This window comes from Cupressus sempervirens, chromosome 9, assembly GCF_028749045.1.
Source record: "Cupressus sempervirens isolate cs-2001-9-10 chromosome 9, ASM2874904v1, whole genome shotgun sequence".
Lineage (NCBI taxonomy): Eukaryota > Viridiplantae > Streptophyta > Pinopsida > Cupressales > Cupressaceae > Cupressus > Cupressus sempervirens.
This window is the reverse complement of record NC_143126.1, coordinates 789,173,325-789,245,413: the sequence shown is the minus strand read 5'-3', so window position 1 is coordinate 789,245,413 and position 72,089 is coordinate 789,173,325.

The window sequence follows — 72,089 nt, the reverse complement described above, 5'->3', positions numbered from 1 at the left end:
AGCTAGTAGTAGCTACCGAGTAAAGATAACATCAATAGTTGTCGAGTGAGGGTAAAATTTCTATAGATTTCAAGTAAAGCAAAAAATTTATTGAAGCTAAGTTAACGACTGTGCAAGCACCAAGCAATAAATGCAATATTTTGAAGGGTATAAGGGTAAATTTCACTCATTTTATTTTTCATTACAAATTTAGAGCAAGAGCAAATAGAGTGAAGAAGTGATCTACAAGCCAGTTTGAAGCATTTGCAAGGATCACAGTAGAGATCAAGCATCAATCCATCAATCTTAAAGGTATTCTTCATGTGCTGAGTTACGTAGTTTTATATTTTTCAAAACCCTAGTTTTCCATATGGCATCTAGTTCAAAAAATGTGAAGGAAATAGGGAATTTTGAAGTTCAAATAGTTAGAAACAAGGTTATACAACCTAATTTCAAGGCCATACCAGAGATTGCCTACAAACGGGACCCTTCAAGCACATTGTCTATAATTTTGCCCAAGCTCGTACTGGTGCAAGATCTAAGGAAATTCTATAACTACAAGGTAGGAGGAATTGGAGACATGGAAATATGATAGGCTTATGACAAATTAGGTGAAAATAGGATATTGAAGGAAGAATTTGAAATTGTGGAGAGCAAGGGCTTGACTTGTGCCCTAGAATTTCCCACCATATTCAAAACAGAATGGTTAAAATAGTCTTAAGAAAAATAAACGATGGATGCCTATGGTTAGAAGGTGGACCCATTAAAATCATGAAGAAAATTGTACATAGGGTTACTAGTTACCCAACCTTACATCAGCCCAAGACCCTGAGGAGTGACTCTAAAGAAGTGATTGAGAAAAACACAGGGGCTAAGTGGAACAAACGTAATATGACCATTGACACTATCACAGACCCACTTCTTGACTTTTCCATTAGGGTCATTTCCCATAAATTCTATTAGTCAAGAATACTAAATAGTGTTCCATGTATAGCAGTTGATGTAGGTTATAATATTGTTAGGAAATACCACAATTATGATATCACATAACTCCAAATGTAGAAGATAATGGAGAACCTAGGATCAATAAGAAAGTCTAAAATTGATCAATGTAAGTTTGGTTCAATACTAGTATGTATATTTTTTTATGTGAAAAATGAGTTCCCAACTTTTGGCAAGATAGGATGGAAGGTAAACAAATCCATAGCTGTGCAAATCAATGAATACACTAAACAAATGGGAGAAAATTTGATAATTCTCAAAAAGTATATGAAACAAAGGTTGAGAATTCTTGTTTCTTTGGTTGAACAACACTAAAATTATATTTTCTTCCTTGTAGACATTGATTTTACTTACATCCAAGCTGCAATACTAAGAGTTAGATGGTTAAGGCCTTTAGGATATGAAATCAACATTGATGAATCGTCAACTGCTATCACTACACTTCTTGCAGAGGAAATAGATAAAGTGCCAAAAAAATTTGTAACTATGATGTTGTGAAGTCTAAGGTTGAAATGGAATTGAAAATAGCCTCAACCTTGAAAAAGAAAGATAAAATGGTGAGGAAGCTAAAGCCTAAGTTAGGACAAGGTGTAGGAGACAATGATGAAGATGATGAAGAAGAAGATGAAGAGGAAAAAGAGGTACAAGGTCAAGAACCTCTTGCTTTAACCCAAGGAATGGATAAAGATCAGGAAGAAGAAGGTGCTAAGGAAGAAGAAGCCAAGGAAGCACCAGCCAAACTAGAACCTAAGAAAATAAAGGCTAAGATATAGCTTGTTGCACAACCAAAGGGAAAGAAAACAACAAAACCAAGCACAAAAAAGTCTATAGCTCTAGCAACAAGAGCCTGTACAAGGGCAACCACTCAAAAGGTCAAAGAACAAGCAAAAAAAAAAAAGGCTATTAAAGAGCAAGGTCCTTTATAGAAGAAACCAAGAAGAAAATACATAGCAAAACCAAAGATAGATGATGAGAAGACAGAGTCAGAGGACACAAGTTAGTTCACAGTGGTAAGTCATGCTACCAAATCTAATCTTGAAAACATTTGTGATAATGTAGATTTAATAGGATTGAAAAACATTGAATTTGGAATACTTGGTAGAGAAGACCAAAACATGTTAAAAGAGTTAGTGTATGCCATGATGGAAAAATTCAAGAACACTCCTCTTGAATTGGATAATACAATGCCTAAAGAGTTATATGCAATTATTGAGAACAAGTGGAATTATTGTTTGAATCTTGAGAATAAAATAGGGGAATCAACCCTAGCACAAGTGATGCCAGAATTGTCAAGAGGGTAAATCACCAAGGCAAATAAGAAACATGGTACAAAATTTTCACCCAAGTATAGTGCATCCAAAATTCTCCAAAACAACATTGAAGATGATGTAAAGAAATCCACTCTAATGTGGAAGTTGATATATGGCTTGACTACTATCAAAGCAGGAGAGGAGGACCCCTTTGAGGGAAAAAATCATGGAGAAGATGAGGATGATGATAGGGAAGAAGAAATAGAAAAGTAAAAGGAAGATACCACCGTGAAGAAGGCACAATAGAAGAAAGATGAAATGACAACAACTGATGAGCAAAAAACAATACAAAGTGTGCAAGACACACAACTGCCAACATTAAGCCCTCCACATGACAAAAACACACCTACAAACACCATAACTATGAAAGATGTACCTGATATCTTAGCTAAGATTATCAATCCATTAACTACAGAGGATATAAAGAAGATCCTTAACCAATCCATACTATAAGTTAGATTGTGTGATAATCCTATAGTGGTCAGTGTGGATGAACTGTAGAAATTAGTAGTTGATATTACTCAGGATAAGGTAAACACACAAGAACCACCTTTTTCCATCACTACACCACTAGTGGTCAATCTCTAGTACAAACATCAAATGATACATCTATAAAGATTAACACTACAATAAAAGTTTTCATGGTTGAACAACAAACTCAAACTATAGAAGTAAGAGAGCCTACAAATGATCAAATAGGATAGATAGATGTTTATATACCTAATGCACAAACTCAAGGTGCAACTCAAATAATTAAAATTAATCAAGGAAGATCTAATGAATATAAGGAAACACCAAAGGAGAAGGAGAAAGAAGCCATACAAATAGTGGTAAACTTACCAACACTGGCACTCTTACTAAAGTCCTTCAGAAGTTGAGCACTGATGCAATACCACTTCAGATTTTAGAACTAGGCTCGAGGTCAATAAAGGTTGCAAAGGTACTTCACTATGGTGATGCACTTTTAGATAAAGAAATAGTGATACTCAAATATGACTATGAAACCATAACATTAGAATAGAAAAATATAACAAAAGAGGAATTGGAGAGAAAGAAGAACCAATAAATACTCAGGAAAGAGTATAAGCAAAGGAGAGCACTTCATGAGATCAAAGACATCTTCTTAGATGCTTTCATCTTTCAAACACCTAATGAATCCAAGCCTATATTAGAACAAATTTTAGGCATTGTTAAACAGGTGAATAATGAAGACCAAGAAGCCAATTTTAAACTCTTGGAATGGCCTGAAAAGAAATTTGAAGGAAAAGTCAATGCAAAAATATCCATTGATATAGCACTTACACAAGTTGAATTGGCCATAGCAATTGAAAAGGTGAAGAAGCTACTTGAGAACATATTCTCATTGTACACTAAATTGTGTGATCCTAAACTCTTCACATAGGAAACAAGCCAAAGAATTTTGAACCTAGAGAGAAATTTAAAAGTATCAGGTATGCAACTACCTAAGAATCTAGTTTAGAGTGAACAACATTTCAATTCTTTGCTACACTCCCAAAGTCACCTAGTTGTATTAACAATGGAAAAGGCTAACATAAGAGCCAAATTGATTAATATTCAAACTTCCCTTACCCCTCATATGGAAATAATCCATAAGGAACTAGGATTTACTAAAGCATTGCTAAAGAAAGATCCTAATCTTTCAACTTTGGACAACCTAGTTCATCTTGCAACAGAGATAGATATCCAAATAAAGTCACTAAAAGTAGCATGTGACAAGTGGGATGCTGCTTTGAAAGTAATAATGGGAGTCCACAAGACATTCTTGGACAAATACACAATTAGTGTATAGACCCTTTGACATCAGTGTCAAAAAAGGGGGAGATAAAAGAACAAAAGGGGAAAATAACATGAAAGGGGGAGATAACATGGAAAGGGAATAAAGGGAAGATAGATAAAGAGTAAGGGGGAGCATACAAAATAAAATAAAATAAAAGAGAAAAAATATCAGATAAAGAGTATCAACAAGAGGCAAATCTACTCAGTAGAGAAGAGATTTTGGATATAGAAAAAACATATTAACTCAGGGGGAGTTACAAAATTTTGAGGTATATAATTTGTTACAAAATTTTGAAGCATTTTGAAGATTTGTATATATGCCAAGCTATAAATGTATTATACTTGAGAAGGTTAGATTGCTATGTATAGTTAAGTGTTTTTGACACTCATATCAAAGGGGGAGATTGTTGATCTCAAATTGGTTTTGACAATTGAGTGTCAACACACTTAAGACATTCACTAAGTTCATGTTGAGCTAGTAATACATGTTGAGTATAATAGATGCCAAGAAAATAGACAGTATCAAGCAAGTTCAAGTGTCGAGTGAATAGTTGATGCTAAGTGAGTTCAAGTATCAAGTTAGCCAAAATTATAGTAAGTGTTGAGCATCAGTATTATCAAGTGCTAGTAACACAAAATGGACCTAGTTTTTTGTGATGAAAAAAACAACTATGTAAACTATTTTTATGCCTCTTAATGGATAGTTCTCAAAGCTTAGAAGATAAGATCAAATCTACTTGGTTTTCCTATGCAATCAACATGCAACCAATCAAAAAATTGGAAAGGTTAAATGACAAAAAGGTTGGATCTCAGCCATAGATTCAAACCTGACCCTAAATCACAAAAGCCTTTATAAGGAAGATGAAGCCCCATAATTCAAAAGTGGGAGAGTAAGAGGGAAAGATTGATGTAAGCAGAGAAAGGGGTGAATCAATTAGAAAGAATTCACGGTGACTTAATAGAGTGAAACAATTGCAAAATCAGTTAGTAGAATAAAGGATCGATGATACAACATTCTCATATTAGATCAGAGAGGATCAAGATGGATAGGATTGACATCTGATGTTAGTAATACAAGATTGTAAGTTATCATATCAAACATTCTACTGTTACTTTCTAACAATTGTATCAGTAGGGAAAAATCCTTTGGACTAAGGTTGACTTAAAAGTCCTTGTAAAATCCTTTAATAGGATGAAATTCCAAGTGAATTTTTTTTAATTCCTTTAATCAATCACACTTCTAATAGTGTGTTAAAATCCTTGAACGGGGTAGGATCTAACAATCCTTTGTAAGCCTTTAATAGGGTAGGCCTTTGATAGGGAAGATCATGAGAACGGTCAACACTTTGTAACCTTAATAGGTGAATGCTTTATTATTGTAGTAGCGAAGGATTTTGGGTGTCATCCCCACCCTAGTTTTACCTTCTCATTCGAAGGGTTTCTGGGTGATCATATCTAGTCTCAAGTGTTTATGTGGATGCATTTACTTTACATGTTATTTCAATATGCTTCATGCATGTATTAGTTAAAAATTTTACTGGTGAAAGTTTAGTGCTTCTGATTCACCCCCCACCCCTCTTAGAAGTATATATTTCCCATTTGTAATTCCAAAATTATGTCCTTGACATGAAGAACATTTTCAAGAACTTGTGAAAATGCTCCAATGGGGTCATCAAGGAAAGAAACAAATGGGTGATTCTTAAAGTTGTATCTAGGTCTATTGTTGACATTAAACACTTCTTGTGTTGCCATTTTTGAAAGTATACTCAACACATTTTTAAAATACGTTAATTTCACATTTTAGGATTTTTAGAAAACTTGCGTATCTGTAAACTTCTTTAACACTTCAAATCTCACTTAAATCTTGCACTTAAGATTTTGCACAAGTAAATGATGTTCATAAATCAATTTGCATCCTTTAAATCTTTTACAATATTTACTTCATATTAAATGTGCATCTACCACTAGTTTAATATATTTTCTCTATATAATAAAGAGGTTATTATTCTTAGATAACCTTATATTGATCATATTAATCAATGTGCACTTTACTATAGACTCCTCTCAATGTCTAGTATATGTTGTTAACTACACAACCTATGATATTTTCTCTAACATCAATTATTATCAACTAATGCATTGTTTCTCTAAGAATGCTTAATTCTGGTAGGATGAGTCATAAACAATAAGTGACTTTTACTATCTTATCAGGATATGCTTTTTCCAGAACTATATGAGAACTTCAAAAAAAATTTGCCTTTACAAATGTTTCCTTGAGATCTTATGTCTACTCTTTCATTTCTTCCTTTATACTATCATCATTTCTTCTATTGTTCCTTCTATAATTTTGATTCTTGTATAGCTTTCTTCTATCCATTCTATAGAACTTTTTTGTGTGTCCAAAGTTATGACATAATTGACATACAGGTACATTCCTTCTTTCTTCACTATGTTGGTCATCAAGTGCTTTGCAATTCCTTGCAGTGTGTCCAAGATTGTTGAATCTATAACAAACAATTTATCTTCTTTCTCCACTTTCATCGCTATGAGATCTTCTTTTGTTTCCTACACAATTAGTGTTCCTAAACATTCTATTATTTGCATTATCATTATCAACTTTAGGTTTCTTACAATCTACTGCATGATGTCCATATCCATGACAATTTTGAAATAGGTTTAAAAGACTTACCTTTGCAATCGTCTCCAATATGTTTAGGTTCATGCGATTCTTTTCTTCTATTATCCTCATCTTGATCAGATTCTTTATATTTCTCAGAGTGAGTAACATTCTCTCTGTCTTTAGATGTATCATCTATTTTGCTTAAGCTTAGACCCCTTTTAAATTCAAGAGTATCATGTTATTTTCTCCCAATAGATTTCTTGGGGGATTGTCCAAGAAAGAAATTGAGTCCAATCTTATCATAATTGTGTCTTTGTACAAATATTTGTTCTTCAATCATTTCACTGCTAGCGTATAATTTCTCAAGTTGCTATTTGGTTTGCACCAATTCACCTTTCACAATAGTGTTGCATTTCACTAATTCTTCATGCTCCAACTTGATATATTCTAATTCAAATGTTACTTTTCTTAATTGGTATCTTAGATCTACATTTTTAGCTTTTATTTTAGAGTCATTTTTTCCCCCATTTTTCTTAAGACTTAGCTTGAGTTCAACTATTTTTCACTCATGTTTTAGGATCTCATTTTCTTTCTTTAGATCTTCAATATCATCATCACTAGTTTGCTTACTAGGTCCTTTTTGGTTCAAGTTATCTCTCTTGTCCTTTGGTTCACCAATGTAAGCTTTTGCATCTTTGTATCTTTGTTTTAGGCAATCTCTTTCATCAGTAAGGAGATCAATTTGTTCAAGATTCTTCTTTAATTGTTCCATGTCCATAGGGATCTTATTCAAGCTATTAAGCCTCTTCTGAATAACTAAGCTCTAATAACAATTGTTAGAAATAGATAATACTGGGGGGGGGGGGGGGGGGTGAATCAGTATTTTCAATCTTTTTTGCCACAACTGAATATTATTAATTACTTTGTCACATGCTTAAGAAATAGAGCCAATAATGCTAAACAATATAAACAACCATACATAAAGAAAACTCATAACACCATATTTCATTAACTAGGTGTAATGTCCCCTTTTGGGACATTAGGATTCTGATTCCGACTACACATATATTTTCCCTTTTTTTCTGTATGGACTTATTATTCCTTCGATCTGATATTAATTTGTATGATATCATCTTTAATGTTTGAAATTCTATATATATATTCAGTATTACATAGAGACATGTCTATTCATAATATAATAATTATATTATATTAAGAATTTTATATATTAAATATATTAGTTATATAAGTTTAATAACATATATTATATTGATCATTATTAATAGTATTACTTGTTATAAATATTATATCATATTGTATTATTGTTAATTATTGTATTATTAATATATATTATATTGATTAGTGTATTAATCAATTTATTATTATTATTATTAGATATTAATATTATATATATTCAAACGTGAATACATTATAATCTTCTTTGGTTTCATAATGTAATTATAATATTTATTATTATCTATTTATTATTATTCTTAATTATTATCATTATGTAATATGTTATTCAAATATTCATATATCCTTAAATTTGGGGTCATGACAAGTCCGCCTCTCTCGAATTTGCTTGTCCTCAAGCAATAATCATTTTCATATTTGTTTCACCTTATATAAAAAAATTGACTACTAGATCCTATTCAAATTTTTACTTATAAGATTACTTCATTCTATTCTATAAAAGAGCCACACATGTAGTATGCATTTGATTGCAAAGTCGAGGCATACACATTGATGCATGAAGACACGAAGTAGACATGATGTAGACACATCATACATAACTTTGATTAGATCAAAAAATTAACAATGCACAATGACTATACTTCTTCATTAGGCTTATGAACCCTGCAACCACAAAATAAGCATCAGTACATGCATATAAATATAAACTTCAAAGAAATTCAAATGATAATAAGTTAATCCAAGTCAGTTCCATACTAAGCCCAAGAGTAGAACTTTGGGCCCCTTGGCCCCGGTGGTAGGTGTTAGGCATCCACACGAGGTGGTCTACTTAGTCGATTGCTTGTTTGGCTAGAAAGGTTCTTGTGAAAAGGAGTCATTACCATCTTTCCCTTAACTAGCAATACAATCAGGTGTTTTCTCCTGATTGCAGACTCCATAGGAAAGTGGTAGGGTTCCCCTTTCTTATTTACATAATCCTTTAGAAGGAATCTTTCTCCCTTTCCTTATTACGATCATCATAAGATGGTAGATTTATGGTGCAAAGGGCGCGTGAAACAAGCTCCAAGCGTATTCGAAAAGTGCTCGAAATTACTCCGCCTCTCCCTCCACCAACTCCCTACCTTAGGATATCATAATGTGGATGAGAAGATGATAATTAAATTAAATTTACTTAGTTCATTTGAAAGATTTCTTCTTATAGTACACAAACAACTTTCTCTCTCCTTGTTACGATCATCTTGATGGTAGAATGACAGTCCAGAGGGTGCGTGAAACAAGCTCCAAGCGTATTCAACAAGTGCTCAAAATTACTCCGCCTTTCCCCCCACGAACTCCCTATCTGAGATTACATAATTTGGATGAGAGATAGACTCTCTATACTATAATTGAAATGCATTCTAATTTACTATGTTTTCCTTAAATCAACATATTTGTATTTCATTTTTTTCATTTTTCATATGTATATTTTCCATTTTCATATATTCTGATTTCATTTCTTGGTAACTAGAATCATTGATTGATTATTCAATATTCTTCACAATAACAAATGTTTTAGTAATAAGAAAGACACTAACAATTATCTCTTAATAAAACATACGAAGAAGATATAAACTTACCTCATTACTTTTATGGCAATTTACAAGTATGAAGTAATCTTCATATCCACTTAAGGTCCTCCTCTAGTTAGATCCTTGATTGAAATTTGCAATATTTGATAACCTCTTCGAATTTATCCGTTGATTCTATATCTCTTAATGGAAAGACTAATATCACCTTCCCATTAAAAATAGAATTACTTGTCATATTACTAAATCTTCAATGGTTCTTCCCTAAGAATATTTCATTATCGTATGCAATAAACATTCTCCATCAGCATAGACCAGATTATATATGACATTCATCTTAGAATGCCCTCCACCAAGACAACTTGGATCATATAATGACATTCATGTGAGATGTCCTCCACCAAGTTGAACTTGGATCATTCTCCACCAAGCATAGTTTGGATCGATGTTATTCTTATTCTTATTTAATAATTTTGATTATAATTTCATCATATATATATATATATATATATATATATATATATAATCATTTAATGTCACATATATAATAGAATTTGTTCCTAGTATTCATTATCTCAAAAATAAAGAGATCATCTAATTGATTGATTTCATTATCTATGTCATATATTACTTAATTGCAAATAAATTGGTTCCAACATAATATAACTCATATACTTACCCTTACCTTTATGGAACCTTATCTCTTTAATATTATGAGGGCCTATTGACTAGGTATATTCATGTTTTATGTATCCTCCTTTGATGTATGTGGGATTGATATCGGTAACAACATTGTCTACTTTAAAGTGTATGTTACAATCCTATCGATGTGGCATCCAAAGTTTCGATCACGTGGCAGTCTTATACACATCCTTTGTGGATGATTCTGTACACGTGCTTGTGCGTGGTACAATGACTTCTTGTTGGCAGTGGCCTTAAACTTGCAGTCTCCACATGTCAATGTTGATTTCCTTTGCCTTTCACGTACCACCTTAGATATTGCCGCACATGTTGCAATGATGAGTAATTTATCATTATTTTTCCCTCTGACTTTTTTCAGTGATTTCATCATCATTGCGCAAAATTTAACACACCATCAAGGGTATGGTGAATGTATAGGAGGCTCTTCTAACAAGCAACAAGTGAGATCTCAGGTTTTCACAAATCTGATGAATGTTGATTAATAGTTCGAATTGAAATAATATATCTTCCCAGGAGTGTAGAGAATTTGCAAATAACTAATTTATTCAAATTTCTGCATAGATAAATTTGTTAAAAGAAAATAATTTGCTGCCCTAGCTAATCCATTTCATATTTATGAATGCACATTTTTGGCTGCCCTTATATCTTTGGATTCCTAGAAGGTGGTTTTATTAAAGATAACATCTACAAAGATTATTTCCAACTATAGTAAATTATCTATAGTCAGCCGTATCACCATTGAAGAGAAGTGTAGTGATTCGGTTGTGTAGGTGTAGAGATTGATAGAAAACAATTGGATTGTTGAAAAGTTGAAATAGATAATGTCTGCGCATATGGGACCGTAATGACTAATGTGATGTTTCACAAATTATAGGGTTTCATATCTCAACATTCAAAGAAATTTTAGATAAAGGTCCAATTGCTTCTAGGCAGTTCTCAAAATAAAGAATCATCTCTGTCTATTCCAGCTGCCTATATAAGGGCATGGAAAAGTTTGTGCTCAAGCATAATGTATTACTATGCATTGAAAATGGTAATGCCCTAGTTCTCACAACATCCCAAAATTTACCAGTCTGAATTTAACATTGTTTTAACACAGAGAGGATCGTCATTCAATTCTTAGAAGGGTAGTGTGAAATGGGGAGAATTATGATATGTCCTTTCCATGGATTCCTAATGTCCTATCTTCCAATTTTCTTTACAGGATGGTAGAATCGGTGCTCTGATACCACTTGTAATGTCCCCTTTTGGGACATTAGGATTCTGATTCTGACTACGCATATATTTTCCCTTTTTTTTATATGGACTTATTATTCCTCCGATCTGATATTAATTTGTATGATATCATCTTTAATATTTGAAATTCTATATTTATATATTCAGTATTACATAGAGACATGTCTATTCATAATATAATAATTATATTATATTAAGAATTATATATATATTAAATATATTAGTTATATAAGTTTAATAACATATATTATATTGATCATTATTAATAGTATTACTTGTTATAAATATTATATCATATTGTATTATTGTTAATTCTTGTATTTAATATATATTATATTGATTAGTCTATTAATCAATTTATTACTATCATCATTAGATATTAATATTATATATATTCAAATGTGAATACATTATAATCTTCTTTGGTTTCATAATGTAATTATAATATTTATTATTATCTATTTATTATTATTCTTAATATTATCATTATGTAATATGTTATTCAAATATTCATATATCCTTAAATTTGGGGTCATGACACTAGGGAAACCCTAGCTAAGGGAAAACCCTGGTGGGGATTGAACCCACAAGATGATTCACTATTTAAAGAATACGGTTAAGGATATTGACACTGTTAGGAGTCTATGAAGAATGTATAGTGTCTCAAGTCCCTGTTACAAGAATAGGCCTTGTTAGAAGCCTTAACCTTTTTAGGAGTTGCTACAACCTTGTTAGGAGTTGGTAGATCATATACAAATGTGTGCAAGAAGAGCCCACTTCCCTAACATGCAACTATACAATTGAGTTCTTCAAGAGAATAGATATACATACAAAATTGGATCACTTGTAGTACTTCACAATTCCTTTGATTGTTAGTTCTTCATACAAGGAGTGACTAGGCATATATTATATCTTGCATCACATAACATTACTTTGCATTGTATCACATAACATCTTATTGCATAGAATTTCATCACATTAAACTTTTTCAATTGCATATTAAGTTCGCATTTGAATTTCTTTATTTATACCAAATATATTAATAAGTTCTTCCTTAGTCAGCTCACATATCATCCTTAGAGTCAGCTCATCAAGATTTAACAATTGAAACAATTATTCAAGTCGTTTAACTCAATATGTTGACGTGCTCTATTCTACACTATGAAATAATTGCATCAATATTTTCTTCATAACTTGAACTAGGTTTCTTATAAAAACATGTGCACTAGTATGCATCATCAAGATGGCATCATGCATCTATGGTTAACTGTGTAAGAGAATATTCCAAGGGAATGTTTTTCTATCAACAAATCTTGTCATGCTATTGTAACATTGGCCAATACTTAGACAATTTTCCTTCACAAATAATCATAACTAAACTACAAAAATTATGTTTCCATAAATGACAACCACATATCTCATCTTATTTTACTAATTGGTCATATTGCAAACAGAGATGATGCAAGAGTTTAAAAGATTGACCCTTGAAGAAGGAAGAAGAACGATAAAATCATTTGGGGTTTCACTTTTACCAAATTGCAACATTATAGATACCATAGTCTTTAACATTGTTACCAAGTAGTTAAGTGCAGATGAAAAGGTGAAAAAGGAGCTAAGAAATGCTAATTTTAGTGAAGATCATGTTGTCTTAGTGATTTGGTGTATGAGAAGAGGATCTAGAGTGAGTTCCGCTCAGTCTGATGATACTAATATGATAGGAAACTTGATTGTAAAAAGGGTAGAGGATACTCCAAATGTGGAGTCTATAGAGAAAAATATTGGAATAGCCAACTTGACCCTAGCCAAAGCTAGGAGGGAGAAAAAGGAAAAATTAGAATTACAAGAAAACTGTGAGCAAGTTTTGGAAGCTTATAATAAAGAAGTACAAAATACAATAGAGCTTGAGAATAAGGTGATAGGTCACCAAGGATAGTCTAGTAGACCTCGAATTACTTATCATTGTCCTCTAGTTGAGCCTTTTAAACTAACTCCTCTTATAAAAATTCCAAACACCCCATAGAGACCTCAATATTATATAGCAGAAGGTTTTGAAGAAGAAAAGAGCAAACTCTAGGCATTGCATCTAGAACTAGATATCCAGTATGAGGACAAGTTGAGGAAAATAATTATGTATTTGGTAGAAAAAAATTGGTTGGACTATATTCTATGAAAAATTGGAAAAATTAATAAACATATGGAATGAGCTCAAAGGAAATGAGGATACTCTAAAGCCAATTGTCAGTAAATGGAACAACAGGGACAAAGACGTCACTATATTATGTTTTTTAGTTATCAGTTTATCTTGTGAGCAAATAGAAAAGACTCTTGAATTGACTAATGATCTTTCTAAGTTTGATAATAAAAGAATTACATTACAAAGGAGAATCATAAACTATCTTTCAAAATATAGGAGTATAAACTTTGAACTCTTCCCCAATGCATTGGATACAAAGGATAAATTAAAAGATAAAGAGGAATGGGCCAAGGAATTGGATGATCTATTATGCCTTAGGATGAATAGGGTCATAAATGAAAAGGGACATGCATGGTGGAAAAATAGAACTAAAGAAGTTGTTAATGTTCAAATATTTTATGATTCTTTAAGAGATGAGTTTATTGAAATAGATAAACTAGGAGAATATGTGTAGGAGAAACAACAAGAGATTCTGAGTTTTAATTGGCTAGATTATACACTTTTTGACAAGTGGATGGTAGATTAGTTAGTGCTTGGTGAAATTGATGAGGATAAAATAGAACAAGATGAGTTGCAAACAATTGATTCCACACTTAAAGTAGAAGAAGACAAAGATAAACAACCAACTGTAGTAACAAGCATAGAGGCCCAAACTAATGACTTGGTAGTAGGAGAATCAAGTGTGACTGTCAGTTTGTCAGTACAAGATGACATGGATGGAGAACCCCAAGTTCAGTTTAGTTTTCAAATATTAGAATAGGGTCCATCACAAGAGAGTTAATGACCACATGATCCAAGTAATGACAATTATGACAGAGCTAGTCACAAACTCCTCAACAAAGCAGTGCAACAAAAGAAGTCCCGACAAAAAGAATAATCATGATACAAATCATTTTGTTGTACCAATTTTTGTCTTTTATGACAATAAATTTTGTAAATATCTTTTTTTATTAAGGCCAACTATTAGTATGCTCTAGGCCTAAAGCTCATTGCATCTCATACTATATAAATGAGATTCCAAGGCTAGGGAGGGGTTTTGAACTATTGTGCAATCTTTAGTTTTTGCTAGTTTTATTCAGTCCAACTTCCTTGATGAAAATTTTATGATGTATTTTCTCTACAAGTCAAAGAATATACTAATATTCAAAGATTATATGGTGTAGGGGCACCAAGATCATCCTATGAAGACACCAAAACATACCATGAAGACCAGAGGAGTGAGTAGGACAAGGAGATATCCAAGTAATACAAATGGACAAGAACTAAAAGCTATGATGGTTCACATAAAACAATGTAATCAGATGAGTCATATATGTAATGTCCTAAAAGGACCAAAAGGTGAATGTAATTGGACAAAATAAGTCAAAAGGGAGATTTGATAGGTTTGAAGGATTTAGAATAGTCATAGAAGCTATTTAAAATCATTAGAAGTCAATAGGTAATGATTCATGGTTCAAAGAAAGTCATTTTACAATTTCAAATTTCAAATATTTAAAAAACAAACAGTTATGAAGGTATTTTGGAGGGAAATCCCATTTAGGGGATCATTAACTATTTTTACACCTTATAACCAACTAGATATGGTTGTGGTAGTTGTAAGGGAATAATATATATATTCTAATCAGGCAATGTACAAGATATAGAGCATGGTATGTACGAACTATGCAAAAATAGGAATAAAGCATATAAGTTTCTACAAAGTTAAACCTTAGATCTCTGCAGATTTATGGGATTGCTCATTTTGGAAAGGAAACATATGCATTAGAAGTTTATCTTCATTCCTTTCTTTAATTGAATGTCCTTATTATACTCTGTGCTTAGGGTTTGAGCATTTTGTAGACATATAGTCTTGGTGTTTTCTCTACAACAACCTTAGTTTCTTTAAGATGCAACTATCCCATGAAATCTAAAGGGCCCTAACTTCATGGGATGCATTTTTTTAACATGTAAAATAGTTATCTAACCATAAAAATGTAGGAATAAGTTTGTTTGTAGACTATTCTTCATGAAACAGTGAAGAGAAACTAGTGAATTGGAGGGTACAGTATAGCAATGTGCATTTGGCTTGAATACGGAGGGTGTTTAAATGTTTGGATCATCTTATATTGATCCATTAATGGTGAATCAACTACCTTTTTAGCCAGGAAGTGCCTAGAAATAAGACATTGAAGAAGCCCTAAGGAAGGAGGGGAAGAAGCCTCAAATTGGGGGTTTTAGGGTTACAGAGCCTTTGAGACTAATTTCTCATAGAGCTATTAATTTTTTGACCTTTCATGACTCTATTGATGATTTGGAGTGATAAGGATACAAATAGAGTGTAGTTTCTTTGTAAGCTCATGGTTTTTAACTCATTTTGAAGGTCACTATGTTTGGAACAGTCAGACTTGAACCAAAGGAGTGTATGGCAGGGTTGGAATATGTTTTAGTACTTCAAAAATGTTGTCCATAAATTCTATTACCTTTTCAAGTGATGTGGGAAAATGTCAAGTTATTTAGGTTTTTATGCTGCTACAGGGCTGCTAGTTTGTCAAATAGGTCTCCTAAGATGCATTGGAGGAATTGGGAATAGGGAGTTGGGTCTAGTCAAGTGGATGGTTAAATCTGGTTTAATACACATTATATAAATCATAAAACTCTTATTTAACCCTTGGTTAAGTCTTTTTTATGTTTGGAGTTAGTTGGAGTCACATGGGGTTTGTAGGTGTTTTGGGTAACTTGGAAAACTTGCATGCTTGAAGAAGTTTGGGAGTAGAGTTAGTCTTGTGAATTCAAAGGTGTGGAGATCAATGTGTCAAACCTCTTACATTTTTATTCCTTGATAGAAGATTGAGTGGGTTGGGTCATTGCTTTAGTTGGACTTGAAGAAGATATAAGGGTATTGTTTCAAAACAAAGGGATAGTTAGCTATTGCATGTATCAAATCATTGGTTGACCACTAACCTCTATGTCATTATATTATATTTTCTTGAGTTGTTTCAAATTTTATTGTAAATGTTATATTATTTTCAATGAAAATTAATACAAAGATGAATCGCCACCATATCTATTTTCTCTGAGTCTTGTCTCCTTTCTTTTTGATTGGTTATCTTGAGGTTGTATGAGCAAAACTTGTTCAATTTAATGCAATTGGAATAGGTTTTATATCAATTCACTATTGTTTTTAATTCAATGAATTAATAAAGTTCTTTAGGGGTATGATAGTATTTCCAAGCAGTAAGAAGGATATGCATAAGAATCATTTTTAGGGAAGATTGCTAATAATATTGATTGTAATGCAATCAAATAGGTCAAAATAGTTGGATAGACTTTGGATCCCAATTGATGAGGCATTGATCAATGATTTCAATTTTTATATGAAGAGATCATGGATAAGCATCAAGAAAAATCTTAAAATGAAAATCTATTTTACTTTAAATGTATGAAGAGTATCATAGCTAGTCAATACTTGTTTGCATTTAATCTTTGTGTTCTAGTTAGTTGTTGTTACCCACAATTACCTATAAATCTGAGAAGAATTATGACCAAACATTTTCTATAGAGGATGATTATTGTAATAGGATGTTGTTGAATGAATGAAGTGTGAAGATATTATCATGTTTTAAAACTTTTTATCGCTCAAGTTCACCTACCTTGGTTTTGCAGAGCCTAAAGAGTAGAAAATCTTTATGATTTTGTTGAAGTTAGGTCTATATCTAAAGAATTCTTAGTTGAGCATAGGAAATAGCTAATCCTAAGACTAAATTTATCTTCACTATCTTGGTATCAGGTATTTTTCTACTTGGTATTTTAAAATTCCAACACTTCCAACATTATGTTTTATGTTTGACCTCCTAAGCTTCTCCTTGTTTGTAGCTTTGCCACATTTCTCTTTATCAACTGCTCAAATCCTATGGAACCATGACCAACTATCTATTTTTGCTTCACACCTTAGCATCACTTTATCTTTTAAACCATCACAACCTTGCAAAAATGAGATCCTAATTGCACTTGCACCATCGCTACTCTGACCTAAGGTTCACCTTTTAACCTTGTGACCAAGTGAAATAAAAAAATTTGCTTCATCGCAACACTAACTATAGTTCCCTTTAAACACACTATGATAGCGTGTTTTCCATAAGTTTGGAATATCTAATAGTGTGAAATGCATCTCTAAAACACTAAAGAATTTTCCCTTATCATGTTGTTGCAACTTAAACCATGGTCTATCAAAATAACCTTATGACCGAGAAAAAATAATGCCATCACACATTCAGGACCCTAACCTTGGTTAAGCCAGCTAATTTTGCAATGATGTAAACACAATTCTATTGTTCCTTCACCACTTGAAACCCAATTAAAGCTTAATCCACCACAATTGTGAAAACCAAAGGGTGATTGCATGGTCACAAATTGAAATAGGTCAAAGGCATAATATGGAAATAAGGTCGCAAGACTTAAGATAAAGAGATATGACCAAAGTTTTAAATGGATCCTTATATAACATCTAATCATTTGAATATTTGAAAGGATATGACCGTTGGGCATGTTTGACAAGAAAAATCATTTTTTTGTGAGAGGGCAAAAATGTCTAATAATTTCCTTTCTAAAGAGTTCTCTCTCTACTTATCTGATCTTTTCATCATAATTAAGTTCTCCATCTGGGACTGTCCTTGTCCTTTTCAAATTCTAGTATGATCTTGGTATACCATTCAAATGAACCCTCACTCATTTCATAACCCATAGGGTCTATGAACTCAACCCTCATCTCCATTTCCTCCATATAGGTGACATTTGTTTCAACCATGAAGCATGTCCTTTTTGTACTTCTCCACTAATGAGGATGGAATTCTGCATCTTTGCTTCATTGTTGTTTGGAATTTTTTCATCAAATTTTTTATATCCTCCACAATCCTCTCCTCAGACTATTTCCTATAGTAGTATGTCACCAAGTTTATTGTGCACTAGTTTTTATCCCATTCCCTATTAGGGATACTAGAGAATTTCCTAATAACTTGGAATAATAGATTTGTCAATAGTACCTAAAATCTGAACACCTCACTCCTTGATTTATTTAGTTTCTATATATTATCCAATAGATGATGCTTAATAACATCACACATCTTAACCTTCTCCTTCTCTATTGTCATCAAGTATGCTCCATGTAAAAATGTAGTAGGTACTAAGTTCAACCTTGAACTATGATTCATTTTGTAACCAATGATATTGTTGATCATTCTCACATAAGTTTTCTTTATGAGGTCAATCATCATATTCCTTATACCATCTAATTTTGTCTTTAGATTGGTTTCCACCATCTTCTCCACATTTTTCTCATTGATTGGGTTTCTGCCTTCATTGTTAAAACTAGTTAACTTGTGAATCATGTCATTGTCAATCATGATAGGTACATCTCCAATGCAAAACATTCCTTCATGAATACGGCTCATTATGATTCTTCTCCACTCATAGTTTTTGAAATCTATATAGAAGATATGATTTACTATGTTCAATTCTTTTAGGTGTGCAAACTCTTCTTTCAATGATAAGTCTCAATGGCACACTAGGTCTAAATCCTTATGAATGTCATTATCTCCAATACTGTCAAATTTGGAATGTTTGTATGTCCTAATATCTTCTACATGAAAAATATTTTTATAACTCATGAAAATTCTCCTAGAGGGTCATCTACTTGAGATCTAAATGGATGCTTCTTAAACACATACCTCAGCCTCTCACTAAAATTACTAACAATGGTATTCTCCATTTCAACAGATTTAAATACTTCAAAAGCTTTGTAAAATACTTGAATTTTGTGTAACTAGGGCTTTTCTCACTCCACACTATAAAAACTTCAAATTTACCTTTACCTTCTATCAAATAACTCTAAATGTCTCCTTAATTATTCACATGATTGAATGGTACTCAAAATCTTGTTTGCATCCCTTAAATCTTTCAAATTGAACTTTGCATTAATTATGCATCTACTAAAATCCATAAAAGTTGTTCCTATTATCTGGTAAACTTGATTTCTTTTGTTTTCCTTCAATTAATCACCAATTAACTTGTGCTTTTAAAAAAAGCTTTCTTAAAATCATTTTTAGCTCCTGCTAACTTCACAAGTTCTAATTAGATCTCAAAGTTTTGTTCCATCTTTCTGATGCTCTATCTTTGATCAAAGGTGCTTAATCCAAATAAGATTAATCACACAAAGTAGCTAATTTCAATCAATCATCAAGTGCATCAAAAAAAAATTCTTCTAGAACCACATGTGAATTTGATAGATCATTTTCCTTCACAAACACTTGCTTAAATTCTTCAACTTGATCTTTAAGTGCCTCCTTCTGACTGTTATCATATCTTTTTTCATTTATGCTATTATTCTTTTTATAATTTGGATTCCTATTAAAATTTCTTCTATCCATTCTACAAAGTCTTTCTATGTGACCAAAGTTATTATATAACTGACATTTAGGTGTACTTCTTCTTTGATTGGTTCCATTCTAATTATTTGGTGCTATTCAATTCCTTACAATGTGTCCAAAGTTATTGACACTTGTAACACATAATACTTCTTCTTAATCAATTTGATTTGTCACTATCATTGTATCTTCTTGTAGATCTTCTTCTGTGTTTGCCTACGGGGTTAATATCTCTAGACATTCTACTATTTCCATTATTACTATCGAATTTAGGATTCTTAAAATCTACTACTTTATGTCCAGATGAATGACAATTATAACTATAGAAATTAGTAATAGGTTTAAGAGACTTGCCTATGTAATCTCTCTTCATATGACCACCTTTGTTGCATATAAAACATCTACCTCTAAAATCATGTCTGACCTTTCTAGATGTTTCAACTTGCTCTATTTTATAGGGTTCATCAGTTTTCTCACTAGTGGAATAAATATTCTCTAACTATTGTTTGGTCTAGGTTAATTATCCTTTCACAATGGTGTTGTACTTTTCTAATTCTACATGCTCGATTTTGATAGAATCTAGTTGAGATGTCACTTTTGTTAGATGGGATCTTAGATCTACATTTTTAGATTTTAGATATGTTTAAATATTGCTATCATATTTCTTTAGACTTAACTTCAACTCAAAAAATTTCAACTCATGAGATAATCAATATTTTTTTCAATTTACCAATGTAATGTTTTACATCTTTGTACCATTCTTTCAAGTTGTCTCTTACTTCTATAATAAGGTCAATTTTCTCAAGGGCTTCTTCAAGATTCCTCTTCAATTTTTCAATATACATAGGGATCTTACTCAATTTGTTTAGCCTCTTCTGAGTAACCAAACTCTAATACAAATTTCTAGAAGGAGATAATACTGAGAGGGGGGTGAATCAGTATTCCATAAACTTTTTCCCATAGCTAGATATTGTTAATTACTTTGCAACATGAATATGAAATTAAACCAATAATATTGAAAAATAAATAAATTCATATGCAAAGAGAACTCATAATACCATATTTTGTTAACTAATGAAACCTTGGCCAAGGGAAAACCACAATGGGGATGGTACCCACAAAATGATCCACTAAATAAAATAATAATATTAATGATATTTACCATGTTAGGAGTCTATGAATTACATATAATGTCTCAATCCTTATTAGAGGACTAGGCCCTATTAAAAGCCTCAACCCTATTAGGAGTTGGTAATACAAATACATTGAACTAGAAATAAGGATTACAGGGGGATGAATCAGTAATCTACAAACTTTAGTTGCCAATTGGATATTATTACTTAATTTAAACCATGCATAACAAAGAAATAAAGTAATGCTAAATAGTAATAGTAACAATGCACACAGGTAACTTGTAACACTATATTTTGTTAACTAGTGAAACCCTGGCCAAGTGAAAACCTTAGTGGGGATGATACCCACTAGATAATATGCTGATATATAACTTCCTTGTTAGAGGATGGACCTTGTTAGGAGTCAATGAGAAAATTTAGTATAAGGAGTCCCTATTAGGAGACTTTGAATCCCTATTAGGAGATTCCAACCCTGTTAGGAGTTGTGGTACAATGTATATAAGAAGAGCCCACAACCCAAACATGCAATTTCAACTACAAGAAGAGCTCATTGCTAAAACAAGTAATTTACTATTATCTTTCTTCCTTAACTGATATCTAATCTTTATCTCAATCTCAAATCACCAAATAGCTCATATAAAGCTTGTCATATATCACTTTCACAAAAGTTTTCACATCACAATTCATAATTCACAATTACATAATAGCTCTACATCTTATCACAAAATGTACTTTGCATTAATACCATGACTTTACACAAGTTATTGTTGGGTTGACTAAGACCACAAAACACTTTTCCAAGTTAGAGTAAACATCTAAGATATTGACCCTAATTGGACAAGTAATTATTTTGTAAACAAAACAATCCTTTCTTTCAATTCTGCTATCCTACTTCATCAAAACATGATTATCTCTATTTCGTACAGTCTGTACTAACTTCCTAGGTTGTACACATCATCACCAACATGTATACTATCTCCATGTAACTTTTATAGTCATAATATAATGTTAGCAACATGAAATAAATAAAACAATATACTATTGTAAACCAAATTCTATACTTAGACAATTCTTTGATTACCAAACACTAAGCATCTTTATTTCTAAGGTTTCTTGTTAGTATGTACATCATGTGTTGCCATAAATGACAATAATTACATATCACTATTAGCTAATTGTCAATATACATATGTATGTAAGAATATCCTACTACCCAAACATACAATTATAAAATTCAATGCCTTAAACAAAACAAGATAGATACAATAACCTTTTTTATGCTTATTGTTGTACTTCACCCATCTCTAATCTTACATCACAATTCATATCATAAGTATCTCAAATAAGTTTGCATGTCACGTACTCAGTTTGGATATACATTGTTGATCTCTAAACCTAAATTTCCTATTAGTGTTTAAACACTTAGTCATTTGCATGTCATTTACTAGGAAATATTACATGGTCATCACTACAACTGAGTTATCTAGTAAAGGTTGAGAATACATTACTTAAACTAAGTAGGATAGTGATTTTCAAGAATTCAGTATACACCAAGAAAATATATGAGTTGAACAATATAGTATGAGCCAAAAAATATAATGGAGACTAAGCATATTGATTAGTTATCAATAGCTGAGAAGAAAAACATGTAGTAGTTGACTAACAACATAAAGTTTTATGCATGATGGAGTGTCAGAGCATTCTAGTGCCATGGTGTTTAGTTTTGATATGTTAGTTCATAACTGCACAAACTCATATGTAAACCATTTTTGGCTAACTTTCTATGGTATTTAATATTTGTAGAGCCAGAAAAGATGTTGGTTACTTGTCATTACAGAAGGTAATGATCCCTAGGTGTGCAAGTCAACCAATTTGAAAATGAGAAATAAATGGTAAAAGATGATGAAGTTTAAGTCATTGATTAAGATTTGGAAAATTCACATAATATATATTTAAGTAGGATTCTAACCCTAGAATTATTTTTTATAGTTTTTATTAAGGAGAAGAGATGCATAAGGAGTGAATGTGCATGTGAAGGAGTAAAATAAAGTTTTATTGACAGGTCCAATAGATAGCAATTAGATTAGTAAAGGACTGAACAGAGTTATCAAATTAGTAGAATAATATCATAGTTATAGGAAGGAGGAGAATCAACTATTGTAAATATAAGGTAGGATAGGTTACTAAGAAGAGAGGGGTGAATTAGACACCAATAAAACTTTAAACTTAGTTCACTAATTAAACCATCACCACATAATCAGATCTAGTTGCATCCATGAAATAATGAAAGCAATAAAACATTCATAACACTTTGACACAATATTTAGTGACCCAAAAACCTTCCAAATAGAAATTAAAATTGGGGTGGGGATGATATCCACAAGATTTAGTACTATAGTGTAAAGTTTGCCTATTAAGTCTTATAACTGGTCACTTCTAATGACTTGCCCTGTTAGGAGCAATAAAGACTATTAATCCACCTTTTGAAAGGATTTTACAAACATAAAATGAAGTATGCACTCTGTTAGGAGATTTAGCATAAGACTGTTAAGTCCACATTGTTATAAAATTTAATTAATGCACATGTTAGGATGAACTGGTAGCTAATCTTGATTAGCAACTCTTATTTGCTGAATGAAATTCCTTGAATTATAATGATCACCTTACTATATGACTTGGTGAATAGTGAGAAACTTGATAGATACTAAATCACTTGGTTGACACTGCATGACTTGGTCAACACTAAATTCACTTTGTTAACACTATGAGCTCGATGGACATTGATATATTTAGTTCACACTACAGAGCTCAATTAACACTATGATCTCCATCACTTACATTGGAAATCTTGGTAGACTCTACTATGCTTAGGTAACACTGTACATTACCTCTAAAGCTCGGTAGACATTGTAGAACTCAACAAGCACTATAATTTGACTATTTAGTTTGGTAGCAATTGAAAGACCTAGTTAACACTACTAGAAGTATGATAAGCTTAGTAAAAATGAAACCAACCAAGTAAGTGTTAAGTCACTAATAGACAAATGATTTGACCATAAGGTCAACAATCTCCCCCTTTGGAATTATTGACAAGAACACTTATCATACCAAAAATATGAATGCCCAAAATTATAAGTCAAAACTTCGTTTATCAACAATTTGTTTCTTCAATTCAGATTTGACTTCTATCTATTGCTATAGCATGGTAACCTCTTACTTTGTTCTTTTGATTTTTAAAAATTTATTTTGTAAACATATTTTCTACTATTTGTACATATGTTTTATTACAACTCCCCCATACATATACCTAGAGTATGATAATATTCTCCCTCTTTTTAACTTAAATGCCAAAGATGCAAAATATTTACAAATCAATACCAAAATGTGACAAAAAATCATTGTGTACCTTCAAAATGATTCTCATTCTCTTGTCCTAACTCTCTTGCAATACTTTTGATGCATGCAAGGTTGGCTATCTACACTTCCATTAAAAGTTCCATCATATGATCTACTATAGAAAAATTATTATCATGGACCAATATCTTTGCATGTGTAATATGTTTTTATAGTGCATCCATGTTGGGAAAGATCATGCCTTGAATTTCTCCAAGTGTGGTCCTAATCATGGCTTCTTCCCTTAATAATTTTTCCTTAAGATCTTTCAAGTACCTGATCTTCACAAAATGTGCAGAGCTACAAATAGGATCAAGTGACAATTGTTGTGCACTTGCCTTTGTCTAGCCAGCTTATTATCTTAATAAAAAAGCATTGGACATCCTTTCACAATGATTCCATGGTTAGATAGCATCATGTGTTTATTTAAAATAGTACATCAACTTCATTTAATTTTTCAACTCAGGAGCGTAAACTTGAGAGGATGGTTGCAAAGTCTATGCTCTAATTCTCTTCTAAGTCATTATAACTAATGTAAATAAAATGTTGGAGGGGTTCTATACTAGCAACTAAAACAACAACTTAACTAAAAGCTTGAAAACAATGCTACAATAGTAAACCTGTCTATTTTCCTATACTATAGGTACAATTCATTGATTCTATTATCAATGGTTGCAAGAGCAACATAATTCTATCTTGCAAGAAAATAGACAACAAAATGAAATCTACTCTAATGTACTAGGTCACTCACCAAGTGGGGCCCCTGGATGAGTAAATAGAAAGACAATCAAGATGAAAGGTGCAAACATGAACTATGTATATTATTCATTCATACTAGAAAGTTACACTAAAATTGTATTAAACTTTGTTGCTATGAATATCAACTGATTCTATTCTTTTTCCAAAATTTTGCTCAAAGTAACAATGAACATTATTTAAATAAGACTACAATTACTTCCTAAATCTATGATCACTCTATCAATGAGGATCAATTACAGACTCATAAAGTTTGAAATGGAATTTTCATTAACCACAAATAAATCCTCCAGTAATATAGAAAATTATGGAAGCTACATTCATGTTTTTTTCAATAGAAAATGATGACTTTCTCCACTTATGATGGTTTGGTGACCCAACTAGTTCTAACTTTGGCACTAAAGAGTTGACCATTTCATACCATAGCAAGTACCTAAAAAATCATTCAATGCATACACAACTTCCACATACATATATTTATTTCATCATCAATATTAGAAAAGATGTAAATTTTAAATTACCACTCTTACAATACTATGGCTATAAGAGGAAAGCTACCCAAGACATAGCATGAATGAGGGAACATTTATCAACATGAAACATCACCATTTTTTACTATAGATTCGAATAAATATAACATAATTGTACCATCCATACTTCTACTTCATGTTCTTAACATACATATATCATATACATACAAACATAAGTTCATCTACTTAAAACCATAAATTCATTAGTATTTTTTGTAAGATAACTGTTTGAAAACAAGATAAAAAGATCTTAAAACATTGGCCTTTTAGAGGCCCATCATCCACCAACTGAGCTATTGTTGGTCCCCAGAAACCATGAAGTTCCTGATCTTGGCTCAAACTCTCCAATCACTAGTTGTCCTCTCCCCTGGCTCATTCTTAACATAGTCAAAATACTCATAATTTGTCTTGAGCCTTTTCCATCACCAAAATTCTAGTGCCATATCATGATCATTCACATTGTCATTTACTACAATTAGTGGCTACAAGATAATAGGGGATTGATACTTTAATGGAATACAATGTTTGCACTGATTCCTTCTAAAACCAATATACCATAGAATTCTAATAGTAGTAATAGTTAAATTCTAAGGAGAGTGAGATTCTCTTACCTTGAAGCAAAAATAGTTGTTTCAACATCCTAAGAGGAGTATTGTTCTCAATCTGCAAAGGCCTATTCTTTGACTGCACAAACTTTCCTAGCTCCAGTAGGGTTGCCTAAAATAAAAATCCAATCAAGGAATATCCTTCTAGAGTGTTGAATTTCTGGGCTCATGAATAGAGGAACTATCATTTCATTTTTCCTATAAGGCACAACTTGATGTTCCCTACTTATCTCATTTTGCAACCATGACATTATTGATCTTAATTGCACATCCCTTATATACAAAAGTGGATTCCATTCTATGTCATTAAGCACTACCAAATTATGGAGATACAATTCATATAATAAATTCTTCAAAGGCATTGGAATAATTTGGAATGCATCATAAAGTTCATGTGGAGTTCCAATAGAGGGATTAAGCCCTTCAAATATTCTAGTCAACTTAAAATTGACAAGTTGCTCTTTGAGGAATAATGCATACATGAGTGACGGTGATCTACATCCCATCAGCTTAGGAATTAATCCTGTGCCTCATTTAATTCTCCTTTTCTTGAGATTTTTTTCAGATGATAGTTCTATTCATTAGTAACATGCTTCAATTTTTCTCTTTCTAAATCTTATTGAGCTCTTTCCCATAATAACTATTGAAACAAATTAATTCCAGTAGACAAAGGTGTAGATAGATTGGGCAGTGGCAATGGCTCTTGATTAAAAATGTCTATCCATTTAGATGTTAAATGAGGAATTTTATTAACATTCTATGTTGTGGAGCTTTCTCCTTTACTTATGACAATTTTTTCACTACATTCTCTTTTGTATTGGATTCAATTTCTACTATGGCCAATGTATCAAGCCCATCCTCTCTGAGTTTTTCCATTACTTCCTTAACGATTTCTTCCATGAATTGTGGATAATGCTCAAAAGGTAGGTCTTCTATATTCTCATCAATTTATTGCATATCTAGACTTTCATTAGATTCCTTAAATGCTTTAGGCTCATTAACCTCCTTATCACTTTCAACAATCACATAGCTAACACTAGGGTTAACTTGATGATGTAGCCAAAATTCTTCAAATAATTAACATAAACATCATATAGAAAGAGTACAAAATAATCTTGAAAATTCCAAATTCTTTTTTATTATTTCTTCCAAATTCTTCTCCTCCTACAATGAGAGAAATTACAATTTTAAATACAAATCTAAAATTACTATTCTTGGCAGTTTTTCATAGAAGTATTTTTTTTGCCATTTTTGGTAATTTTTAGAACAACTCAAAAAAAGCTGATTTTTTATGAAGCTTCCTAATACTGAGATAAGATGAACTGTCAACTAACATTCAAAATTGGAAGTAATATTTTGAGATTATTAATAAAAAACAACTTTCTAAAAACTAAGAAAAACATTAAAAGCTTTACAAAACTACTAAAATCTCTTGCTTAGAAAGCCACTAAAACCTCCTACATCATTCTCCTCTAGTTGAAAGAATGCAACTCCCAAAAGTTGTTATCTAAATGTGTATAGTTTCTTTTCTAGAGTTGTTCCTTCCATTGTATCAAACATTGAATTTATTGACTCGGAGAAATGCAAGTTTATTCCTTCTTCCTAGTCTTCCAATTTTTTGACATTTTATCATTCATCTTTCCATCTGTCTCTAGATCTGTCTTCCTCTTATTTTTCTTAATCCATATTCTACTCAATACCTTCTCAGCCTTTAAAATCCAAAATTATATTTATTTTGTATAAACCTTTGTACGATAATTATTTATGTCTTCACCATATAATATATCAGCATATCCACCATTTCCTCAATTAACATAATACCTTTGGGAACATTCATATACCTCATTAAAAAAATTTGAAACATCTTTATTAGAAATCTCATTATAAACAACCTTTCCTCTTTGCTCATTTTGAATATAAGGCTGAAAATGACAAAAAGACTCTTCCACGACTATGTTTATCTTGGCTTCTTCAATTCTTGATGTCAAAAAAGTCATTGGTATACTCACCATTTTAATTTTTTCTCTTCCTTTATTATTTTGTCTCTTCTTTCCTTTTCATCTTCTGAATAATATTTTGAATAGGCCATGCGATCTTCTTCTTGATTGGCAAGTACCATTTTTGCATTTCTAATTCCTTTAGCTTTCTTAATTGTTGCCAACAATCTTGTAATTCTCTTAATATTTCTTTCAAATCTAATTGCCTCTTCTCTTCCTCCTTCTTCTTCTTTTCTTTCTCTTTTATTTTATTTTCTTCTCTCCTCTTATGCAAATACTTCATCAATAAATCTAGTTCTTCAAACGAGTCCATTAACCTTTCTTCTACTTTGCCTTTGCCTCAGCCTAGGTATTTTATCTTCTCTACCTAGTCTTCAGGAAACTAGTTCCTCTTCTCAACCTACACAAACATAAACTCAAAACCACACAACCACAAAAATCTCCTTTTCCTAGACCTTCTCTACTTTGATATCAGATGATACAACCAAAATTCTTCAAATAATTAACATAAACATAATACATAAAGAGTACAAAATAAATTTGATAGTTCCAAATTTTCTTTTGTTATTTCTTCCAAATCCTCCTCCTCCTAGAATGAGAGGAATTACAATTTTAAATACAAATCTGAAATTACTTTTTTGGCAATTTTTTCATAAAAGTGTGTTTTTGCCATTTTTGGTAATTTTTAAAACAACTAAAAAAAAATTGATTTTTTTTGTGAAGCTTCATAAAATTGAGATAAGATGAACTACCAACTAACATTCAAAATTGGAAGTAATATATTGAGGTTATTAATAAAAACCAACTTTTTAAAAACTAAGAAAAATATTAAAAGCTTTAAAAAACTACTAAAAGCTCCTACTTAGAAAGACACTAAAAGCTTCTACATCACTTTAGGTGGTGGAATTGGGTTATTATATGCATTCTCAATAGCTATGTTTTGTTGCAATTTTTCCTCAGAAGGGGACTACTCCTCAACCTCAAATGATTCTAAGTTAACTACTAGAACAGAGGCTTTATCATCCTTATATCCTTCAAAAAGCATTGCACTTTGCCTAGTAGGAGGTTTAGACACACAAGGTGGGTTCTTTCATTTCTTTTTTCTTGTAGACATTCCTATAGTAGGTTCTTTAGGAGGCTTTTCTAAAATTTTGTCTTCTTGCAGGTGTAGGGTTTCATTATTAGTTTGTTCCAATTTTTCTTCCTTAGGTTCCACAGCTTTACCTTTTATGTCCCTAATAACAGACCTAGTCTTGATAGACGATGGGGTCTATGGAATACTAGCAATGTCTTTGCTTATACTTTTCTTTTTGCTAGCAATTGAGGCATAAACTTTATAAATTTTCTTCTTAGTTGGCCTAGAACTAGAGGGAGAGGCTTTAGGAACATCTTTAGTCATGGAAATAACCTTACAAAAACTAGTAGCTATCCTTTCCCTTTGTCCAACCCCTTGACCTCTAGGGCCAACTAGCCTAGGCTCTACTTCATCTAAATGCAAAAATTCTTCCCATGTCCCAATTGATTGCTTAATGAAATCTCTTTCTATGACTAATTTTATTAATCAATGATTAGAAACAAACTAATCCTTTCTTGATTGTACTAAAGAATCTTGCTTCTTTAAAATATTAAATAGGAATTTGTGAAGTTCTACCTATCTATTATCATGTCGTAGGTGAGGCAAAATCTTGAGATGCAGGTCATGCAAGTATTTGTAGATGCTCTTACAAGTGAAGTATTGAATGATGAATGTTGCCAGCTAGATATATTTCAAAGGTAACGATAGTCTAGAGGTACCCTGGTTCTTGTTAATTTCTAAAGGAGGATTAGTATGCATGTTGAACTATGCCCTAGCCATTAGTAGGTCAAAATCTCCCCAATTTTCTCCTTCTTAAGGTAACCCAATGACTTCTACTACCACATCTTCCATGAATTCAAATTTGAAGCCATTAACCATTGCAAAACCATCTTATAGGGTGTTTGAAAATTGAATAGTAACCTCCTCATCAAATCCCTAGAGACTAAGATAGTAATCTAACTATCCCCTTCTTTGAAACATTTCACAACTAGCATCATCACCCAACAAAACTCTATGATCAATTGGTCCATACCTTTAGAGACCTCCACCCATTGTTTCTTTGCAGGAAGATTTTGGAAAAATCACTAATGTTTTTAGAGTTTCACAATGGTGAGTTAATATAATTTACAATATCATGGCATTAGATAGAGAAAACAATGTATTGTCACTTCATGCTTCAAAAAGGTTTTTAATGTAGACAATCTCATTATATCCTTCCTTACATGCAATCTCATAATTTCACTCATGTACAAGTCTGTCACCTAAACATGTTGCCCATTATCATTAAAAATTAAGCTTAACTTCCTTAATGATGCAATCACAGAAGGACAAGTCATCATTGTGTGATGACAAACATCTCAAAAAGGCAATATCTTTTAAATTTTACATGTCTATTGAAATTTTGAAATTTTGAAATTTTGAAAATATGAAATATTCCCACCCCCCCCGCCAAACTAAGTTTAGGCATGGTCCCACTAGGAGAGGATTTGCAAGAGAAATAACTTTAAAGAACATGAATTTCCAAATAAAGAATGAATAAAATAAAATATATGCAAGAGTATGTGGCATGTACCTGGTAGGCACTATAGAAAAGAGTTTTGGAAAAGATCATTAGAAATAATGGAGTGATGAAATGGGGTGGAAGGATGAAAAAGAGAGAAGGTGAGATGAAATGGAAGATGGAGAAAGTACTTTTATAAAGAAAGTGTTTACTATAAAAACCTTATATGAAGTCAAGAAATGGTAGGAGTCAAGGTAGGAGACCTAGACTCTATGCAGGAATGGACATATCTACTCTACACTAAAATTGCTATAGGAACTCTTCACGGCTAACTAGCTTGTTGTAAATTTTAAGATGATGTCCACTCACAAGTAATTTCAACCAAACATGATCAATTTGTAGGCAACTAGAATACTCCATTGGGAAATATGACAACAATTTCATATAGTCCAAGCCAATGAATTTGAAGATTTCCTCACTTATGTTGATACTTTGAGTCATAAATGAGTTCCTAGTCTCCTATAACAAATTTTTTTATCTTTGATAAATTTATCATGTGATTGCTTTCATTGATGTTGGATAAGTTTTTCATGATTTAAAGTAGATTTGCATCATTCATCAAGACTGTTTAAACTTAGGATTTGGTTTTGTTGTGTAATAGTGAAATCTATACAAAGTTCTAGAGTAGTGTGCAATATTTTATATTTGAATTCCATAGGCATGAAAGAAGACTTACCATAAACAAGCTCAAAAGGGGTGAAACCAGTGTTGGGGTTCTAGGTAGTTTTGTAAGCCCAAAGTGCTTCAAGAATTTGCATGGCCCAATCCTTTCGATGAAGTGTTATTATTTTGGTGAGAATAGCTTCTAGCTCTCTGTTGATAACCTCAACTTGGCCATTGGCTTATAGATGATAGGGTGATGACTTTCCATGTCAAATGGTATTCTCCATCAATGTAGCTATCAAATTTGATGTAAACTAAGCTCCATGATTAGATGTTAGTTCCCTACAGACACCAAACCATATAAAGATAGACTCATATAGGAACTTGGCAACATTTTCATCATGTGGATGTTTCATCTATTTGGCTTCTACCCACTTAGTTGTATAATCAATGCAAACATCTATGTGAGGCTACAGAGGCATTTCATAAGTTTTAGTAGGTCTCCCCATGCATTGACACTTATCACATTTCTTTGTATATCTAGCTGCATCTTTGTGTAAGCTTGGCCAATAGTATCTAGTGGTCAGCATTTTAAAGGTTTTTCTATTGGCTACAAAATGACCTCCACAAGGCTCATCATGACATGCCTTCAAATACCATATGTTTCATCTTCTTGGCCCATCCTCTCATGACTTGGTTGGGGCTAGTATAGAACATAAATCTTGCAATCCATGAATAGTTAAAGCTCTTTTTAGCTAATAACTTCTTTTCTTTAGGAAACAAGTGAGCTTGCATTCTTCCTATAGTGAGGTAATTTTCTATATCTGTATACCATGGATTTTGTGCTGACAATAGAAAAAGATATTCATCTAGAAAGCTGTCATCTATGGCTATAGGGACATCAGGGACATGCAATCGAGAGAGAAAGTCAACTACCACATTTCCCTACCAAGTTTATCCATAATGGTGATATCAAATTCTTGCATAAGTAGCAGCCAGCGAGCCAGTCTCCCTGATATTGTAGGCTTGTTCATCAAATATTTTATAGTAGAATGTTTAGTGTGAATAAATATTTCATATCTAGTAATATAATACCTAAATTTATTCAATGCATAGATAACTGCAAGTAAATTTTTCTGTTACTATGTAGTTAAAATCTACACCTTGCAAATTCTTACTGATGAAATAAATAACATATTCAACTGAATCTACTTATTGTCCAAGCATGACACCTATAGCATAGTTTGAGGCATCGGTATGAATATGAAAAGATAATCCCCAATTTGGTCCTCTTAACACTGGTTTTGTGGTAAGAACCTCCTTAAATTGTAGGAAAGATATAGAGCACTTAGAGTCCCAGGAAAATTTAGAATCCTTTTTTAACAAGTTATAAAGGGGTGTTGCAAGTTGACTGAAATTTTTGATGAATCTTCTATAATATCTGGCATGGCCTAGGAAACTTCATACATCCTTCTACTTCTTTAGCATAGGTAAGGTGCTAATGACTTCAATCTTTTCTAGATCTACTTGAATACCTTTTGATGAAATAAAATGTCCAATAAAAACTCCTTCCATCATCATAAACCCTTTTTCACTATTTAGGGAAAGGTTATAATCTTGTGACCTTTTGAGAACTTTTTCTAAATTCTCTTTTCCCTCCTCAAAATTAGTCCCATAAATAGTAAAATAATCTATGTATATCTCCATACAATCAGCAAAGACATTAAAAAAGATACTTATGATAGCTTGTTGGAATGTGGCTAGAGGATTACATAAACCAAAAGATAAGACTAAGTAGGGAAATGTCTCCCATGGACATATAAATGTTGTATTATCTTGATCCTTATGAGCTATTTTTATCTAATTGTAACCACTAAAACCATCCAAAAAAGATAAATATTTGTTGCTAGCTAGGTTGTCAAGGACTTGGTCTATAAATAGTAAGGGAAAGTGGTCATTCTTGGTGGCTGAATTGAGCTCCCTATAATCTACAAAAACTCTCCATTTTCCTCCCTTTTTTAGTACTATAACTAGGGGTGAAATTCATTGAATATTAGAGATGGGATAAATAAAACCAGCACTTAGCAATTTCTGTAGTGCGGTTTTAACTATATCTCTTAAAACAACATTGACTCTCCTTTGAGGCTAACAGACTGGTTTAAAATTAGGACTAATATAAATTTTTTAGGTGCAGAGCATGGGATCTAATCCTTTTATGTCCATATAATCCCCAACAAATTCTTTTTGATTCTCCTACAATAGCTACAACAAAAAAATTTAATGGGAATGTGATAAGGCATTGTTGATGTTTAACTCTCTTCCTAGACCAACTTCCATCTTAACAATTTTATCAACCATAAACAATTGGGCAATAGGGAAAGAATCTATATCATGAGGTAATAATCTATGAAGGAATTTGAACATTTCTAAATGCTGAGCTATGGCAGAAGGTGGTAAGATGGTTTCTAGACTGCACTATGCTTGAGGACACACTTGAGACTTTACTCCATACTAGTTCATCATAATAAATGAAATTATTTCAACTTCTTCTTGAGAAACTACAAATGACTCTTGATCTATCATCATTAGCTGATGAATGGAATTTAATTTTGGATCATCATCACCCAAATTGAGCTAGATTACTTGGTAATCTAATAATAGTGGCTAGGCATGGCTGGGCATGGGAGTATAAAGTCAAATTCTTGGTATGTCTACCATTGGATATTGTCATCTTCCTAGACTGGAAAGCTATATAGGCATCTACAATAGCTAACCATGGCCATCCTAAAATTAAAGGATATCCACCCATGTTAGCTTTGGGGAAAGGACCACAAAGTTAACTAGATATTCCCATGAGTTTAGGGTGACTATGACATCTTCTATCATCCCATGTAGCTTAATAGTAGAACTATCAACAAGTTGAATTATGGTTGGCGCTTCTCTAAGACTAATGATAAGACAAGACCTCCTTTTTCATGACATTGATGGATGCTCCTAGGTCAACTAAAGCATTTTAAACATGCATCCCATTAATGGTGATAGCAACTATAGGACTTCTAGGGTTAGAGTAGTTAGGTATAATTAATTTCTCCAACATTAGATCAAATAGTTTCCCTAGGACATGAATAGTTTTTGGATCCTTCTTCTTTCACCTTGGTTGTTTAATGCATGCTTCCTTGATAGCTTTATTATAGGTAGGAACTTCCTTGATAACATCAAGTAATGGTATTTTTACTATCATATGTTTTATCTAATTAAGAAACTCAACTAATTTCTTGTTCTTTGAAGGTTGACCTTGCTCTATTAACCTATGAGGAAACAAAGGCCCTTTGGCTACGAGAGAGATCTTCTTAATTGGAACATCTAATTTTTCATCTGGGGAATCTTCAACTTCATTTATTATAGGCTTTTCAGGTGAACAGAAAGTAGTGCCTGATCTTAAGTGGATATCATTCAAGGAAGTGGAACAACTTTATTGTTGTGTTGGTGGTTTGGTATTGTTGGGATTAGGATTAGGCTAAACTAGCAATTGAGTTGGCATAGGAGGAGCATTAGTGGTTGCAAGAGGATACATTAAAGCCTACTACTAAGGTGGTAGCATGAGAGCTTGTTGGCTAGGTTTGTCATTCCAATTCTAGTTTTACTACCAACCCTACTGAGGTTGTTGCCAACCTTGTTGGGGTTGTTGTCAATTATTATTTTTGCTAAAACTAGAATTTTGCCATTGATTTTTATTATTATAAATTTGAAGAGGATCTTGTGGAATACCTTGTCTTTAATCTTGTGGTCTCTATTGAGCAATGTAGAACACCTTTCCATTTTCATCAATGTCTTTAAACTTCATAGGCATCGGTTCTAACTCCAAGCTTGCAACAGACTTGCATCTAAAGTTTCTTTTCTTCTCTCTATAGTGTAGACAATATTCAACTAACATAGTATCAGCTTCATCCTTCTTCCTTCTAGCTTGTATAGTGTCTAGCTAAGTGGATACATCATTAATGATGTCTTGCTTTAAGTTTGACAACACATTAGACACCTCCATCTTTAATACCCCTAAATTACCATTCGTCTTTTTTGATAGGTCTCTAAGTCCACTACCCTTCTTCATAGTAGTCCTTGAATAATTCAAGCATGTTTTTTGTATATCAACCCAATTTTTTTGAGTGATATCTCCTCCTACCATAAGGTCTAAAGCTTCAATACTTACATCATTTAGACATCTCAAAAAAATATGTTTCTTTGATTCTTCATTTAGTTGGTGTTGTGTGTTATGCTACATGTTGAGCATGAATTGTGACACATAGTCTTCTAATGTTTCATCTTCCTTTTGAGACATTTTAAAAATGTCATACCCCTTTAGATCTCTACCCTTGCAATATTCCTTATACTTTGTGAGAAATAGATTAATTATTGTAGGATAATTTGCTACAACATTGGCACCCAACCCCATGAATCATCTCAAAGTAGCTTCCTTCAAGGTTGATGGAAACAACTTCAACTTGTGGGCATCAGTTGTATAATCACAACTTCTACAAAGGATCGCAAAATCAAAGAGAAAGGTTTTAGGATCTTCATTGATTAGGCCATACAACTTTGTAGGGAAATAGAGGCTATATTCTTAAAATCCTTATTACCTTGCTAAGGACAAATCGAAAAAGAAAATGCAGACTGAAGTGAAGCCATTCTTTGAGGACTTGGAAGTGGTAGTTGAAAGACAACAAGGGAAAGTGGATTTTCTTGGTATTTAGGCTCAACAAAAAGATCATTCAAATGTAAGGACTCATCAAAGGATGAAGGTGTTCATTCTTGAGTAGCAACAAATGGATTTTCAAAAGGTGGCTCTTCTTCATTGTCACTATGAGGTTCTTTAGGTTCACGATTAAAAATGTTTTCTCAAATATTTTAGGGAAGAAATATCCCTAGGAAGTCTCTTCTTCTGTGCATGCAAAATAATGCAGAATTTAAACTAACATAATGACTTTGAGGTTGAACTAGTTTGACACCTCCTCGACAATGGTGCCAAAAATGTATGGTCAGCTTATTACCTTAATAACAAAGGATTGGATGTCCTTTCATAGTGATTCCATGTTAGAAAACATCATGTGTTTACTTAAAATAGTACACTAACTTCATTTAATTTGTCAACCTGGGAGCATAAACTTGAGAGAATGGTTGCAAAGTCTATGCTCTAATTCTCCTCTAAGTCATTATAACTAATTTGAAGAAAATGATGGAGGGATTCTACACTAGCAACTAAAACAATGACTTAACTAAAAGCTTGAAAATAATGCTACAATAGTAAAGCTATCTATTTTCCTATTATATAGGGACAATTCATTGATTTTGTTATCAATGACTAGAGGAGCAGTACAATTCTATCTTGCAAGGGAATAGACAAGGAAATGAAATCTACTGTAATGGAATAGTTTAGTCACCAAGTGGGCCCCCTTGGATGAATGAATAGAAAGAAAATCAAGATAAAAGGTGCAAACTTTAACTGTGTATCTTATTCATTCATTTATATTGGAAAGTTACACTAAAAACTGTATTACACTCTATTTCTATGAATATCAATTGATTCTATTCTTTTTCCAAAACTATGCTCAAAGCAACAACGGATATTATTAAAGGAAAATACAACTACTTCCTAAATATATGATCACTCTATCAATGAGGATCAATCACATACTCATAAAGTTTGAAACAAAATTTTCATTAATCACAAATAAATCCTCCAAGAAGATAGAAAATTGTGGAAGCTAATTCTTGTCTTGTTTCAACAGAAAATGATGACTTTCTCCACTTGTGATGGTTTAGTAACCCAACCAGTTCTAACTTTGGTGCTGAAGAGTTGAATTTTGCAAATCATTGCAAGTACCTAAAAAAGAAGTCAATGCACACACCACTTCCACATACATATATTTATTTCATCATCAATATTAGAAAAAATGTAATGTTTAAATTACCACTCTTACAATCCTATGGCTACAGGAGGAAAACTACCCAAGAAATAGTATGAATGAGGGAACATTTATTAGCAAGCAACATAACCATTTTTTACCACAGATGCAAGAGAATATATCATAATTATACCATCCATACTTCTACTTCATGTCTTTAACATACATATAACATACACATAAAAACATAAGTTTGTCTGCTTAAAACCATAAAGTTGTGACTATTTATGCAAGATAACTATCTTAAAACAAGATAAAAAGATCTTAAAACAATCGCCTTTTAGAGGCCCATCAGCCTTCATGTCCTCATCTATCTTGTATATTTTATCCTTTATTTCCTTAGTGAAGATAGATGTATCACTTAACAAATAAAGAAACAACATTATTTACATAAGTTTCAAGTGTAGCAAGAATAGTAGATAATTCTACTTGGTCAATGGCTATCTTTTGTGCTAACTTCTCCAAAAATTTGTTTTCAAACTTCCTTTTTGCCCTCTATAAAAGTTTATCTTGTCCATTTAGCTCTACATTTTACTTGCAAACAACTTTAACAAGTTGATCCAAAATTGGTTTCTTCTCATCAAACTCAATATTTAGCGCATCAATGAATATGCCTTTCACATCCTCAAACACTTGATTTTACTTTTTCTTTTCTTCTCTAAGGTTTTTCTATTTAGCCCTCTTTTTCTATAGCTTACATAGGGCATCCATTCCTTCAAGATTTAGGTTAGAGGTATCCCACTTTGGAATAACAATTTCCTCATCTAGATCAATTTCTTCCTCTTTACCCTTTTCTATTAGAATAGCAGAAGGAACAATTTATTTTCCTCTTCCCTTTTCTTCGTTGCTTGGTTGAGGCTTAACCTCATCTCTCATTTCACTTAGTGTAGATACAATCAGTATAGAAATAATAGTTGAAACAATAGGAATGGAAAAAAATAGAGTAACAATATTGACAACATGAATACTTGAAATAACTTGTCATAGCTCGATAATGCCTGATGTTGGAATGATTGGAGCCTTCTACTCAATAGATGAAGTGATAGAAACTTCACTCATCATGGTACTTGGTAATGTTTCTCTAGATATTGGTTGGGTTCTTGGTGATGCATTTTTTACCTCAACTAACTCAGTAGAAGCATTATCTAAGCTTGGTTATACTGAGGCTTTTCTCAGAGAATGAGGAAGCAAGGTTATAACCTCTATTGCTATCTTCTTTGCATCAAATTCTTAAATAATTTTAATCTCAAGAATATATCCTCTTGTAGCTTCTTGGTCTTCTTCTTCTTTAGCATAATTCCCTTCTACATTTTCTATTTCCTCATGTTCTATTTCTACATCCTCTTCTGCATCCTCCTCTTTATCTTTATCATCAATCTGCACAACTTAATCACTGTGTTTTTACAAACCATAGATGTTCTTCCATAAAATATTATTTGGCTTCACAAAAAATTATATTTATTTAGATAGGATTAGGAATACATTGAATCTGGGGATAAGCTTGTGTTCATTAGCTTTTAATGATTCATTTGCTTCCTTATCAAAAAGACTCGACATAAGTTGTTTGAGAGTTTGTTCTTTGATGTCTAGGGAAACTTTCAATACATTGTCCCATTGTGGTGAAAATTCCTTTAGTAATTCATCGGGAACCTTTGATTTCATGTCATTAGGGGAATACTTCCACATAGCCATTTTTTCGACTAAAGCATCCTCAATCTATTTTTGCTCATCCTTGGTCCTAGTTTCATACTTCGAAAATCCTAAGTTACTTGTACCTACACCTCCTTTAAGTTTATTCAATCTTTTCTCAAAGGTGGGGGTAGATATTTTGAATGTTATATGCTCATCTTCATCATCATCGCCATCCAATTTTAGTTTCCTTCTTTATTTTGATGATCTTCTGGTAAACACAGTAGGGGAAGACATTGCAGGTTTGGTTATAGTGACCTTCCCTTTCTTCTTGGGATGCTCCTCCTCTTTAGGTTCTTCTTCCTTTTTATTTTCTTCTTCTCCTTCTTCCTCCACTAGGTCATCACCTTTTCCTTTAGTTTGCATGTGAGAAGAACTAGATGATTTGGTGATCCTTATTCTCTTCTCCACTTTCTTTCTTCCTCTCTTCACTATTTGAGGAAGCTTGATTTCTAACTCAATTCTTGCCTTTTCTTCCTCATAGGCTCAAAATATGGAGCCTTGGGATCTAAAAGCTCATCCAAGAGAGCCTCAATTATTTACTTGGTTTCATCAATATTTACCTTATATCATAAAAGCTTCACCCATGTCAATCTAGGCCTGACTACTTGGATGTGAACCTTGTCATAGTCAACAAGAAAATAGATATCTTGCTCATAGTCCTCTACCAAATTCTTGGTATTTTTAATCTTGCTTGAATTTTCTCTTTGAAGGACATAAAATAATTATCCATTATACTTTCAAAATTATCTCCCATCTCTACTATAAACTCATTAATTTGATATAACAATAGTATTACCTTTCTCCCCACCATAGTTCTTCTTTAAGGGAAAAACTTTTGCATATAGAAAAATAAACAAGTCAATAAACAACCAAACTTAAATGGACTATTCTTTGAAACTCAAATGCTTTCCATATTCTTATTTAATTGGCTCAACTATAGCTTAGTGAGGCCAAAGGATATATTGTTCTTCACCACCTTGTATGTTAGTTCAACAACTTCACAAAGACTATCGTTTAGATGGCTCAAACTATAGATCTTTTTGGAAATCGCATGGATGCCAAAATTAATTTCCATGTCAGTTACTATGTTTAACTTTATGCTTCTTCCATCCCACTTGGAAAGTTTCCTCCTCCTAGCCAATTCAACCTGACCTAACATTTTTGTGGTCTTCACTATTGGTCTCAGATTGGTTTTGACAATTGAGTGTCAACACACTTAAGAAATTTCTAAAGTTGATGTCGTGTATAATATAGATGTCAAGCTACAGTATGTGCTAAGCCAAAAATTCAATAGGTGTTGAGTGAACTTTAGGTGTTGAGCAAGTTTCAAGTGTTGAATGACAATTGATGTCAAGTCAGTATAGGAGATGAGTAAAGTATAGGTGTCGAGTGAGATAGAGTTACTATAGGAGCCAAGCAAGGTAGAAATAGTAAGTGTCAAGTAACATAGAATTGACATATGAGTTTGTGCCTTCAAAAACTTAGATGTAAGCCATTTTTGAGCTGACTTAAGATGAATCTCAAAGGATCTAAAGGATAATATCAAATCTATTACATTTTCTATGTAAGCAACATGCAACCAATCAAAAAAATGGAGAAATCATGCAACCAATTAGGAATAATACAAAGAATTGAGAGGGAAACATGGATGGATATCAATCATAGATTCATACTTAACCATAAGTCTCAAAGCCTTTATAAGGAGGTAGAAACCCCATAACTTAGTGTTGAATGGAAGAGGAAGAGGTCATGTGGAATGCATGAGTGAATGTTAGCAAAGTTTTAAGAGTTGTAAGGACTTTGAGAAGAGCAACATAGTAAAATCAAGTTGATCAGAATAGAGAATCAGCACTATGAATAGAGATATATTAGATTAGGAAGGATCAGATTAGATTAGATAGAACAAGGATCTGGAATCAGTAATTGAAGATTGTAAGTTATCAAGTCAAGACATTCTACTATACTTTCTAACCATTGTATTAGGAGAATGAAAATCCTATGATGATAGGTTGGTTTAGTAGTCATATTATAAATCCTTAATAGGGTTGTAAATCCTTTAGCAGGGTAAAATTCCAAGTGAATGTTTGTAAATCCTTTAACCAAGTCACTTTTAACAGGGTGAAAAGCCTTTAATAGGGTATACCTTTCATAGGGAAGACCATTGATGGTGGTCAAACTTTGTAACTTTAACCAGTTACATATTGCTACAATGGTAATTTGTGAGTGTCATCCCCACCTCATTTTTACCTTCTCATTTTGGAGGGTTTCTAGGTGATCAAAATCTTCTGTTATCTATTTTTCATGCATCTCTTTACTTTTATGTTAATTAGATATGTTAGATGCATGTGATTGATCTCAGTTAAAAGTTGTAGAGGTTAAAATTTCTTACTTCCAATTCACCTCCCCTCTCATAAGTAAATCTTCCTACTTGTAAATTCCAACAATTAGTATCAGAGCTAAGTTCTCACAAGGAGAAGCCTTATAGCTTGGAGAAAAAGATCTGAAAATGGAAGTCTACAAACTTAGAAAGATCATAGAGAATAGAAGAAAAAAACCATTGAATACAAAGCTATGCTGGAAGAAGATAAGAGAAACCTTGCCAACGGACTAGAAGAGAAGTCAATTGAGCTTGCAAGAATCTCAAACATGCAAATAGACACCCTAAGTCAGATGATGAATGCACATCATGAATTGAATGTCAAGGACATTGAGATCTCCACACTGAAGATGCAAAATGACCTAAAAAGAGAGAAGGAGATTATAGAGAGCTTCAAAAAACCCAATGAAGCTATCAAGTACTTTGAATATCTACTAAAATCACTAAGAGCCAATAATGATACTTCGGGACTAGGATACACTAGCACTAAAAAAGGAGAGTCATCTAAGACTATAGAAGAAAGAAGTGACAAAGGTAAGAGCAGTAAACCTACTTGTCATTTTTATGGTAAAAAGGGACATACCTCTAATGTGTGTAGGAGCAAGAATGCCTATCAACATGACAAACCTAAGAACATGGGTCATTATCACAAGTGCACCAACGAAGGACATCAAGCACATAACTGTAGGACTAGAACCATCAGAACACCAAGATTTGAAGGCCACTGCTACAATTGTAAGAAGTATGGACATAGAGCTTTTGAGTGCAGATCAAAGCCTATGTGGACACATAATCAACTAGCAAGGGATAATAATTATGGACATCACTACAATTGGGACTACTACACTAGGCATAGGTGTCACTATTATCAAGAATATGGGCACATCCCTAAAAATTGCATAAGAACACATTTTAGTGGAAACTATAGTAGATGTTTGAGCCAAACCACATGCTTAAGTTGTTTAAAAATTGGACAAATCAGCAAAAATTGCTCAACAAGGTCAAAGGCACCCAACTCAAAGTTCAACAAAGGAAAAGGAAAGGTAGATGTTGAACACATCAGAGGAGAAATGAATAAAACATGGAAGAAGAAAGATGGAGACAACACCTCCAATGAAGGGATCACTTCACCTAAAGGTCAAGTGGTCACACTTCATCCAACTAAGCAAAACAAGGTATGTGGGACTAATATTTGATGTTTTATCATACATTAGTTCCAAGACAAGTAAGTATTGAAAAGGAGAGATCAACATGAATAGAGATGCAAAGTTAAAATTTCAAGTGTTGTCGAGTTGCCTTCAGATGTTGAGTAAAGATCTAGTACATGCTGAGTTGTTTGCCAAAGTTAGTAGAAGTTGAGTGGTTAATTGCAGCTGAGTTGGTAGTGGATGCCGAGTGAGGAAAATCTCTAGTTGAAGATGAGTAAGGGAAACTCTAGTATATTTTAGGTGGTAGAAAGATAATGGAAGCCAAATTAAGTAAAATTGCTTAAAGAGCCGAGTGGACAATTGTAAATGCACTAAGCATTAAATGCACTAAGCATTAAATGCTATGAAATAAGGGTATATGATCGCATTTTGAATCATTTTTTAGCATCACAAACAAAAAAGAAAAGACAAGAAGAGAGAAAAATGACTTCCTAGTAGTGTTCCAAGAATTTGAGTAAATTTCAACAAATATTCAGCAAAATTTTATCAATTTCAAGGTATTTATACTTGTACTAAGCTACGTAGTTTCAAAATTTCTTTGTGTTGAAACCCTAGATTACACAAATGGCCTCTAATTCTAGAAAACCTCAAGAGAAAGAGCTATTTGAAGTTCAACTAGTGTCAAATGAAGTCAAAAAGCCTAATTTTTGACCTATCCCTGAAGTTGCCTACAAAAATGACCCAGCTGGAGCCCTATCTGTAATTCCTCCTAAGGTAGTAATGGTGCAAGATGTTAGGAGATTCTATAACTATAAGATAGGTGCTATTGGAGACATGGAAATTAGGGAAGCATATGATAGATTATGTGAAAATGGAGTCTTGAAGGAAGAATATCAAATTGTTGAGAGGAAGGGCTTAACCCATGCCCTAGAGTTCCCTACTATTTTCAAGATTGAATGGATCAGAATTGTGTTGAACAGGATTCATGATGGTACTTTGTGGTTAGAAGATGACCTAGTCAAGATATTAAAAAGGATTGTTCATAGGGTAACAATGTATCCAACCCTAGATTAGCCTAAAACCCTAAGGAGTGACTCCAAGGAAGTTATTGAGAAGAATACTGGAGCTAAATGGAACAAGATATGCATGACCATAGATATTGTTGGTCTGACTTTTTGTGCAACAAAGGTTTTTGTTAAATTATAGAAAAGTCAAATTTTTTATTTCTAAGTGAAACATAGGGTTTCTGGATAATCCATCCATAAGAAAAAAACTCATGAAAACCCTATGTTCTATCTGTTCATAAACTGTCGGGTGCGAAACTTTTGAATTTTTAAGTGAGACGAATATTCTGTCCCTTTTATTTTCTGTTTCCCCAAGATTCCCCTTTTTCTCAATCTTTCCAACCGTCAAATCCAAGTAGATCTGCCGCTGTTGTTACCTTGCTATGAAGAATTGCATGCTTTTTAAGCCATGCGAGGTAGCGAGTGCTGATTATTTTACGAGGTGGGACCGCAAAGTGAAGATACGGTGGTCGAACATTGGTTTTCTGAATGATTTATTATGCAGGTACATGTTGCAACTACCATCCAAACAGGGAAGGGGACCTAGTAGAATATCTGAAAATAGAGCCAGAATGATGATTTTTTCGATGCTCGCTACCTCGCTATCAGAAAAATTAGATACTACACCGTTAGCGAAGTAGCGAGGCCTCGTAAAAAAGAAAGATCGGCGGTGACCTTTGGTGACATGAAATGATTATTAGGACTACAAAAAAATTTTGTCAGGCACCAACTATGCAGAGATCTTTGTTTTCATTAATATTTTTCTGATCGAATGTGAAAAGAGATCCTGAACGTCATCTTGGAACGCAATCAATGGCCCTCGCTACCTCGCTATGCAAAATTGCATGTTTTTTAAGCCATGCAACATAGCGAGTATGAATCAGAAGACCCCGCGCAGTCTCCTCACCCTTGATTGAGTATGTGATCAATGACTATCGCTTTCTCGCTATGAAGAGTTGCAAGGGAGATAATTATAGTGATATAGCAAATAGAGCCCACTATTTTCTTTCTAAGAAAACCTAGTAGCATATCATTTGATTGATTCCTTAATCAGATCGACGATTGTCGCTGCTTCGCTATGGCAAGATGCTTGTTTTTTATGCATAACGAAGTAGCGACATGCTGACACGTGTCCTCAGATGTTAGTAGGTCCAAATATAAGCGCCATCAAGGAAAGAATGATATACGTGTTAAGTTATCATTGGGTAAAGTGACTGACATGTCAAATGCAACTCCTAGTTGTTCTCTTCGTATCACATGATCATAGGATTTTTAAAGATCGACGACATAGTTTTAAACACAAAATGTAGTGCCACTCCTTGTATTAATTAGACATGAAAGCATCGTCTGTGAGAAAAAATAGAGTATAATACGGAGATATTTCATCAGTTTCATCTTACGCGAGCAAAGATTTGAAGCCATTCTTGTGAAGAAGCAATTACTGAAGGAAAGTGTGCCAAAGCTTGGCAGAAATTGTGAAGTTATCTGTTCATGGAAAGTTTGTGGAAATACAGAGGAAAAAGAAAGACAAAATTAAAGTAAGTAATACTACCATAATCCTCGTAGGCTTTCCAGTTCTGTGAAAAATAAGTCCAAGATGCCTCCAAAGAAGGGATTTTCAAGTGCAGTAAATTATTTGGATAGGAATGTGCATGATGATTTGCTTGAGTTGCTTCCTAAGTCTACTGTAGAGATAGCACAAGTTAAGAGGTTAACCTCATTGAACCCTAGGCTAAGGGTAGCTGATGGACTGTATGATAAGGGTAATTGGGTTTAGGATGCTCAGACTTCTCAAACTGGTTTGAGTCTGTTCAAAAAATGGTTTGCAGAGAGGAAATTATATGCCCCTCATGCCAATATATGGAATTTTGACCTTGGAAAGCTTGTTGTTCCCAGTGTGTTTATGGATTATGACCTGCTTGAAACTGTAGCGAAAAGCTATGATCTAGCCACTAAGGTAGTGAGAAGAATGGATGGTGAGGTTTTAATTACCATCAGTCCAAAAGAAATTAGGAAGGTTTTCAGTCTAGGACCTCTCACCATGTATCATGTGCCCATTAATTTGATAGAGTTAGAAAAAGAATATATGTCCAAAAGGGATATAGTTAGACAAGGTGCATTGAAAGCCCACATAGGCAAGATTGGAAATCTACCAACAATAACATCATCTTCTAAAGAACCTTTCAAGAAATCATGCTTTAATGCCAGGGCAGTAGAAATATACAGGACCCTGTGCAGATTCTTTGGAGAGGGTGAAGAAGACTTTATTCTAGTGAGCTTCATGTATATGATCACCCAAATCTCTTCTTTCGGTGTAGAAATAATTTTTGATTTTGAATCTTACCTAGCTAATGAGATTCACAATGGATTGGTAGGGATTGCAAAGGGCAAGGTGGAAAAGGTCTGGGGTCAATACTCCCTATTGATGCATATGTTCCTTTTTAAGGGGGCTACATATTTCACTAAAGAAATGGTTTTAAATAGGGAATAAGAGAGGGAGGCACTACCAGTTCAATTGTGGAGTGCATACATGACTTGGGAGGTAGAAAATGCTAGTTTTGTCAGATTTGATAGGCATTTTGCTTCTAAACTAAGATGCCTCATATTAAGTGACAATCCCAGAATTTCTAAGGCACTAATGCATCTTGCTAGGCCTATGGACAGACCCCATAGTTTAAAAGTGTCACATAATTGGGGAGATATCATCCCATATCCAGTCTCAACTATCATTAGGGTCTATGGTTTCAAAGGGACACCCCATGTACTACCCTATCAGGTACCATTAAAGGTAGGGGTAGCTAAATTTTTATGGCAGTTGGGAGGAGTGGAGGAAACCTTTTTGCACAAAAGAGGAATAGGATCATTTTTTCCTACTTGCACTATAGCTCACCAGTTTGTAATCACTAAAGAAGGGTGGATCTTCCTCTACAAATTTTTGGATCGGTATAAGATGGCAGTATCTCATGCTCATTTTTGTGACATAGAAGACTTCTTTAATTCTGCTCTTAGACATAGAATCAAGCTTCGTCCAAGTTAGCATGAATTTTATTTCCTTGAAGATATAATAAGGAATGAATATTCTCTCCAGGAACAAGAAACAAAGAAAGAAAAATGGAGAGTCTATTCAAAAGTTTTGGAATTCATTAATTTTTTTGACAAAGATTACAGTCCTCTTAGTAATGCTGCAAATAATGCAGATAGGATAAATAAACTCATGAGTACATTTTCAAAAATAATGGAGGTAATGAATGAAAAGAAACAACATTTTATTGATTCTTTTCCTATTATGCCAGAGAAGTTATGAGGAAATTGGGTTTCACCCCTAACATAGGAGTAGGTCCACTGGTTGTCCGAAAGAGGATAGGATATACTGTTATTCGGGAGCAGATGCCCATTGTAAACAAAGAAAAATAGGTAATTGAATCTACTAGTACTGTCCTTGAAGAAAGACCCCCTAAACCTTCTCCCAAAAGAAGAAAAATAATAAGGGAAGAAGAATCCCATGATGAAGGTTATTCACCTTCCCAAACTCCAATGAGAATTGAGGAAGAGCAGCTCACCAATGAGAAAATTGAACAAATGGGGTCAAAAGGAGGAGTTTTTGTCACTCAAGTAGAAATTGATGAAGGGAACCCCCAGGAGCCTCCTGTGCCAAGTTTTGAATTGACTGTAGCAGATTTCAGAGGAAGGGAATTAAACCCTATTTTGGAGCAGGCCAGTCAGTAATTTTTGTCTGATAATAGTTTTGTTAAATCTAGGGCTTTTCATCAGTTTGCATGGAGGGCAAACATGCACATTTTTGAACAAAGGTGTAGGGATATGAAAGTAGAACATTCAAAAATGGATGAAGCCTCCATTCAGAATCAAATAAAAGAATAGATGATATAGGAATTCCAAAATATAACCCCTGATGAGGGTAGACAGATGGTGAAAAATGCAAATATTTTATTATTGCCCAATTGGGATATTGCTGATGCATTAATTTTTAATTCTGTATCAAATAATTTAGGATTACAGGATCTAGATAAAAAGGAATTCTTAGGGAAAACATTCAGTAATGATCAAGCTGTCCTTGTTATGTGGTCACTAAGAAGAGGATCCAGGACTACTCCATTACAACTTGATGATTCAGGACTAACAAGGAATATCATTGTGAGGAGGGTTACTGATACTTCAAATGTACAGGTAGCCTACATGAATGTGGACTATTCTAAATTTGCCTTGGCCACTACAGAGAGAGAAGAAAAGGAAATGACTGATTTGTAGAATAAGTATGAAATAGTGGTGGATGCCTACAATCAAGAAGTAAAAAAGAGAATTGAGCTAGAAAACAGGGTATCTCAATTGGAGAAGATACTTGGGAAAAGAAAGGTGGGAGAATCCAGTATGCCTAGAATTATGTACCCTCCATAGTCATTTGTTGGATCAAACCCTATCATTGAAATACCTGACACCCCTAAAAGGCCACAATTCTATACTGCAGAGGAATTTGAAGAAGAAAAAATAAAGTTGCATGAGTTGCAGATAAAATTGAGAAATCAATATGAAGAAAAGTTAAAGTAGGGTGTAATATATTTGAGGAATAAAATACAATGGTCAACTTTTTATGATCAGTTGACAAGAATTATAACCCTTTTGGATGAGTTGAATAAAGAAAAGGATAGACTGACTTCTCTTGCGCAGAAATGGAGGGAGAGAAATAATGATATTACAATCATATGTATATCTGCAGTCCAAATGCCTTATCACCAAGTTGAGAAGATTTTTGATTTGTTAAATAAGCTAGAGAATTTTGCTGATGAAAGAGATTCTTTACAGAGAAGATTAACACTCTGTTTTTCCAAATATATTGCTGAAAAATTCACCCTATTTTCTTGTGCTTTAGAATTTGTTGATACATTAAAGGTAAAGGAAAAATGGAACAGGGAGATAGATGAGTTATTTAATGAAAGAATAATAAACATTATGAGTGAGGCTGGGCACTGGTTCTGGGAAAATACAAGTGAAGAGCTAGTAAAAATATAGTTGTTTTATACTACTATGAAGAAAGAATTTGATGATTTAGAAGAAAGTGCAAAGTCTTTAATAAAGATACAAAGAGAAGCTCTAAGTTTTGATTGGCCAGAGGATGATTTTTTTAATAAATGGAAAAATCAATTTCTAGAACAAATATCAGAAGATGATGAGGAAGAAGGTGAAAAAGTAACAATCACCCCCGAAGTTAATATTGAGGACACAGAAACTCCCCAGGCTGAACTAAATTTACAGATAACTGAAGACAACACATCACTTTCAAACCTCATGGCTACTTACTCCGAGGATGAAGATTGATTGTAAGATCAGATTGTTTTTATTTGTATCTCAACAAATAAGAAGCATAACAGAAAGGGATCCACCAAGAAATGTTTGTTGTAATTAACCTTTCTGTTATTTTGTTCCTATCTTTAGAAGGACACCTGTCATTTGTTTAGCCTGAAGCTTGTTGCATCTCACACTATTTAAGTGAGATCCCAAGGCTAAAGAAGGGTCCGAATTCTTTTTCTTCTAAGTATTGTGCTTAGTCTAGTTTTTGGTCCAAATTTTGAAGGCAAGTTTGTAATGTGTTTCTCTGTCAAATTTTCTGAAAATACATGAAGATAGAATGAACTGTGTTTATTTTTGAAGGCTATTCTGAGTTTATTGTAAAAGATGTACCATTTTCAAAGGAAATGAATACAAACTATGAACTTTCCCCATATTAGTTCTTTCTGAATTTTGTATCCTACTCAATACTTAGCTACCTTGATGTTGTATGAGTAAAAGCCTGTGCAATTGAATGCAATCTAGTTAGGTTGTATATCCATCTATCATTGCTGTTAATTCAATGGATTAAGTAAAAGCTTTGATGAATGTGATAAGATTCCTTAAGTATTGAAAAGGATTTTGAATGATAAATTTTGATAAGAATTGCTGATACAATTTGTTGTAAGGCAACAAATTAGATCTTAGATTTTGCTATAGACTCTGAAACCCCAATGGATTAGGCACTGATCAAGTTATTTCAGCTGAAAGAGAAGTATCTTACAAATGGTTGTTCAAATACATCATCAAATCAAATTTTACTTTTATTTCCTATAGATCTTCAAAGTTGGCCAGCACTTGTCTGCATGAAATCTTTTTAGCTTTAGTTAGCCATTGTTGTTGAAAATGTCTGCAGATCTATAGAAGACTTCTTGGCCATATCTGTTTATGGGATGTGTTTGGCAAGATTAGTAAGAATTATATATATATTTGAGGATTTTGAAATGAGAATCAGAATGAAACTAAGAATAATCCTCATATAGTAGTTTCATATTTGAACCATCCCTGGGTATACCCACCCTAGTTTTGCAGAGCCAAAAGAGTAGAAAACCATCTGTGGTTTTGTTGAAGTTGGGTCCAAATACCTTACATATGCAATTGTTGATAAGAATAGGCTAGTCTTTAGATTGTGTATTGTACTGTCATTCTAGTATTAATCTTTTTGTTGCTTAGTAGTTTTAGTACCTTTTAAAACACCAATAGATACCATTTAGGATCCTCTTGTTGATTTTGCTATTAGATTCATATCCCACAAGTTTTACCAATCTAGTAGACTCAACAATGTTCCATGCATCGTATTAGATTTTGGCTACAAACTTGTTAAAAAGGATCATACCTATGATCTAGTAGAACTACAACTGTAGAAAATCAATGAAAATCATGGAGCTATAAGAAGAACAAAGGGAGCCTAGTGTAAATTTGGTGCAATTTTGATATGTATATTTTTCTATGTACAGAATGAATTCCCATCTTTTGGAAAGGTTAGCTGGAAAACAAACAGGTCAATAGTAGCCGAAGTGAATGAATACATTGAACAAATGGGGGAAAATTTTGAGACATTAATGTCTAGTTATTTTGAAGATTTTAAGAATACAATGAAGCAGAGACTTAGGATTCTAGTCTCACTTGTGGAGCAGCACACAAATGACATTTGTTTTCTTGTTGACATTGATTACACCGACATTCAAGCAGCCATACCAAGGGTATGATTTCTTAGACCTCCTGGATATGGGATAAATATTGATGAGGGATCTATAGCAATAACAACATTGTTAGCAAAGGGAGTAGATAAGAGTGCCCCACATTTTGGTACATATGATGTAGTGAGATCTAAAGTGGATATGGAGTTAAAGACTACTTTTACACTAAAGAAAAAGGATAAATTAGTGAAGAATCTCAAAGAAAAATTTGGAGAAGGCACAACAAAGGCAAAGGAAGAGGAAGATGAAGAAGTAGAAGATGAAGAAGAATAGGAGCAAGGGCCACTAGCATTAACCCAAGGAATGGGTAAAGATGCTAAAGAAGAAGAAGGTGCCAAGCAAGAAGAAGAAGCACCTAAGGTAGAGCTCAAAAATAGAAAATCACAAAAGCAACCTACTACATAGCCTAAAGGCAAGAAGAAAATAGCCAAGCCAAGCCCAACAAAACCCACCACAAGGGCAAATACAAGAGCTACAACAAGGGTAGCCAAGGAAAAAGAAAAGAAGAAAGCCACAAAGTAGGGAGGGGCAGTAGAGAAAAAGAGGAGAAAATATGTGGCACCTCCAGAATTAGATGAGGAGAGGATGGAATCTGATGATAATAAATTCAAAGTGGTAAGTCATACCACTAAATAAGATTTAGAGAATATATGTGACAATGTTATGGACAATGTAGACTTTTCTAGATTGAAAACTATTGACTTTAATAAGTTAAGTAAAAAGGAGAAAAAAATAGTGGAAGAATCAATCTACACTATGATGGCCGAGTTCAAAATACTTCACTTGAACTTGATAATACTATGCCTAAGGAGTTATACTCCATTATAGAAAATAAATGGCATTATTGCCTAAATATGGAAAAAGAAATAAGAGAGTCAACATTGGCTTGTGTAATGCTTAACCTTACAAAAGGTCAAATAAGTAAGGCAAGTAAGAAACATGGGAGCAAACTTGCACCCAAATATAGAGCCTTCAACATTTTACAAAATAGAATTGAAGATGTTGTAAATAAGTCCACACAAATGTGGAAATTGATTTATGGGCTGACTATAGTGAAGGAAGAACAAGAAGATCCCTTTGAGGGAAGAAATAATGATGAAGAAGAAGAGGAAAATGAAAAGGAGGAAGGAGAGAAAGAAAAAAAGAAGTTGCAGTGAAGAAGGAAACACAGAAGGGTGATATGGCAACAATTGTAGAGTAGCAACAGGAATAGAGTATGCAAGACACACAACTGCCACCACCTAGTCCTCCACATGCAACACCTACATATACAAGGACAATTATTTTGAAGGATGTTCTTGACAAATTTGGTCAAAATATTAACCCATTGATTGCAGAGGATCTCAAAAAGATCTTTCACCAGACTACTTTACAAGCACAATTGTGTACCAATCTAGTCTTGGTGAGTGTAGAAGAATTATAAAAGGTAGTAGCTGAGATAAATAAGGAGAAGGTGAATCCATAAGAATCACCTTCACAAAATCCAATAGCTACAAATGGAAAACCACAAGAGAAACAAGCACAAGATGCATTTTCTAAGGTTGATTCCACAGTCACAGTAACTTCAACTACCAAGGAGCAAGCAAGGGAGAAAATAAGATAGAAGGATACCTCTACTCCTATAGCACAAAGTCAAGGTTCACCTCCCCTGATTATAGTCATTGATCAAAGCAGAACTGAAGAAGACAAGGAGGAGATCCCTAAGGAAAAAGAACAAGAGGCAATCCAAACATTAATTAATTTTCCTACTACAGGGATTCCTACTGGAACAACATAGCAAATGAGCACTATTGTAGTACCACTATAAATATTAGCACTAGGCTTGAGTTCTTCCAAGGTAGCAAGGGTACTTCACTATGGAGACCCTGCACTTGATGAGGAGATAGTCATACCAAGCTATGACTATAAAACAATGAACAATAAAAAGATCAATGAAGTGCAAAAGGCACTAGAGAAGAAGAAAAAGCAAGTGATACTCAAAATGAGTATAGGAAAAGGCAAACACTAATTGAAATCAAAGACATCTTTCTTGATGCATTCAGCTTGCAAGTACTTGATGAGACAAAGCCCATCATGGAGAAACTATCCAATATAGTCGACCAGGTAGAAAATGAAGACCTAGACACCAATCCTAAATAGCTTGAATGGTCTGAGAAGAAGTTCCAGATGAAAGTAAATGAGAAAATATCTGATGAAATACCACTTTCTCAAGTAGAACTACCTAAAAAAGTTGAGAAGGTGAAAGTAGTACTTGAGAACATATTCTCATTATACTCCAAATTGTGTGATTCCTCATACTTCACACAAGAAACAAGCCAAAGGATATTGAGCTTGGAGAGGAACCTTAGGGTATCTAGCACATAGCTACCAAAGGATCTAGCTCAAAGTTACACGTATTTTTCTACAACACTTTACACTCAAAAGGAATTAGATGTACTCACAGTAGATGAGGCTAACACCAAGGCCAAGTGGATATAGATACAGTCTTCCATAACCCCTCACATGGAAGTTTTGCATAAACTAATGGCCTATGAAAAGAATGTTTTGAAGAAAGATCCCAATATTTCTACATTGGAAGGCCTAGTACACCTTGTAGCAGAGATAGCCATCTAGCTTAAAGCACTAGAAATTGCATTAGACAATTGGGATTCTACTTTGAAGATTATTATGGAGGTAAATACATATTTTTTGGCTAAATATTCAATTCATTCATAGAATCCTTCGACATAAGTGTCAAAAGGGGGAGAGTTAATAAATTGGAGGAGATTACCCAAAGCAGGAGATACCTAAAAGGAGGAGATAACAATCCAAAGGGGAGATACCCAAAGGGGGAGATAATAAAATTTTGAGTTTTGGGGATAAATAAGGAGATAATGCCAAAAGGATACAAAAACTACAAGGGAAAATGTGTAAAAGGGGGATTAGAAATAGAGCTAACAAGGAAAGGAATAACAAGACAAAGATAAAGAGTATCAGGTTAAATAGCATGAGATAAATCCATCATAAGAAATTTTGGATATATAAATGGCACATCAGCTTAAGGGGAGTTACACGTTTTTAAGGTATATAGTCTTCAACAAAATTTTGAACAGGTTTTTGAAGTTTTGTACATATGTTGAACAAGATGTGTATTATACTCATAGAGATCAGATTCATAATGCTTAGTTAAGTGTTTTTGACACTCATGTCAAAGGGGGAGATTGCTGGTCTTAGATCGGTTTTGACAATTGAGTGTCAACACACTTAAGAATTTTTTTAAGTTGATGCCACGTATAATATAGATGCCATGCTACAATATGTGTTGAGCTAGAAATTCAATAGGTTTCGAGTGAACTTTAGGTGCCAAGCAAGTTTCAAGTGTTGAGTGACAATTGATGTTGAGTTAGTATAGGAGTCGAGTATAGTATATGTGTGGAGTGAGACAGAGTTACTATAGGAGCCGAGCAAGACATAAATCCTATATGTGTCAAGCATCAATAAATAGTAAATTCCTTTTGAGCCAACTTAAGATGAATCTCGAAGGATCTAAAGGATAAGATCAAATCTATTACATTTCCTATGTAATTAGCATGCAACCAATCAGAAAAATGGAGAAAGCATGCAACCAATTAGGAATAATGTAAAGAATTCAGTGGGAAAGATGGATGAATATTGATCATAGATTCATATCTAACCCTAAGTCTCGAAGCCTTTATAAGGAGGTTGAAACCCCATAATTTAGTGTTGAATGGAAGAGGAAGAGGCCATGTGGAATGCATGAGTAAATGCTAGTGAAGTTTTAAGAGGTGTAAGGACTTAGAGGAAGAGAAACATAGCAAAATCAAGTTGATCAAACTAGGGCATCAGCACTATGAATAGAGATATATCAGATTAGGAAGGATTAGATCAGATTGGACAGAACAAGGATCTAGAATCAGTAATTGAAGATTGTAAGTTATCAAGTCAAGACATTCTACTATACTTTCTAACCATGTATTAGGAGAATGAAAATCCTATGATGATAGGTTGGTTTAGTAGCCATATTTTAAATTCTTAACAAGGTTGTAAATCCTTTAGTAGGGTAACATTCCAAGAGAATGTTTGTAAATCCTTTAACTAGGTCATTTTTAATAGGGTGAAAAGCCTTTAACAGGGAAAGCCTTTCATAGGGTAGACCATTGATGGTGGTCAAACTTTGTAACCTTAACTAGTTACATGTTGCTAAAATGATAATTTGTGGGTGTCATCCCCACCCCAATTTTACCTTCTCATTTTGGAGGGTTTTTGGGTGACCAAAATATTGTGTTATCTATTTTTCATGCATGTCTTTACTTTCATGTTAATTAGATATGTTAGATGCATGTGATTGAATTCAGTTAAAAGTTGTAGAGGTTAAAATTTGTTACTTCTAATTCACCCCCCCTCAAAAGTAAATCTTCCCACTTGTAAATTCCAACACTTCACCTTGTTCAACACTAGCAGCTTGGTAATTCTTTGTATCATTTTCTTTATAATCAGAATACAATGATCCAACCACAAATGAATGTTGTGGAGTTGGCTCAAGATGAACCTAATCCTCTTCCCTTATAAATCTCTTGGCATATGTAAAATATGTGGAAAACCCTTCATTTATAGATGTTTGTGCTCAAGTTTCAAAATACCATCCACACATAGCTCATTGTATGCCTGGTTCATTTCTAGGGTTTCCAATTATTGAATTGAATAGTGGAAAAATAACCTAATATCATGTATGATAAGTACCTTTGGAGGAATTTGTGACTGCACTCTAGCAAGGTTAAGTGCCTCTACAAATTTTGGACTCAACTTGAATGCAAGAGCCTTATAGTTAGCTCCATGATCCAATATCTCCAAACACTTTTTCACCTTGTTGCTAGAAGATGCCATTTTCTTGGTTAAACTTCAAATATAGAAGTAAACTTCAACAATTACTACTTCAAATCACTTGGGGAATCTAAATTTCATTTATCTCTTATATCTAAAAATTTCCAATGAAATGATTCGATTAATTTCCACTTTTTTAAAAAATTCAATCTTTACAATTGCCATTAATACTTTGTACAAAAGTTCACTTAGTGATAGGTTTTCCTCAACTTGGTTTTGTCTTTAATTCTCAGAAGACACCTTCAACTTGGTAACATCACTTGACTCAGTAAGAAATACCAACTCAGAGAGAACTTTGAACTCAATGGAGTCACTAACTTGACATCTGCATCAAAAACTAGGTAAGGATATGCAACTTGACCTTGCTCGATAAGTTCTTGTGACCCGACCTTTCTTGGTAAGGTCTTCAGCTTTCATCTTAACTTGGTGATCCATATGTATCTCAAATTTTAATATGAATCATCTTCTTGCTAACTACAACTGATGTGAGATGTCTTCTTCTGAACCATAGTTCTAATAATCTCCATGGATGACTAGGTTGAAATGATTAAGTCACCCAACTCATTGAATTAGGTGTCAATAATTTTGTGACGTGGCTTGCATTCTCTAGAGATTTATGAACCCATTAGTACCTCATTTATTTTTTGATATTGTTAGCCTTTTTGGTTTTTTTCATCTTCAATTCTTCCTCTATTTATATAGTTCTTGGTAAGATGTCCAAGTTATGTACATACAAAACACCTCTTTGTAATATCTCTCTTCCTCATGTGATGTTTCATACAATTTTATCTTATGCATCCAAACTCACCATAGTAGTGACATCTGCACCATGTATTGTAAACTTAACCAAATATTTTTTTCACAATTTTCTTTGTTGGGTTTTACTTCTTGATCTTACATTTTGAGGATTTATTTGCTTATTTTTTGTGATTGAAATACTTTGCTTCAAATTTAGATTTCTCTTTTCTTTCACTTGCTCCATGTCTAGCTTGTTGCAATTGTAGCAATTTCCATTGAACTTTGTTTTACCATTGCTCCAATACTTGTTTGATGTATGACCTATCTTTACACAATGATGAAAAGTAAGTCTTTTATTCTTTTGAGCTTCTTGTTGAGATCATTCACCTTCACCTATATGTCCTAATTTTGCTTTAGCTTTGTGTCTATATAGATTTTTATTATTGAATTGATTCATTCTTTCTTGAGATTTCGTTATCCTCTCATTGGTTTGATTTTTAATGTTGAGATAATTCTACAATTTTTTCATTCTTTGTTCTCAACTTCATGAGCTCTTGATTTGCATCATTGAGTTGATCAATAAAGTCTACTTGTTGAAGGGATGGCTGATGGATTTCATTGTCCTTTTATTCTATCTTTTCAATAATCAATCTTTGTTGGAAGAATGAATTCTGGTGATATTCCTATGGGGGAGTATTATAGTGATAATATGTTACATTCATGATTATTTTTGTCATTGATGTCAATATAGTAGTTTTATTTGGTATCTAATAGAAGAATAGCAGTAAATATCAAATTGGTATAGACAATTTGTTGAGTATTTTCACTAACAATTTTAATGAGAGATAATAATAATGTCTAGTATATGTAGGTAACCTCAGGAACATAAGACATTAAGTCTAGAAGAAGCTATACAAGATTTGGTGAAGACTATTTAGAGATAGAGTTTACAAAAGCACGTTCTAGTAAACTTGTTATATCTATTAATGGATTAGTTATTTTGAGAAGCCAAAGTTAAAGATGTGAAGAAGACATTTTGGAGATGATGTGGCTAAGTTCTCTTGTCATAATATCATATGTGCAGATAATTATTCAAGTTACAAGGCAAAAGATTAATGTTATTGCTAAGTGTAATGTATTCTTAAGGAGGTCCTAAATAATTAATTGAGAAGTTGTATTCATTGACTCAGGGAATTGTTTTGTGGACTCAGTATAAAGGAAGGACATTTTCCTTTATTAAAATCATCAAAGTTGTTATCTAAGGTTTTGAAACCCTAATTTTCTCTCTCCAACTCAACTATGTTAGAATTAAAAAATGGTAAGCTTTTAAAGGTTATTCATTTATAAATTATTTTGCATTATATAATATTTAATTCTTTAAAAAGATTAAATATTATCATTTTTAAATTCAAAACAATTGATTATCAATATGACATTAATCTCTCACATAATAATTCTAAGGGAAAGTTGATAAACATGAAATGAGTTAATTCTTTAAGAATTAACATTAATATAAAGTGCAAAGTAATTATTGTACTTAATATTTAAAAAATCAAAGCATGAAGGTGGAAATTTGGAAGTTGAGGGATAAAGTAAAAAGAGAGAATTTAAAACAATTAATTATTTAAAAGAATTAATTATTATTGTACTTTAAGGAAAACTTGTATGGGGAGAAATGAAATAGGGTAAATTAGAAATTTTAAAATAATTAATTCTTTAAGAGAATTAATTATGATTGTAATGGGAATATTGTTTTGGTAAGAAGTTGGGGTAGTTGCAAAAATTCTTTGCCAAGTTATTTAATGAGGGAAAATTGAATTGTAAGGGCTTCTAGTTCTTCTCCCATTTCTCATAGGCTTGCACTTCGAGAAGGAAGGATGTGCATGTTTGTAAATTAGTTGGTTGGCAAATTTACAATTTGCAGAATAAGTCATGCAATCTCCTCAATTTTCTCTATAATGTGAAAGACTTGGTAGATAGTCGTATCGTTGTTTGCTAGTTTTTCTCTCATTATCAACTTATTAATCTTATAATCTCATTCATCTCATTTTAATGAGTGGATGATAGAAATCCTTTTGTGTCTTTAGGTTAAAGACATAACTAGATATCATATTCATTGAATATCTTTTATAAGGGAGTTGTATCTCTCAATTCAGACAAAGATTATCAATAAAATGATAATCTCTCCAATTGTTAGTGCATTTTTTTCTTCCTCTAAAACATATTGAGTCATTTTTTTCATTTCTATCCGAAGGACAAAATTGTTTACTAACAAAAGTTGAAGAGAAAAAAGACAACACAAAGAGAAAAAAGAGTAGAATCAAGTTGATAAGTGAAGATAAGTAGAGTGAAGTTGGAGAAAACTTCATTGCCAACATTTTAATTGAATATCTTAAGTTTGATATTTGAATCTAAGGTTTGTGACCTAGTCTACAAGGTTTGATAGTAATTGGTTTAGTTGATAGGAAAAAGGAAAGAAGAACATAATAGTAAATTACCTATTTGAGCAATGGGCTCTTCTTGTAATTGAAATTGCATATTTGGGTAGTAATCTCTTCTTGCATACATTGTACTACAACTCCTAATAGGGTTGGAATCCCCTAACAGGGATTCAAAGTCTCCTAATAGGGACTCATATGTACTAAATGTTGTAACATACTTCTAACAAGGTCTATCATCTATCAAGGAATATTTATATTACTACATCATCTTGTGGGTATCATCCCCACCAAGGTTTTCCCTCTAATCAAGGGTTTCCCTATTTAACATGTCTAGTGTAATTGTATATGTGCATATTTTTATGGTTATTGTTTACTTTGAGTGAATGGTTAAGAATAATTAAGGCTAATAAATTTTTAATTAGATAATTGATTCACCCCAATCTTAGTTATATTGGTTGATTGTTATTTCTAACAATCTCTTCTCTTCTTTGGCTTTGTCCATTCATTTCAAGTTTTCACACATCCTGACTGATTGGATTTCTTACTCTCTTTTTAGTTTTCTAACTTCTTCTTCAAGAGTGGGATTCTTATCAAGTAGGTCTTTGATTTCTTCATCAACTTCATTTGAACTTTTCTCTTGGTACAAGCCTTCAATTCTTTCATCAATGTAGATATTTTCATTCAATTATACTTCTAGTTCCTTCCTTTGCAAGGATTGAAAGAGATGCTCATTTTATTTCTTAAGTTGTCCAATGGCCAATTCCAAATCCAACTTCTCATTCTCAATAGCCTTCTCTAGCCTTTATACCTCCATTGCCTTTGATATTTTCTCAAGTTGTTAAACTTCTAGTGTGAGAACCAAAAGCTCTGATACCAATTATTGGAAATATAAGGTAGGCTAGGTTATTGAAAGGGGAGGGATGAATCAGGAACTAATAAAACTTTAAACTTAATTCATCAATTAAACCATAACCATATATTCTAATCTAGTTGTATGCATGAAAGAATGAAAGAAATAAAACATTCATCACACTTTGACACAATATTTGGTGACTTAGAAAACTTCCAAACAGAAAGTAAAACTAGGGTGGGGATGATACCCACAATATTTAGTACTACAATATATAGTTGACTTGTTAATTTTTATAATTGGTCACTTCTAATGACCTGCCCTATTAGGATTTTACTAACATACAATGAAATATGCACTTTGTTAGGAGATTTAGCATAAGACTATTAAGTCCACCCTAGTTAAGGATTTTATTAATGCACCTATTAGGATGAACCAATGGTTGATCTTTGATCTGTAATTCTAATTTTTTGAATGAGATTACTTCAATTATAATGATCACCTCACTATGATAGATAAGTCTCTATTATACCTTATACTACTTGTAGCCTTCTTTAATTCACACTTATCTACCTCTTACTTCTTCACATTCTTCTTTGGATATGATATGATACATTACATATGTACCAATCCACTTAATTACCTTATGGAGTTGGCTAAAATACCAAATTCATAATAATTCACAAAGTCAGCCCTGTTAGCATGAATTTTGATGATACTAAATTGGGTTAATATCCTAAGTATTGGAGCATATTGATATATTGCATTCATGATTGTATTTTTCATTGATGTCAACATAGTAGTAACTCTGTAAAGACTGGAAGATTAGCAGTCAGAGATCTTATGATGATAGAAGCTAAGGAAGGTTTAAATGATGAAAAATTAAGGACATGTTCTTGAAGTTGTCCTCATGATGTGGTTAAGAGGACTAATTCTGAATGGATGTTACACTTGATTTACTAGAAGTAGTGTAGAAATAGAGTACTATAAAATAATGTTATGATGATCTATTGCTATCCTTCATTTGAGATGTAATGAAGAGATGCGTAGTCACATAGTGATAGAGGATAGTCACGTGGTGACACTAGCATGTACACAAGATGTGGTATTGAATGTGTGAATTTTTGTACAAAATATGAGCTGACAATGCTATTGCAATTATGAATTAATTAATTATCCTATTTAATTAATTGGGAAAGCCTCAAGGCTGACTCAAGGAATTATTATGAAGATATAGTATAAAGGAAATTTTTTATTATTATTTGAAAAGTATCTTGTATTTGTGCATAGTGTGAAAAGGAGTAGAATTATTACTGAATGCATGTAAGTGATCCAAGGGATAATTCAATGTGTAGTATGAGATTTGGTTACAAGATTTAAAGAAGTAGCAGTCCAGTTGATAGGATAAAGATAGAGGAAGTACATTTTAGTTTTATTATTCTGCAAGGAATAATGCAAAGATCATTTGGATAGTGGGTCCATTGATCTTAACCTTGAAGCTATTTGGGTCGTGGGTCAAGCTATCTTCCATAGATCCTAATAGGGTTGGCACAACTCCTAACAAGATTGGAATCTCCTAACAAGGATTCAAATTCTCCTAATAGGGACTCATATGTATTGAATGTTGTAACAAGCTCTTACTAGGGTCTATCCTCTAACAAGGAATATTTGTATTAATACATCATCTTGTGGGTACCATTCACACTAGGGTTTTCCCTCTGATCAAGGATTTCCTTAGTTAACATATCTAATGTTATTTATGAATGAGTATCTTGTTTTGGTTTCAGTTTATATTACTCACATTGTTAAGTTTATTTAAGGATAATGATTGTGATAATAGTTGTATATCTGATTCACTCCCCATCCCCCAGTTATATTAGTGGACTATATATTTTAACAATTGGTATTAGAGCATCAAGTGCTTAAAGATAAGGCTTAACAACTTTGGAAGATTGATAGAAAATATGTTTAGGAAGGATAGTCCAAGATTCAATGGGGCCAACTATGATATTTGGAAGGAAAATATGAAGACTCATCTATTATGCATGGGTATAAGATATTGAATTTTGACAAAAGCTAAGAAGTAAATTATTGAAGAATCAAAGATAGAGGAATGCAGTGAGGGAGAAAGAGATCTATTCATGCATAACATGAGAGCTAGAGAAGCCCTATTATCAGCTCTTCTAGAGAATGAATAAAATCAAGTAAAAACATTTCAAAGCATTAGAAGTTACATTTGAAGGCGATGATCATGCAAAAAAAATGAGATTACAAAATTGGATTCTTGCATTTCAAGATGCTAAGATGATGGAAGATGAATCTATAAGAAGTTATGTTGGTAGAATATCATAAATTGTTGTAGGTATTCGGTCTCTTGGTGGAACCAAACAAGATGATGAGGTTATATGGAAGATTTTAAAAAGTTTGACACCATCATTCAAGCCAACAACTCAGATGATTCAAATAGTAATTCCTTGCACTAAAGATTTTACAAAAGAAACATTTATTGGAAGGTTAAGAGTCTATAGAAGTAGAATTTAGACATTTTGGAGAACTAGCTAGAGTTGAGAAAGCTTTCAGTGCTCTGAATATTTGACCTAATCTGTCAAGAAGTGTAAGTGCAAGAGGAGACTTTTCCAGTAGTAGCAAATCTAAAGAAGATAAGAAGATTGAAGAGGGAATAACCCTTCTAGTAAGAAGAGAGAAAGATGGTAGAAAATCTTTAAGTGTTGGACTTGTGATGAATATGGTCATTATGCATCTAAATGTCATAAAATAGAGAAAATGTTTAGAGGAAAGTTTAAGTCTAGAAAAGAAAAGGATAGAAATTGTTTATATGCGAATGAGGATGAAGAATCTAATGAAAGAGGTCAAAGTGAAAGTAATGACGAATTAGGATTTTTGGCTATCAAAGAAGATGATCTCGATAGAGAAATTAGAGAAGAAAGATCTCTATTTACCCAAGTTGAGAAGAAATTAGATTAGATAGTTCTTAGTGGATGTTCACATCACATGACTAGTGATATGAACAAGTTTGTGAATTTCATACATCATGATGGAGGTAGTGTTAGATTTGGTAATAATGCAGCTTGTCATATTATACGAATTGGGTCTATTACTCTTGATGGTAAAACTAACACTGATGATCTTTACTTTATTGATGGTTTTAAACATAATTTTTTGAGTGTTGGATAGTTGGATATCTATTATAGTTCATAGAGAAGACTTGCACTATCAAAGAAAAAGATGGTAAGTTGATTGGTACTAGAACCAGATCTAGAGGTAATGTATTTCAGTTGAGTCTGATAATAATTGGTTATGGCATAGAAGGTTTTTTCATATAAACTTTGATAATATTGTAAATGTTAATAGTACATTCATGGTAAGAAATATGCCTAAGATTATCAAGCCCACTAATATTATCTACAAGGAATGTATTTTGGCTAAGTAGAGGAAAGTGTCTTTTCCTAGAAAGAACTATAGAGAAATTGGAGATTGCTCACACAAATCTTAGTGGTCCTGCAAGAAGAAAAGGATTCTATGGTAAAAGGTACTTTATGATTTTTGTTGATGATTTCACTAGAATGATGTAGGCAACATTTCTTAAAGAGAAATATGAAGCTTTTGAGAATTTTAAGATGTTTAAGAATGGAGTTAAAGATGAATCTGGTGTCAAAATTAAATGTTTAAGATTGGATGGAGGAAAGTTCATCTCTAGAGAGTTTAACATGTTTTGTGAAGAGAATGGAATCAAAAGATGGTTAGCTTCACCTAGAACACCTAAACAGAATGGGATTGTTGAAAGAAGGAATCAGTATTAGAAGTAGCAAGAGTGATGTTATTTGAGAATGATGTCCCAAAGATATTTTGGAGAGAAGTAGTTAACACTATAATATTTACAATAAATAGAGTATAGATTATAAAGGGTATGGCAAGACACCCTATGAGTTATGGTTTGGTCATTCACCATTAGTCAAATATTTTAGAATATGTAGAAGTAAGGGTCACATAAAGAGAGATGATGAAGGCATATTTCTTTGTTACTCATTGACAAGTAAATCATATAGATGTTTCAATTATAGAACTAAGACAATAGTTGAGAGCACAAATGTAAGGATTGATGAAAAGTTTGGTATGAAAGAGAAGATGGTATATTATAATTCTAATGAAGAAGAGATAAGTTGAGACTAACAATGTCTTGTAGAATGATGTATATGTTGAGCATAGAGAAGAATAGAGATTTGAAACTAGAGAAGAGATAAGAGTTGATATGTCAACTAATACATCTAGTAGAAACATGAAGAAAAATCATCCTCTAGAGTAGATAATTGGGAGAAAGCATAAAGGTGTAATGATAAGGAATAGAGTAAATGAGGAATTGTGTCTAATTTCTCAAGTGGAACCTAAAAGCATAGATGAGGCATGTAAGGATGATCACTAGATGCAAGCAATGAAAGAAGAATTAGATTAGATTATGAAGAATGATACATGGGAACTAGTCCCTAGACATAAAGACAAGAGTGTGATAGGAACCAAGTGGGTATTCATAAATAAGATAAATGAGCAAGGAGAAGTTTTGAGAAACAAGGCCAAACTTGTTTGCAAAGGTTACTCATAGCAAGAAGGCATAGATTATGAAGAGACATATGCACCTATGGAAAGAATGAAAGTAGTAAGGATGTTCTTAGCTTATGTAGAAGAAAGAATTTCAAAGATTATCAGATGGATGTCAAGTCAACTTTTTTGAATAGAGAACTTGAAGAGGAATTATATATTAAGAAACCTAATGGATTCCCTCTAACAGAAGAAAAATATTTTGTATGTAGATTGATGAAAACATTGTATGGTCTGAAGCAAGCACTTAAAACCTATTATGCAAGGTTGGACAGGTACTTGTCTAAGCTTGGACTTATTAAATTTACAATAGATATAATTTGTATTTGAGAAAAATTAATGATGGTTTGTTTATCATTGTAATATTTTTGGATGACATTATATTTTGAGGAAATGATAAAGAAAGTGATAAGTTTGCTGAAGAAATGAAAAATGAATTTGAAATGAGCATGATAGGAGAATCAAAGTTTATCCTAGGATTGCAAATTGTGGAAAGAAGAGATGGGATATTTATTTCACAAGCCAACTATATAAAATACTTGTTGAAAATATTTGGTCTATAAATTTGCAAACCTATTGGTGCACACATGATAACTAGTCACAAGTTATCTACTAAAGATGGAATGCCTACAGTTGAGTAGAAGAAGTATAGATCTATGATTGGAGGATTGCAATATCTGACTCACATCAAACTAGATATAGTAAATGTAGTTGGGATTGTAGCAATATTTCAAGTTGATCCTAAGGAATATCATCATGTAGTAGTGAAACAAATATTCAAATATTTAGAGGGTATATTTGGTTATGGAATTTGGTATCATAGATCAAGTGATTTTACTTCGTGCACATATATTGATGCAAATTGGGAATCCATTATGGATGACAGAAAGAGAACTAGTGGTGGAGAATTCTTTCTTGGAGGTAGATTGGTTTCTTAGTTGAGCAAAAAATAGGATTGTATATGTCAGAGTACAACTAAGGTAGAGTATGTTTTGATAGCAAATAACTATATTAGGATTGAGTTTATGATACCTCTTGGTATTTACTATGATAACACAAGTACGATGAGTATGACTAAGAATCTATTATTGCATTCTAAGGCAAAGCAAATATCCATTAAGTATCATGTTTTGAGAGAGAAGACAATAGAGAAGGAGATAAGGTTGGAGTATGTAAATACTAAAAATTAGATTATAAATATCTTTATGAAGACTTTGCCTAAGGATACTTTTGAGTACCTAAGAGGTATACTATGGGTTATGCCCATGCCTACTTCAAAGTAGATGATGCAAGGAGTGCATCAATCTAGTATCATAGAGCACTATAGTTAGACTGGACTAAATGTTTATGCATCCTATACAAGGGACTATCTGATATGTACTAAGTCACTAAGGACTCTTTGAATTTGGTACTATGTATTGAATAGTGTATTTGGAGAAGCACTTATTGAAATTTTAATGGGGGGTTTTATCTCTTTAGGGAGATTTAGAAAGATTCATGTAAGTGTCCAAAAGAATATGCAAGTGTGCAGCAAAATATGTAAGTGCATAGAAGAATATATATATGCACAGAAGAATATGTAAGTGCACAAAAGAATATGTTAGTGCATAGAAGGATATCTCTATGGGGAAGATATGTAGCTAGAAAGTGATGTAAGTTGTTCGCCATGAACAACTCATGCTAGTACCCAAAAGATTTTAGATTGATAAAGAGGATTTGAGAAGATAGTAGCAGCAACAAAAAAGTACAGTTTGGTATTCTTGGAACTTAGATATTTTTCATATATGTTGCCATCAATGCTAAAGGGGGATATTGTTAGCATGAATTTTGATGATACTACATTAGGGAAGTATCCTAAGTATTGGAGAGTATTGATATGTTTCATTCATGACTTTATTTATCATTGATGTCAACATAGCAATAACTCTATAAAGACTAGAAGAATAATAGTTAGAGATCTTATGATGTGTAGAAGCTAAGGAAGGTTTATATGATGTGAAATTAAGGAAATAGTCTTGAAGTTTTCTTGATTATGTGGTTAAGAACACTAAGTCTAAGTCGATGGTGTATGGAAGTTACACTTGATTTAGTGGAAGTAGTACACAAACAAAGTACTAGAAAATAGTGTTCTTATGATCTATTTCTATCATTCATCTAAGATGTAATGAAGAGATGTGAAATCACATAGTGATAGAGGATATTCATGTGGTGACACTAGCATGTGCACAAGGTATGGTATCACAGATGTGAAGTTTTGTATAGACTGTGACCTAACAATGCTATTGTAATTGTGGATTAATTAATTATCTTATTTAATTAATTGTGAAAGCCTCAAGGCCAACTCAAGAAATTATTATGAAGATATGGCATTAAGGAAAAAAATTTCCTTATTTGAAAAATATCTTAGATTAGAAGATTAAGTGGAATGTGCAGTATTAGCGCGTAGTGCAAGAAGGAGAAGAATGCTTATTGAATTCATGTAAACGATCCAAGGGATCATTAGATGCATAGTATGAGATCTTGTTACAAGATCTAAAGAAGCAAAAGTATGGTTGATAGGATAGAGATAGAGGAAGGAAGTACATTTTAGTTCTATTATTCTACACGGAATAATATAGAGATCATTTGGATAGTGGGTTCATTGGTCTTAACCTTGAAGTTGTTTGGGCAATGGGTCTAGTTGTTTTCCACAACTCCTAATAGGGTTGGAATCTCCTTATAGGGATTCAAAGTCTCCTAATAGGCACTTATATGTACTGAATGTTGTAATAGACTCCTAATAAGGTGTATCCTCTAACAAGGAATATTTATATTAGAATATCATCTTGTGGGTACCATCCCTATTGGGGTTTTCCCTTTGATCAAGCCTTTCCCTAGTTAACATATTTGGTGTTAATTGTACATGAGTATCTTGTTGTGGTTTTATCTTATATTACTCACATGGTAAATTTTTTTAAGGATAATGTTTGTGATAATAGTTGGATAACTGATTCAACACCCCCCCACCCCCCTCTTAGTTATATTAGTGGACTATAAATTCTAACATGCCTACTACTACAACTTAGGTTCTAAAGACAATTCGATGATGTTCTGACACTCAAAAAACACTGCCAACACTAGGAAGACTCTAGCACTTGGTTGACATTGAAGCTCGGTCCATATTGATCACTTTGAGTAGTAGGAACTTGGTTAGCACTATATGACTCAATGAATACTAAGAAACTCCGTAGATATTGAATCACTTAGTTGACACTTCATGGCTTGGTCACTACTAAATTCACTTTGTTAACACTATGACGTTGGTAGGAATTGATATACTTGGTTAACACTATGCATTGCCTTTGAAGCTCAACAATAACTAAAACACTTGGTTAACACTACTAGAAGTATGATAAGCTTGATAGTAATTATAGAGCTCAGTAGCAATGAAACCAACTAACTAAGTATTAAGTCACTAATAGACAAATGATTTTAACATAAGGTCAACATTAAGGTCATCTTATAGATCATACTAAGGGTTAGGTACTAAATTAGTTATTTTGTAATTGAGACATGCCAAATCTCTTAACAAAGTGGTCTTAACATATCTATGCAAACCTCCTAAAATAGTGCTTACTTAATTGTGACTATAAAATCCTTTTACAAGGTGATACCTAATAAACTCTTAATCTTTTAATTGGGTATACCTCTCACAAAGTAGATAATATTTTATGATCAAACATTGTAGCCTTAATAGGTTAACTTCATTGTTGCAACAGTGAAGATTTGTGGGTTTCATCCCCACCCTAGTTTGACCTTCATCTTGAAGTGTTTTTGGGTAACCAAATCATTTTTTATCTGTTGAACTTATTATGGATGTGATGTATTTCATTTATGTTTAAACATTATAGTTTTATTGATAAATATATGTGATGAATTGGATATGAATTAGTGGAATTTGTTTTTATGTCAAAAGTATAAGATCCATATTCACCCTCCCCCTCAATATCTTGATTCCCATATACTCATTCCAAAAATTTGTATTAGAGCCTAGTTCTCTTGTCAAGAAGCCTAATAGATTGAGAGAATCAGATCATGGAGATGGAAGTGTTTAGAATAGGAAAGATCATTGAGAATTGGATGATTGAAATCCATATTGTGTTGCAAAAAATAGACATAGAAAAAGAAGAGTTAACAAAAACCCTAAAGAGAAAAAGAAAGATAGATATTCAGCTAAATGACAATCACTACACAGAAGTTGATGCAAAAGGATTGTTAGAAAGTGGAAAGATTGGTAACAATGATGGAGCATTACAGAGTTGCTAGAGAAGAACAATAACTTTGTAAAAGAAGTAAAAGATCTCAAGATAGGACATGAAATTCAATTAGTTGCATTACGTGAAGAAATTAAGAAATAGAAGAAAGCAATGGAAGATAAGAACATGGCTAAAGAAGACAAAATGCATTTGGATAGAAGACTTGAAGAAACATCATTTGAATTTTAGAATCTTACAAATAATCATCTTGATTTGATAAATCAATTAGTTATTACAAACCAAGAAACAAATAGAAAAGATGTGGAGGCTACAAATCTAAGGCTACAGAATAAAGAATTGAAAAATGAGTTAAGGAATGAAAAGGAAATCATTGAGGGGATGAAAAAACCTAATGAAGAAATTATTAATTTTGAAGATATGATTAAGTCACCAAGAGCTAAAGACACTCTGGACTTGGATACAAGAAGCAATCTTCAACTACTGAAGAAGGAGAATCATCCAAAAGTGGAGAACAAAGGAATAAAAAGTCAAAAGGAAAACCTACATTTCATTATTATGGGAAAATTGGATATAGCCAATATTTGAAGAAGAAAAAATGCTAATAAAATTCCTAAACCTAAGCCAAGTGGTAATTATTTTTAATTGCAAGAAAGCAGAATATCAAGCACATGAATGTAGGACAAATATCAAGGATTCAATCATAAAAGTATCTAGATTCCAAGGTCATTGTTACAATTATCAAAACTATGGATATAAAGTGTATGAGTACAGACTTAAGAAAAAGTCAAAATGGTCACTTGAAAAAAAAATTCATACAACAAGGAAAGGCAATTCCTATAATTGGAATTACAACACATGGTATAGTTGTCACTATTGTGGAGAATATGGGCATATTCCACATAATCATATCAAGACACATTTCAAGGGAAATATAATAAATGGCTAAATGGAGAGATAATATGTTTCAATTGTCTCAAAATTGGACACATTAGTAAGAACTATGAAACCAAAACACTAGCACCAGTACTAGGGAACATAAATGAAAAATCTGAAAGGAAGAAGACATGGATAGACATAGTAAGAGCTAGAAGCTATAGAGAAGATGAAACTATGGTCAACCAATCTGATGAATTAGGTGATCACACTACATCTCACTAAAGACAGAAGGTATGTAAGAACTATATACTTAAAGCTATATTTTACATGATTTCCTAGCATAAAAGTGATGAAAAATTATAGCTACATAACTAAAGATGCATTAAGACCTATTAGAAATAGAAAATCAAAAACTATTGAGCATCAATGGTATAGTCTATATTGACCAAGCCTCATATTATAGACCAAATGATCAAGAAGGATTATGTATTGATCGAGCGAATTGGTTATGGCCGAGTGAGTAGCCTTGACCAAACTAAATTAAAGACCAAGCTATCTATCTTACACTAAGTACAAAGGCATTAATTGCATACCTAAATTTAAATATTAAAGTTATAAATTGAATTTAAAATTCATTTTTACTCACTCAACAATTAGAGAACTCACAAGAAGATTTAAAGGCAATCAAAGTGATTTCAGCAACCAGAGAAAATAATCTGAACAAGTTATCAAAAAATTTGTGAAGTGAAGTAAGTATTACTCTCAGTTTCGTTTAAATTATTCAGTGAAGGTATTTGTGAAAATTTTTTTCTTAAAAACTTGGTTCACAGTGGCATCTAGAAGTAAAATTATGAAAGATAGTAGTGCTCAAATTATTAGGAATATATACTATGCAATACATCAGATCAGAGCTTACCCATGCCCTAGGAATTCCAAAAGTTTTCAAGGTTTAATAGATCAAGATTGTGCTCCACCAAGTTCATGACATGAAAGTTCGATTGGAAGGTGGGCCAATAAAGATCAACAAGGTAATCATTCAAAGGGTAAGTAGGTACCCTACATTAGATTGACCAAAGAGCATAAGGAATGGAACCAAAAATGAGATTGAAAATTTGACCAAGGTGAAGTGGAGTGGTTTTGTAACATCAATAAACAACATTGAGGATCCATTAATTGAATTTTTTGTTCATGTGGTTGTACACAAGTTTTATCATTTGAGTAGATTGAACAGTGTACCTTGTCTAGCAGTTGATTTGGGCTACAAAATTGTGAAGAAAGATCATTCATACAATCTTGTTGAGTTGTAGCTACACCAACTCTCAAAGAACCTAGAAGTAGTGAGAAAAGAGAAGAACACATTTTGTAAGTTTAGTTCCCTGTTAGTTTGCATATTTTTCTATGTACCAAATTATTTTCCTACCATTGGAAGGATTGGATGGGACAGAAATAGGATTGCTATGGGGAAGCTATGTGACCTAATAGATAGGTTGGGAGATAATTTTGAGGTAGTAATGGACAATTACTTTGAAAATTTCAAAGTTAAAATGAAGAAAAAAATGAAAATTCCAAAATCGTTTGTAGATAGATAGTATGATTAAATATTTTTCATAGTGGACATAATTTTTTTGTATGCATAGGTAGTATTATCAAGGGTAGCATGGATAAGGCCAATGCCCCATGAGGTAAATTTTGATGATGTAACTTTAGTAGTTACTACACTCTTAAAAGAAGATATTGATGCTAGTGCCAAGAAGTTTAGTACATACGAGACTCTTATTGTCGAGCTTGCTACAAAATTTGCCACACCTAAGGTAGGCAAGAAAAGGAAGAAAAAAATTGTCGAGGCAAGTGTTAAAGAATGGTAAGAAGGGTTAGGATAACCCTTAGAGGCTAAGGAAGGAAAAGAAAACTTACAGTTATAAAGTAAAAGGCCACTAGACATCAGAAGGTTGTCATTATAGAACCTAAGGTGAAAGAAGACCTCAAGAAAAACATACAAGAAATGATGACACCATAGAGGCAAAAAGGCAAGGTGATCATCACTAGAAAGAAGTTAACACATCTTGCTACCAAGATAGTACTAGGAAGTCCACCAAAGAAAAGGAATTAGATAGATGATCAAGAAAATCCTAAGAGGAAGTTGATAGTTGCATAAGAGGAGGAGCAAGATGAATAAAAGATCAAGTTTGATGAGACTAGAAAACTACAATTGATAAATAGACTCCCTCCAATGACTATGGACCAATTATGTGTAAAATTAGTAGAATAAGAATACATTCTAGGATTCAAAGTTATTCAATATGATTTTTTGAGCAATGATGATCAAGTTAAACTAGAAGGTACAATGATTGATTTGATGATCAATATCAGGTGACATCCCAAGAATTAGGAATAGGATTTCCAATGGGATTGTACAAAAGAGTAGATGCTAAGTGGAAATGGGCATTGTCCACTAAAAAAAAATAAGAGAAGTAACATTGGCACAAGTTATGCAAGATTTAG